At 30.2% G+C, this 72,089-nt stretch overlaps 1 protein-coding gene and 2 pseudogenes across 1 annotated transcript; all 3 read left to right on the forward strand.

Moving 5' to 3' along the window:
* Positions 1-440: 440 nt before the first annotated feature.
* Positions 441-3,278, forward strand: LOC129306946 (codeine O-demethylase-like; annotated as a pseudogene).
* Positions 3,279-3,924: 646 nt separating this feature from the next.
* On the forward strand, positions 3,925-57,410 carry LOC129305478 (xyloglucan endotransglucosylase/hydrolase 2-like; annotated as a pseudogene).
* LOC129306947 (codeine O-demethylase-like) lies at positions 46,884-48,927 on the forward strand. The gene is made up of 3 exons (XM_054947773.1): positions 46,884-47,141; positions 47,340-48,442; positions 48,548-48,927. Exons 2-3 carry the CDS (start codon positions 48,110-48,112, stop codon positions 48,815-48,817), a joined length of 603 nt encoding a protein of 200 aa, XP_054803748.1. The 5' UTR covers positions 46,884-47,141; positions 47,340-48,109; the 3' UTR covers positions 48,818-48,927.
* Positions 57,411-72,089: the final 14,679 nt, after the last annotated feature.

Below are 72,089 nucleotides of genomic sequence, written 5' to 3' on the forward strand. Positions count from 1 at the left end.
ATATGAACCAGTTATACTCTCAAATTTTCAAAAAAAAAAATCATAGTTTTTGGACATAAAATTTTGTTTTTGGCCAGTAAGCCAATTTATCCTATTAATTGTGCGAACCTAACTCCCATTATTAAACTTTTGTGCTTTATATTTACGTATTAATTCTGCATCTAACTGCCATTATTAAAAATGGATGTCATGACCTTATGTTCTTTTTAAAAAAATAACCTTTTAGAATAATTTTTAAATTTAAACCAAACAAATTTATAATTTTATCAGAAAATAGATAATATTTAATTATATATTTTAAAAATGTAATTTATCACATATATGTATACATATATGTACAATATATAGTTGAACATGAAACCGAACAGTAGTAAACAAGACAACTATATATAATGCATGTTTGAATTACACGTATTGTAGCCTCTAGCCTCGGCCACAATAGTGCCTTGTTGAGCAGTGCGCGTGCAGGAGATAGCCATGGCATCGTCTTTGCCTGCAAACTTGATAATCTGTGATCCATCTTTGTTGAGTGTGCAAGAGCTCGTTAAGAATCCTCTTCCCTCTCTTCCTAAACGCTATATTCGTGAAGATCATTATCAGCTCTTTGAAACCCTCACTGATGCAGCACCAATACCTATTCTTGACATGAACCACTTGCTCTCTGGAGAACACACAGAGACTGAGCTCCAGATATTGCACTCAGCTTGTAGAGACTGGGGTATCTTTCAGGTTATAGAATTCGCCTTGTGCCGTTTTGTTTCTTTTTCATTTGAAGCTTGTTTGATCCCAACCTCACATTATTCTCTTCCTGATGAGTTCAAAGGAACATGATGATCACCGCCATGTATAAAGCGTTAGAATATCACTTGGACAGTTCTTTTAGTTTGTGCTTCTTGATTATTTCTTATTTTCATGATGTTTTATGTGACCAGGTTCTGAACCATGGAGTCAGTGAGGAGGAGCTAGAGAATATCAGAAACGAGATTGAAGGGTTTTTCAGGCTGCCACTGCAAGAGAAGATAAAGTTCAAGATAAGGCCAGGTGATGTTGAAGGCTATGGAACTGTAATTAGATCACAAGATCAGAAACAAGATTGGTGTGATAGGTTCTATATGACGGTCAACCCCCTCCACAAACGAAAACCATATCTTTTCCCAGAGCTCCCTTCATCCCTCAGGTTCTCTCTCTCTATCTCTCTCTCTCATCATGCAAATATTCACATGTTTGATTCACACCCAATTTTAATCATGATATCTTGAATATATCAAGAAGTAAAGATGCATGTCAGCGTTATGAAGGGGAAGGGAGAAGATAATAGGGAATAGATAGAAAGAGAATAGAAATAGAAGAGAGAAATTCAGAAGAAGGCAAAGAAATATGGAAAATAATTAAATAAGAAAATGAAGGGAACAAAACAAAATAATAGTAAAATAAAGGAAATATGGTAGAATGATTTGGGATGAAGGAAAATGGAAATAATCAAGAATAATGAGAAAAATGAATTAGAAAGGAGAATGAAGAAGATAATAATGAATAAATAGAAGAGGATAAAAATAAAAAGATAGTAGAAATAGAAGAGAGAAACTCAAAGGAAGACAAATGAATATTAATTTTTATTCATTCAAAAGACAAATAAAGCAAATACATTAAAATGGTATTTACAGGCCTTAACCTAATTTTAGAAATAAAAGTATTAAAAGCATAATATTCTATAAATTCTAATATTTAAATGCAAATATTCTAAAATAATTTAAAAGATAATATAGTAATCCCAAAGATTATATATATTCAAATTAAATCCTAAGATAATTCTAATAACATAAAAATGTTAAATCTAATTAATTCTATATTCCATCATTTATTCAGTTTAGTTCATTTTTTTGGTATTACTTGATTATTTTTATTTTCCTTCATCTATAGCCATTCTACTATATTTTCTTCTTTTTACTATTATTTTGTTTTGTTTCATCCATTTTCTTATTTAATTACTTTATATTTTTTCGTTGCCTTCCTTCACTCATTTGATTCTTCCTTTGATTTAATGCTAAAAAAAAGACAGAAATAAAAGAAATAAAAGTATTAAAAGCATATTATTCTATAAATCCTAATATTTAAATGCAAATATTCTGAAATAATTTAAAAAATGATATAGTAATATAAAAGATTACATTTATTCAAATTAAATCTAAAAATCATTCTAATAAAATAAAAATCTTAAATCTAATTAATTCTATATCCCACCCCACAGCAGCATATCAAACTAGCCTGTGACTTTGATTACTGTATATATATGTGTGCAGGACTGTCTTGAATTCATACATACAAAAGGTGCAGAATCTAGGAATGGCACTTCTGGGTCTGCTGGAAAAGGCTCTCAAAATTGAGGAGAGGGAGATGAGTGAGGTGTTTGAGGATGGGATGCAATCAGTGAGGATGACATACTATCCTCCATGCCCAAAACCGGAGCAGGTGATGGGGCTTGGTGCTCATTCAGATGCTACAGGAATCACTATCCTGAGCCAGGTCAATGGAGTGAGCGGCCTTCAGGTTAAGAAAATGGTGTTTGGCTTCCTGTGAACGTCCTCTCCAACGCCCTTGTTGTCCATGTTGGAGACATTCTGGAGGTTAATTTCCCATCATTCTTCATTATCATCATCATCATTCAGTCCTTCTGTTGAAGTGTCCTTTTGTTGAAGTTTATAGGCATGCTAGCTATATATGGTTAAAAACGCCTACGTGGTTGTGCAGATTATAAGCAATGGCGCGTACAAAAGTGTGGAGCACAGGGCAACAGTGAATTCAAACAATGAAAGGATCTCCATGGCTTTGTTCTTCCTTGCCAAACTTGAGTCTGAAATTGGACCTGCAATGAGTCTGATAAGCCCAGAAAATCCTCCTTTGTTCAAAAGGGTTGGAATGGAGAAATATGTGAGTGATTTCTTCTCTGACAAGCAGCAAGGGAAGTCATTCTTAGAGCACTTGAGGATCAAACAAGAATATCTCACCAGCACTATATAATCAGCCGTTGTTAATTAGCATAAGTGTGACTCTGTGTATGTCTATCATCTTGTATATGTTTTTAAGGTGGTTGATTAGGACTGAATAAAAGTGGCAAGTGATTAAGCGTATGTATTACATTCCTTTGCGTGCAGTTCCGTTTGCAGGTCATATATGTTGTTACACACACACCCACACATGACAAGTAAAATGTATTGTGTCATATACTGTATTATATTCCTGAATAGTTTAATTAAATCTACGTCCGATTATTCGTATTGTCATGCAAGAAAATTCCAGAGAGCTAGAGAGAGAAATGATTTTATGTATTCCACGTGGCTCTCCCTGGGAACATGGCTTTCCAACCTTATCCGGGCAGACGTAGGCCTACTTGGTAAGACTATTCCACCCTTTGACTTTTGAAGTTGAGGCTGAGGAATGTATAATATTATGAAGATCCCTTGTACGCAAATCTCCTAATAGCAGTTTCTAGATTGGTTACGTAATATCTGCATGGTGAGACAGATATTTTGCGTATTTTTAACGTAGAAATAAACTTCCTATGAATTTTGAAATTACAAGGAATGTCTTCCAAATGTTCAAACAAACAGAGACGAGTTCTTAAGATTTCTACATTAACGTGACAATTCAAAATCAAAAACCAGGAGGCTTTGATTGAATAGAAATACCGAAGGGCACAAAATTACCTATCGTGCTACAAAATTAGCATTTTCTTTTCTTATTTGAGAAGAATATGCTGATATGGAAATAAGTGATGATTGCTTAAGTAGTAAACAAGTAAGAGTATGTCAGGTGCAACCTCACGTGTAATTACCCTTGTATCCCGCGTCCCCTTTGAATAATTCTCAATCCATCAGTTCTATCTGACAACTATGTAAAAGCTGCATAACATAACTCTTGACTCTAATGGAGTCTCCGTCGCAGTGTATCAAATACTCAAAGGTGCCGAAACTATTATCTCAAAGTATCTCCATGCCAGCTATTTTCTTCTGTACTTTAGCGCTTTAGTTTATGAAGCTGCCAACTAACTTTGCACTTTAAATTAAGACTATAAAGGCCATTAGCTCAAGAGAAAGATACTCAAGGGAATATGGCAATAATATTTGGGAGAGATTCAGCTGTGTTTCTGTTCTGGGTTTGTGTTCAGCTATTGAAGCAGGTAATTTCTACGATGATAGTGACATCACTTGGGGCGACGTGCAAAGATACTTAAAGGAGGGAAGCTTCCGACACTCTTTTGATGAGGTTTCTGGCTCTTGGATTCCAATCCAAAAGAGAATATCTGTTTTGGAGATTTGACATGAAGATTAAGCTTGTCTCTGGCAACTCAGCTGGCACTGTTACTGTGATAACCCACAAATCTTAAGTAAAATTAAATATATAAGTTTATATTTTAATAATGATTGTATAAATTTTTGAACAAATATGACACTATTGGTGTAGTGGAAGAGTGCATGTAAATTAACCATCAGATCCCAGGTTCGAATCTGAATAAGGCCACAGGGAGTTTTACTTTTTCTGCCACTTTATGAAATTACCAAATTGTCTTTATCCCAATGAGATTTTCTCTCTCTCTCTCTTATTCTTGTCTTCTTCGAGTCTTCTAGAGCAGAGACAGAACTGAGACTTTCGCACCGAACCCTTGCACTGCCTCTCATCGATCTCCACCACCCTCCTTCTCAACCACCGGCTACGTCGCTGTTCGTGTGAGTCGCCATCATCGGTGCGCTTGTCACTGTTCTTCTGCCACAGCTGCGAGTTCTTCCCCTGTCTCACAGTCGTTTCTCTGTCTCTGTCATTGTTTCAAGTATGCTGAATCTCTTTCTTTTTCCTTGTTGCTTCGTTGTGTGCAAAGACTTGGGTGAGCTGAGATTTTTCTGCCTCTTTGTTCGTTTTATTATCATCGGTATGCCCATCCATTCTTCATTCACAGTGACAGTCCTTCCGTCTTCACTATTCGAAGTGCCTCCTCCTTTCTTTGTTCGTGTGCTGTTAGTCTGTCCAAGGCAATAAGATAATCTCCTCTCTTTCTCCTTTAGAAAATCTCGGTGCGTGTGAATGAGTAATGTTGCAATTGTGTTCTGTGTCCTGCTGGCTGTTACTAATGTAACTAAGAGAGAAGGAAAGAGTATGAATTGAAAATAAATTTCTGGTTTAGTCTTGCCATGTGAATGTAGAAATTGGTATTTAATTTTCTTAAATTAAGACTGATTGGTGTAATAAAAAGAAGAAAATTAGGAAGCTGAATGTTTACTTATATCTGTTAAAGAATTGTGGGAGATAGAATCAAAGAGGAAGGAGTTAGTTTGAGCTTGAAAAAAAAAATAAAATATTATTGCTCCATAAATTTGATTTGAAGATTTTAAAGAAAGTTTGAGTATAAAATTAATGTCAACTATTTAAATTTTTGAAAAATATATGATTGTGGATAAGTTTTGTGATAAAAGATAAGAATATTAGAAACTTTTATGAGTGAATTGGAAATGATATATGGTTGGTACTTTGACAAAAGATTAAGGGGAGATGGTATTTTATTCGAATAATGAGCCAAAGGGATTGTTAAGTGTAAAAGTTTAAATTTTAAATTTTTCATAGCTAAATTTTGATAGTAGTAATGTTAGGAGGAAATAATTGGATTTATAGAAAAAAAGAAGAAAGAAATCCTATTTTGATTTACAAGGTATTTGGAGGAGGAGAAGTTGGAATGATAGTGAGAGGTGAATTTTTAAATTCTCAAAATTTTAGATAAATGGATAGCGTCTCAATTGATATTTCACTAAAATTTTCGTTATTCAAATATTACATTTTCATACAAATTCTTTTTACAACAACAATGTAATTATGAGATATTTTGTTGATTAAATTACTTTATTTTCTAAAATGATTTTACTAGAATTGATTATTTTAATTAATCAGTAAATATAAGTTTGAATTCTAATTGTGAGATTTCATTTTTGAAATTATTGAATTTCTATTGAAAAATAATTCATGTGAGTTCGACATTGAAAAGGAAAATTTGATTGAATAATGATAAATTTCTCGCATGTTTGAAATCGAATCTGAAAGAAACTTTATATAGAACATTGGTTGCTAACGGCAGTTCTGTTAGCTCTTAGCACGCCATGGTACACCTAGCTAGCAGGGTGTTTATAGGAGTTGCTAGCCCCGTGTGATGACAACGCACGTGGAATGGAGGGATGGTTGTTCGTGAGCATCGTACTCATGTTTGTTTCGTGGCTTCAAGCCGCATTTGATTAGTATTACCCTTGTGGACTGTGTCCACGTTTGTTTCATGACATAAGCCGCGTTCGATTATTTACCCTCGTGGATTGTATGTCCACATTTGTTTATTATTCTAATAAGTCCCTGAAATTATGAATTTGATTATTTAGTGATTTTATATTCCATTGATTTTTATTTACTAAATTATTTATAAATATTTATTTCATTTATGTGCTTTCTTGAAATTAGGTAATATTAACAATTGTTATGATAGTTCAATAGTTTAAGATTTTATTTAAAAGCTTACAGAGCCATTTTATTCTGAAGTTTATTGAATTTTCATAAAAGAAGTTGTCTCTTTAATTACATAATTATTTTGAACTTTCTTGTTTATTATTGGGACGTTATTCACTGGAAAACTTATTTTTGGTCTTAGATTTGTTAGCTGATGTCGATCTTACCACCGACCTCTGAAGGGCAATATAGTTACATTGGGTGAAAATTCTGTTTGGTACTATCACTTTTTGGTATAAACCTAAGTCGTATGTATTTTTAATTTTAAAAGAAAAGATTAGTTGCTCCACATATATTATTGTTAGGATTTTATTTTGATCTATATACTGTTGCTGGCTAGAAGGAGCTAAGCTCCTCATTGATACTTTTTTCTAGAAAATTTACTGTAAAATTTTTAAGAGATTGTATTTACAGGAGAGATTTTGCCGAAATTTCAAAAAAAAAAAAATTGAAGTCTTGTTATGATAATTAATATTAAAAGTGTTAGAATTTTTATATAATCTGATTATTTTTAAAATGAAAAGAATTTTTATTTTAAGATTTATAAAATGCATGATATAGTTTGTATTTATATCGATATTTTTTATTTTTGAGGCGTGACAGTTACTGCGTACTAAGTAAGGGCAAGACAAATCCCTCTTGTCTCTGTCTGTGATCTGGTATTTACAGTGTCTTTTGAATTTTCAGAGTGTTGTTGACTGAGGTTGTTTCTTTTCTTTGATTTTTTTTTTTTTTTGTTTTTTGGGGTTTAGTTATCTTCAGAGGGGCCAAACCATTACGAGGTAGATTTTGAGTTTTTGGGAAACGGCAGTGGACAACCATACACAGGTCACGCCAATACTCTGGGTAGAGGTTCCAGAAAGCAACAGTTTTATCTTTGGTTTGATCCAACCAAGAAATTTCACACCTATTCTGTAGTATGGAGCCCACAAAACATTCCGTAAGAAGCAATAAACATACACCTCTCCCGACCCAACATTTATTTTTTTTAAAAAAATATTTTTCTTACAATGGAAAAATTGTATAAACTATTGATTTTTTTCCTGCTGAAAATACATTCATCCTAAGAACATTAATAGATATGTGATGCATGCTTTTCGTCTAAACCTACCTTCATGCTTATGGTATAGATATTCACTATTGACTTTGTTCATTGATCCGTAATAAACCAAGTTAATCTAACAATATCTCAAACTAAAATGTGCTGAGTAGGAAGCCTCGCACAATTTTTTGCAAAACAAATCTTAAAATTCTATCATTAGTCACGAAGTAATTCTTTTAGTTTAAATGTCATTTGTGCCTCACTTTCAAAATAATTTTTTATAAGATTATTTATGTAAAATGTTAAAAGTCATAATCCTTCTTCTCGCCATCAAGCTTCGCATGAGGGGGGTTCCCTTCCCTCACAGGCAACCAATGAAGCTATACGCCAGCCTCTGGAGTGCGGACCAGTGGACAACCAGATGAGAGCTTGACAAAACTAACCGGTCTTGTGCTCCTTTCACTGCCTCCTTCAGCAACTTCAATGTGATAACTACCAATAATCTTCCTAATAACAGTGCTAAGCAGCTCAAAACTCTAAACGTTTTAATGGCAGAAAACTACTCAGTTGGGTGCGCAAGTATTACATGGTTTATAACTACTGTCAAGATCTCAAGAGATTTCCTCAAGGTCGACCACGCGAATGCAGGCTTTCTAGTTTATAGGTTCCCTTAGGAACAGTCAGCAATGTAATGCACTTGTTTTTCAGATATCTAGAATGTTCATGTTCTCGAGGTCATTGATGTGCATGGTTGTAAATTATTCCTACCCATGAAGATGATCTAGGTTAATACACAAAGCGAGTACCTTTCGCGACTATCGAGCTGTTATGGGCTGATCGGCTCATGGTTTCTTTCTCTCTGTTTTTTTTTTCCTTTGATAAGTGTGATTTAAATTTAAAATATAATATTGGATTTAATATGTCACTGGGAGAAAATTTTATTTGTGCTCCTTAATGCTATTTGTGGTTTTATTTTCGTCTTTTGGTTTTGCTTAAATTTTAAATTTCTTTAAATTTCATCTGATTCTAAATTGATTCATTAGTTTTACATTTGTTTCGATTTTGATCCTTATTTCATTTTATATAGATTAGAGCCATTGATCTAGCACTTGGCTTCTCTCCACTAACCTTTCCTCCACTAACTAAAATGAAATCTGGACCATCCAGATTTGGTGCAGAATAAATTTGGATGGTCCAGATTTAAAGTTTTTATTCTTTATTTATATTTATATTTTATACTTATTAAATTTAAAATTAAAATTTTTGATAAATCTATTTTATCACCATCAAAATAGTCCAGATTTAATTTAGAGGGTCCAAAAATTAATATTAAACTTTTATAAATTGATTATTCAGATTTATTCTGAATAATTCGTATTTAAATTTTTTAATTTATAATTTTTTATAAAAATACTTTTTTTAGAAAGTGTCAGTTGGTAGATTATCTTCACTTTTAATTTATGTTTGTCAAAATAAAAAATAAAAAATTATAAAAATCAATAATAATTATAAAAAATTAATATTAAATTTGAACTTTTCAGAGTAAATCTGGATTGTCAATTTATAAAAATTAAAAAAATTTAAAACTAAATTGAATTGAACGTATTAAATCTATATTATCTAGATTGATGATAAAGTAAATTTATTAAAATTTTAATAAGTATTAAATATAAATATGAATAAAAAATAAAAAAGTTAAATGTGGACCATTCAGACTTAGTGTCCACCAAATCTGGATGGTCCATATTTCATTTTAGTTAGTAGAAAAAAAAATGGAGGAAAAGGTTAGGGGAGAGAAGCCAAATCCATTGATCTATTGTATGATGATATGGTGATGATTTCTCCTGATTTTTTTTGTATTTTGCATGGCGGAAATAATTAATGACTTATTCTTTAATGATGTTATAATATCAAAAAGATTTACTAGCTTGTCAGTAAAATATTCTTACTTAAATTACAATAAAAATAATAGGAATTTAATTTTACTAGAACTTAATAAATCATCGATGTCAATATTAATATTAATATATTATATAAAAATAAAACATTTAATTACTATTTCTTTATTGTTATTTATTGATGTGACATTCTGAAAAACAAATCATTTGATTATTATCCTTTTTAAGGATTATTCGGATATTGTAGCTAAATCAATTCAGGGCATGAAAATAAAGTCAAAGGCGAAGTTAAGGGACTAATCGGAAACCAACTAATTATGAAAGTGAAATTTAAAAAGCTATTTATAAGGGCTCGAATTAAAATTTAATTTTTCTTTTTTATAAATATTTTTTCCCTATATAGGATATTACTCCAGTACGTGGTACGTGTCTATATATGTGCATGCATTTATAAATATGCATAAACACAAGCTGCTTCTTTGGCTCGGTTTATTTGCTCAACTTATAAGGTATTGGGCTTTGTGATATTTGAATTTGTAATATTTTAACTATTTTACTGGTTAATTCAAAACTAAATTGACTATTATTTTCATATTTTTAGCGTAAATACGCACATTTTTTTTGGTCAACGTGCATCTATTTCTCTCTATCTATACTATATCTATATAAAAACAAGTCCACCTACAATAATGGGATTTGAAATTTTTATGATAAAATAAAATTTAAAACTAACACTTTTTTATGCAGGTATAATATAGGGAAAATGAAAATAAAACCATCAAAATATATAAATAAAAATCAAGTCCATTGTAATGTCATAATTTTTTTGAAGTTCTTAGATATCTTTCTAACATTAATAATTTTAGGTTAAATGACTTAATTGCACCTTATTTAAAATATAAAAATAATGGGGTTCAAATGAAAAGTTTTGATTTTTTGTTTAATTCTTGTGATTTATAGAATAAAAATTGAGATTACTTAAACAAAAATTGTAACTAGTTATTTTCAGAACTTGAACTTCAATAATAAAAGAAATTTCACGTAAAAAGTTGTGATTTTTTATTCAATTCTTATGATTCATATGATACAAGTTGTGATTACTTAAACAAAAGTTGTCATTAGCTATTTTCAGAATTTGGACTTCAATAATAAAAGAAATTTCATGGGGGAAGTTGGAATTTCTTATTTAATATAATTTTTATAATTTACAAAATCAAAGTTGTTATTGTTTAAATAAAAATTGTGATCGGAAAAATGGATGGAGTCAAAGCCATTATTTGTATTTTAAATGAAGGGCAATTTAGTTATTTAACCTAAAACCATTAATGTTAGAAAGATATCCATGGATTTCATAAAAGTTATGGTATTTTGAGAAACTAATTGTCATTTATATTTTTTGATGAGATTTTATTATCATTTTCCTTATAATATAAGGAGTATCATTACCACAAAATGTCCCAATACTTGATGGTTATTTTTCTTAATAATTGACTGTTATAAACTGTCAAGTATGAGTGCAACATATATTATAGCTACCCTTATTTGACGGCTAAGAATGATCAAGTATTCGACAATTATTTTAAAATAACCATCAAGTATATGCTTATATATTTGTTTTTGTAAGCAAATACTTGACGGTTATTTTGAAATAACCATCAAGTATTCCTGATATTTTTTTGAATAAAAAAAAACAACTAGTCAACAATCAGAAATGATACAATTGATGTTCCTATTAAAATTACTTTCCAAAAGTATTAAAATTCTTATACCTTTAGCCCTAAATCTTAAAAGATCTATACTCATAGCTAATATGTGAACTAAATTTTCAAAACTAAGTAGCCTAAGGCATAAAAATTGGCGAAAAAAAATGTAATGTGTAAAAATGTATATATCTAACTATTGAGCCCTAACCGCTACTCGACCCACATATTGAACACAATTTGGACCACTTTTTCAAGGATTTCGTCTACATGTGTGGCTATATAACAAAAGCAATAGACGTCCTTGAAGTATTGTAAGCACATAGTCACAACAAATTCAAGTTAATAGCTAGCTATTTAAAGTTAGTTAAAATTTATAATTGAAGTGTAATTAAATTTAATATATACTTTGTTAGATAATATGGTAGGGGCATAATTGATAATGTCCTTCATGAATTTCATCAGGCAATAACCACAACCATTACTCGATTTGGCTGGAGTGGACACTGAAAAAAAAACCACATATTAATGAAATTGTATAACATGTCATGGTTTCTTGATTAAAAAATTGGCCAATTAAATGAATATCTTAATAATGACCTATTTTTCAGAAGAGTCGAATGCCTTCATGCTGGGGGACATATTTTTGTCGATCATAGTGCGATACAATACTACATCTCTAAGAAGGAAATATGAAACAAATGTGAGAAATGTATATGTAGGGAAATTAAAATAACAAGTGAAAAAAATTCAACTTGTTAAAAAATATGACCATATCTTCTTGTTGCTTAGTACTACATTAAGGTGATTAAGATACCATATTTTTAGAGTAACAAGATTAACCATAATAAGCATCCAATACCCTATAAGAAGAAATAGTAAGTATTAGCAAACAAGTAAATATAAAAAAAATTTACTCATAACAAGTGTTAGTAACTCACCCTTGGTAGTAAGGAGCGAGAATCAAAGTATCCTTATCTGATTCCCTTTCTTGAAATTGATTCAAAAATATTCTTACTTGATCTTCAAGAGATCCTCCTTGGTAATATCGTTGTAGGGAGAGACATCATGAGGACTAAGTAGCTTGAACCTTGACTTAAGGCTATTAGGAACCACAAATGAGGAATAAAGGTAACTTGGGTGAAAGAATAAACAAGTTAATATACGCGCGTGCGCGCACACACATATATAATTCAAGTAATTAACTTAGCAATAGTGAAGAATTACCTCAGGTAGAAGATTATCAAACTAGAGCTTGCCATACTATGTTGAGGATTTCATTTAAAATTTCATCTAGGATGACTTCAAATGATGCTTTGCCAAATAGCCCATCATCAAAATTAATGATATCCGCAATCAGCACTTGATGAATCATCCTTATAACTAGAGCATAAGTCTTAAGAGAGCCATAAAATTTGTTATCTATAATAGACACTAGTACTGGATGCTACAAAACCGTGGTTGACTTTTTAAGATAGTCTGACTCCTTGCCCTTCAAGTTGCTTTTCTCCCTTAGTTGCACAACAAAAAAGTTAGACATTTATATTAAAAGATTCTCAACAATTATTTAAATCATATAAACCTTTCTTTTTGGAAATAGGTTTCTTTGCTAGCTTTAGTAGTCCTATTCTTACAAGGTAGTCAGGCCATGTAATGAATCCCTAACTCATCTCCTACTGTCTCTGCCTTATTGGAAGGATAAGGCAATGGATACTTGGGGTCAGTTACAATGAGCAAAGAAACCCTCACGCAATTGGATGGGATAGGAAGGTTATGTATTGTATCCTCGGTAATCACTTTGTATGAAGGATCGTCTACTAGACAGTTGCAATCATACTTGCCCTAAACAAACAATGTCAGTTTCTAAGATAAAAAGATGGTTAAGTAAATTCAAAAGATAAAACATATTACCTAAGGTATTTTTTCTGAAAGGACTATGCATCTATCTTTTCCTCTAGAGCAAACCTCAGCTAAAATCCTCCCAGGGATATGCCCTTTCAATAGATGTTAATCATCTTCACTTGAGCTTCCAGCTACTGCTCCATCATGGTTTGCTTTTCTCTCAACACTTATACCTCAAATGAAGAAGTCGATGTTCACTCCTTAACCTTGCCAAAGTATTACTTTTTCATGATATTGAAGTTGACACCCCTAACACGACCAGGGTAATTAGGGGTCTCCCAACACCTTGGCCAAGATATCTTCATACTTAGAAAGCTTGCCCTATGAGACTTCCTGATATGAAATCCTATACAAAGTAGATATGATTAGTGTGCATTTTCATAATCAATTATTAGATGATAGATGATGATGATGATACTTACAACTTTTTCAATAACGTCCTTCACATGATGATGATGATACTTACAACTTTTTCAACTTTGTTCACTACAAAAAAATAGGGTATATATAATGCGTTATATTCAACAGTTATAAAAAAAATGTTGAATAAAAAAAGGAGAGATTTCAAAAAGATAATATTTAGCGGTTAAAAATATAATTGTTGAATATATATATATATATATATTCAACAGTTAAATAAAAGAATTGTTGAGTAAATGCTTCGAAAAAGCGCCTGGTGACATCATTCCATTATTCAATGATTCCCTAAAAAACTGTTGAATAAACCATCAAAATATCCAACGATTAAATTAAACAACTGTTGAGTAAATGCTTCAGAATTGCCTTATGACATCATCGAATTATTCAATAGTTCCTTAATCAGAACCGTTGAATAAAAATTTAGAATATTTAATGGCTTCTGTTAAGGAACCATTGATTAAACATGTATTCAACAGTTTTGTAACAGAACGATTGAATCATAGTATTTAAATTGCCCTTTCATCTTGCGAACCTATTATTGTTTAAATGCTCAAGACTTCATTTTCTTTCTGTAAAACTAAATACCCACTGTCAAATCTCCTTCCCTAAGCACCAACTTCATACTTCTGGCCAAATCCTTCCATATTCCATTATTGGAATGCCATCGCTTGCCTTCATTGCCATTTTTATCTTCCATTGCGTGGTGTGTGAACATATAAGTACTTTGTTACATGCCTCTTCCTCTCTCTCTTCCTAACTTCATCTTCTTCTTCCATTTCAGTTGTTAGGTTTGTGGTTCATCTCCATTCAATCATGGTTCCTTACGTTCGTGAGTTATATTGGCAAACAAAAAAAGAAGGTTAGTTTTTTTAAATAAATTGAATGGCTTATGATTATTTAAAGTGGGGATGATTTTATATACAATGTGCTTGAATTTTAGTTGAATGAAAATGCTCTATCTGCTGCCAATTCTAAAATTTGAATTGTGAAATTGCTAAAAATGTGATTGATTGAGTGATTTTTAATATAAATTTGTTGTTATTTTAAGTTCAATTTGTTAAAAGAGGGCAATAAGCTTGGGAAATGCTTAGTTTTATGTCGTTATGCTATCAATTATTTTTTAAATTTTTAGTCATGCAAATATGACCATTGTTAAAGTTGTTTTATGGTCTGGAGGGATTTTAATTATACTTCTATCTTGTTTCTTGAATTATGTCACGTCCTAAAATTTTTAGGTGACTAACATGCAATATATGTACAAATTCATATCCCCTAAAGCTTCCATTAAAAAAAATTTTGAATTAATGTATCAAATTTTACTTTTCACATAAATCAAAATATCAAATTTTTTAAAAAAATTTTTGCATCACCTCCCCTAAAGGTAGAGTCCTTCGAAATCCCTACAACAAAAAATTTACATCATATATCCAACAATATAGAGCTTTGCTCCTTAGCAACAAGTAATTAACATTAAAAAAATCAGGACCCTGACTATAGTTGATGTGGAGCACTCTAAATTGGACTTTCAAAAGATCCTTCATAAGCTTTTGAATTTTACATGAATAAGATGATATTCTCAAAAGTAATCTTCTGATCAATTCAGCAACGAGCCCATTAGAAATCAGCAAGGAGTACAAAATCAGATATGATATCTGAGCCCAAATAAAATACTTTCCAGTAAATAACGTCTCAACAATAAATAATTGAATATGAATAAAAAGAAAGGTTTGAAATAATTATGTAAGTTAAATAAATAGCAATTTTCATAAAAATTTAATAAACTTCAAAATCAATTGGCTTTATAAAATTTTAAATAAAATCTTAAAACACTAAACTATCATCACAAATGTTATTACCACTTGAGTTCAAGAAAGCGCATAATTAATATAAATATTTGTAAATAGTTTACTAAATAAAAACCAATATAATATAAAATTACCAAATAATCAAATTCACAATTTTAGGGACTTATCAGAACAATATACAACCATCCCTTCATTTCACGTGCGTTGGCCATCGTATGGGGCTAGCACTTCCTATGCACACCCTGCTAACTAGGTGTACCATGGCGCGCTAAGAGCTAACAGAACTGCCGTTAGCAACCAGTGTTCTATATAAAGTTCCTTTCAAATTTGATTTCAAACATGTGAGAAATTGATCACTATTCAATAAACTTTTCCTTTTCAATGTCGAACTCGCATGAATCATTTTTCCATAGCAATTTAATAATTTTCAAAATGAAATCCCACAATTAAAATTCAAACTTGTATTTACTGATTAATTAAAATGATCAATTCTGGTAAAATAATTTCATGAAATAAAGTAATTTAATTAATAAAATATCCCATAATCACATTACTGTCGTAAAAAGAATTAGCACAAAAATGTAATATTTGAATAAAAGAGATTTTAATGAAATATCAGTTGGGACACTATCCACTTACCTGTAATACATTCAAAGCTTAAAACTCACTTCTTATACTCCAATTGAGCTATCCATCTTACAAACACCCTATAAAACATAATAAGATCTTAATGTACTTTACTTTTGAATCCACAATTTCCTTGCCAAGAGAGCCTACTCAACCATAATTAACTATAATAACTTTGAAGTTTTTGGACCACAATTCACACATAAAAGTTTCTTCATAACACTCAAGCCAAAGTTAATTACTCAATTAAACTTTAATCGCTTCTTAAGCTTTCTGCCCTACCTCTAATGTGTAACATTCTAAACTATACAATAGAACTTTGTAACCTTTAATTCTCTTGCCTAACAATTTCCAACATCCAAATATAACTGCCGAAACGTTAACATATCTTACAGATTATCCGTCATATAACCCTCAAGAATCAAAACTCAAATTAGACCTCAATAGCTTCTTAGATATATTCCTTAAAAAAAATCAATTTATTTTTATAAATAAATAATGCCCAAACCAATAGCAATGTTATGGATAAAACTTTCCATTTATCAAACATCTCATATGCATCAAACTTCAAACAAATACCAAGCTTTTTGCTTAATTTCCTTTCTAAAATTTCCCCATATTAATATTTAGATTAATTACGCTTCGTAACTTTCATTCTTTTAATCAAATCAAAATAAGCTAATTAAAATTCAAATTCACACTACTTCATTTAGCTCTAATAACCTGAAAATTTCAACTTGTCCAAATCCCTCCTTCTCTATTTAAGCATCCCATCACAGAATAACAGAATAAAAGAAAAAAAAGATATATATATCATAATCTTCATCATTGAATCACACGCACAAAGACAACAAACAAAAGGGAGAAGCTCATACGTACTTGAAGCAGAGGAAGACAATGAATGAGGGACTCGATGGCAATACCAACAGCAGTGCACGAATGGAAGAAAGGATCAGCTCTAACTCACACAGTTGACGTCGGTGAGGAAAAGAGGAACAGTCTTTGATCTACTACAGCAGTCAGGGAAGGAAGAATAGAAGGAGACGGTAGAAAAACCTGAACGAAGTGAAGCGTAGGTAGAGGAAGGTAGTGGCAAGTTGAATCCTTGCCACCCACGCCGGTGACGCTAAGAATAGAGGAGGGAGAAGGATCTAACACCCACCGTCAACAGGGGAGAAGGCTGATAGTCACTTCGTCGGGACACCTTACAACAGCGGAAGACGATACACCTCTCACCGGCGAAGGAGGAAAGCCAAGCAAGGAGGAGAATGAAGGTTCAAATCTGGATCTCACTCTCTCACGTCTCTATTATCTGTTTCTGCTTCTGTTGGACTCACGAAAAATGAAAAGAAAATGGTCGAGGAAAGAGAAAAAATCTGATTGCTTTTGAGGTCAAAATAGTAAATTTGCAAAGCTGAAACCGACATGAAAAAAAATCTATCTTTCTGAAAGAATAATCTGACCTTGACCTTGTGGACCTTGTACCTTATACATATAAATTATTAATGAAATTCCACCAAACCAACATTCTTTCTTAATAAAAAATATTTTTTTAAAAAAAATTAATCTAAATACAATTAAAATGTTATGTTATATTTTAATTTTATTTAAAAATTTTAGATTATTACAAATTAGTTTAAAATTTTGTAGGTTAAAATAGTGTAAAGAAAGGGCATAATGCCTAGGAAATAGTCATTTAAAATCGTTATGCTATTGATTTTTTTTCAATTTTAATTTTGCTCTTGAAAAGAACAAATATAAGCATATTTGAAGTTGTTAAAGTAACTAAACTCATGACTCACTGAATGATTTCCTATCTTTACAATCTTTCTTAAATAAGGGCATTATGGATAAGGAGTGGATATCTGTCAATCGCCTATCTAAAGAATATTGGAATGGAGTGGTAGAATTTGTTAAGTTTGTTGTAAATAACATAAAAAATTATGAGTGAATTGTTTGTCCTTTTTTTAGTTGTGGCAATGTGAAGTTAGTTTCTCTTGATACATGCAAACTTCACTGTTTAAGTATGGAATTGATCAGAGTTACAAGTGTTGGGTGAAGCATGGGGAGACACCTGAAGATGTGAATAATAATGGCCAAGGGTATATGAAAAGTTGTTCATCATCACCGTTTTTTGACATAAATTCATGAAGGACATAATCCAACATGCTCCGACTGGAATTCTTCCGAACGATGTAATATATAGTGTCTTCCTATTCATTAATATTTTATTAGTTTTTATCAATAAACATGATTTTAATTTTTTGTTGTTGTTGTTGTTGTTGTTGTTATTGTTGCATATAGTACTATGAGGACACATACTGTGACATGTATACTCATGCTCAAATGAAATAAGTCCTTGAAGAGTTAGCACATGGTATTTTTGAAGCATGGTTTAGTTTTAACAGCCAACAGCAGTGATAGTTAGGAACTTAAGCAAATTTTAGGATTTGAAGCTTTATGTTTTAGCCACTAACTGGTTTAATTTAAGCACTTCAAATTGTATATAAGTTTTTTTATAGGAATTCATTATACATTTATATATATATATATATACATGACTATTATTGGCTGGAATTTGTGCCTAGGTACTAGAATATCATTTTGTAATTTACAATGCAAGGGGATTGCTAGAACTGTAGTCTACCCAATGCAAAAAATTAGATCATAATATTCAACAATTATGAGGGAAAACTGTTGAATATGATGACCAATAATGTAATAAAAACTATTCAGCGGTCGCGTCGTAGAACTGCTAAATAAGTACATATATTCAACAGTTATTAGTGAATAATCGTTGAATAATAGCAAAATATTCAATGGTTTTTAGTCTAGAATCGTTGAATATTGTCTCTCACAATTTCTCATTTCTAAATTCCAAAAATTTATTCAATGATTTTAGAATAAAAATTGTTGAATAAATGAACAATATTTAATGGTTAAAAACCATTGAATAAATGATTCTAGAATATTCAATATCAGATTACTTAACAGTTCATAACCATTAAATAGTAAGGAAAATAATTGTTTTATATTTTCTTTTTTGTAGTAGTGGTTCTATAAGGATATTCATTTTTGGCTACTCTCTCTTTATTCAAAGTGCTTAGTTCCTTGACAAATAACAAAAAAACTTCTATTAGTGCAAATATATACGATCAATAAAAGGCATCAAAATTTAAATTTAAGAAATACAAATAACTGAAATTCCTTTTCGCCCTGTGAGGCAACAAAAGCATCTCAATCCTCCTATTTTATCAAAGGCTATGATAGGGAGGAACTTGAGTTACAAATTTAGCATTAGGATCTTTTAAATATTCCTATGTGATGACATGTCTGAAAGACCATAATGCCGTCCTAGCCTTTTGAAGGACAAAATCCTTCTTGCTCTCATATATTTCAAATCTTGATTGCAAAATAAAATAAACATGTTATGTGCATTAATTTAAGAATAAACGTATAACTAAATATAACTTAGTAAAATACAACTTAAAGCCACAGTCTCCTAAATAATGTCCTTCGTGGCATGATTGACTTTACACCATGAACTCACTATGATAGACATAGTAGTCTTTGTCACCACCCCAATATAACTTATGAATTTTGAAGACTTGTTGGTTTCCCTTTTTTAGTTCCATTGCACAGCTATTTTTTTTCCTTGCAGCTCTTGTTTTTGTAACTTCTTCCATTATTGTCAAGTCCTGTTGAATGTTATTATATTCTTGCTCTACTTTTTTTTTTTGTGAGGACAGAGCATCAGTAAAAGTTGTAGTAGGATCTAATAGAGGGATTTTAATAGACTCAAAATTAGAAGTCATTTATCTGTAACACAATTAATTCAAAGATTAATCAACTTAAACAAAAATAACACAATTAGTTCACACAATATTGATCAACTTAAACAAAATGACATGATTAATTCAAACACTAATCAACTTAAAAAAATGACATGATTAATTCAAATGTTAATCAACCTAAATAAAAATGAAATAATTTTAACACAAATATTAATTAACTTAAACAAAATGACAATTAATTCAAATTTTACTTGCTCACGTTGCTCTTTTTTGTTTCCTTGACTCTTGTTTTTCACTTCCCCCTCCTTGAAATATTTTTTTCTTATGCTATAATAATTTATCCCTCTTTGAAATCCAAATGTCTTCATTGTGATCATTTCTCATTTATAGAGCATCGTTTGTTGTAACGTTACTTTGATTTGATGTCCCTTCAAATAAGTTATCCCCAATTGCCACATCTTCATTTATTTTTTCATTTAACAAAAGAATAGACCAACCCTTATTAACAAGGTCAGGGATATAGAATACTTTTTTTTTAGTGAATAGGGATATAGAATACTTGTTTATCTTGTTGCGCCAAAGTGAAAGGCTCATCTTTATACCCTTCCTTGCCCAAATTTACTTGTACAAATCTAATTTAATCATCAAATTTTAAGCCATTATTATGATCAATCTACTTGCACCTAAAGACTGGAACCCAAAAGGATATGTATTCTAAATCCTATATGTGCTCAATTACACCAAAGTATGACATATTTGCATAGAAAGGATTTTTATTTTTAGTACTAGAAATATACATGGAATGGGCTATATGAGTTACACCACTATTTTGCATCATGCTTCTATCATCTTACTCCCTTATATACAATATGTACACATTGACAAGGTGAGTGTAATGCCCTCATTGACATACATATGCTTCACTACAATCTTCCTAATCAATTGAAAATCATTCTTTAAAAACTTTGAAAATTTTGGGATCCTAATAAAAGATTTCCAAAAAAATTATTTATAAATTTCTTGAATCATAAAATGTTACGCATAGCAGAAGCAACAAGTCTATGTGCATCAAATACAAAGAAAACATGTGCAATGCATAAAATTTAGTCAAATTTGGCACCTTGCGCCGTGGCTTATGCCACATGCACTGCAACATGTGGCATAGAGACCACAACCATTCGCTCTATGTTGTGTGTCGCAGCATGCGAGTACATGCGCTATGGCACACACCCCTGATTTTGCTGTCATTTTATAGCTTTTTGAGATGAATTTTAGATGCGTACCATTTTCACATCTAATGTCCAATTGGGATGGTTCAAGTATATACACGAAGCTTACCTCAAAATCTAACAAATGACACTGTTTCATTTCAATTCAATATTTTTATCAAAAATTGGACACCCGAGTGCATTTTGATTGTTTTAAGTCAAAATCTTGCTACTCAAGTTTCTCAATTCAAAACCAAATGCATTAGCCACTTTTTGGGCCTTAACTGCATTCAAATGAACAATACACACCCAATTGACCATACACATATATAATATAACACATGTATACAAATTTATTTTATAAATTGCCCATACCACACTTTGGGCCAAAATTACATTTTCATTTCTTAATCTCATATATGGCCAAATCATCACACATACCCTTCACACATCTCATATCCACACACATGTACATTCATCCACTAGCCCATGTAATCATTTTACTATTCACACATATACAAGGGCTAAGAGTTCCCAAAACTAACTAAATATCATATTCACATATTATGCACATGTTCAAGTCCTAAGGCAACTTATACATAGTCTTTACTAACAATTTACAGAGTCATTGCACCAATTCTTACAAAGGCTTGGGCGAGAGATGTCAACTCAGCTTATGTCTTTTCCTTTTCACCTACTAATGTCAGAACTTAAAAAATGTAAATAACTACGGATGAGATAAGAATCTCAGTAACCAATATAGTTCATTTAATGCCTATTACCATAAATAACCATGCCAAAGTAATGAAAACCATAATGTAGCATATATATATATATATATTATATGATAGCTAAAACATTTTTTTAACATATAAATCATTTCTTAAACACTTTTACACCTTAGCATGGTCATCTATCTACCAATCCTCCAAAGCTCCTTGACACAAAACCATAGGCCCTCTAGATCAACCACTTGCTGACCCGAGCACACTTTTAGTGGTAGAAACACCCGAACAAAGATAATCTAACCCACCTAAAGACTATAGTTTACCTCTTTGTACAGTTATGATAAAGGTGTCATTGATTTCTAACTGTACCCTAATGGGCACTAGAGAGTTGCCAGACTACCCAGATGTCCCATGGTAACAGTCCCATAGTATGCTGTATCGGATTACCCATGGTAACAGCCCGTATAATGCTGCACTAGATGTCCCATGATGTCAGCTCGATCATATAGATTTTTCACTCCTCTAGACACACATCCCCACATATCCTAGGTGAATTCCAACCCCCTATGATCATGCTCTTTTCAAAATTTCCACTACTTTTCTTCACATTTCCATAGTATGTAATGTCATAACATATATATATATATATATTATCCTTTCAAATCATTCCACAAAATAATGTTCATACTAAAACCATTTTCAATAACCAATTATGCACAGAAACTCATAAAACAATAATGTCTCATTTTGTATTTACTTCTACATAGTTATAATAGTTAATAAACATAATAAACTATATGGTTACTTTAACTTTTTTGTTTGATAGAAAGGTTTACCCATATAATGTCTTACTCGAATCTCTTGTCGCTTATCTACTCATTACATACTAGAATCTACACAAAATTAGCATTTAAAGTCAATTTCACTATTGACAAAAAGTACCAATTATCACAATTAAGCACCTAATCATTATCATTTCTACAATTTACACTCAGTTACACTTATTACCACTGATTACCCCTTATCACAATTTTTAACCTTTTATAGCAAAATTTGTCTCACTACTCTCTCTGGATTGGGGCAAATCTTTCATATGACATCAAAGCTTTACCATTCTGACCCAAACTAGTCACAAAGTACTAGTTTAGTTTTGAAGAACTTTTCTATTACTATAGGGTAAGAAATCAACTCCTTAAAACTTTCAAATTCAATTTCTCACTAGTTAAAACTAAGAGAAAATAGGGTAGAATCAGATGTTAAGGCAATACAAGACTTACTTAATAAGTAATAAGTTGAAAATGTCATCCTTGCTCCTAAAACCGCTTGCCCCAGCAGATGCTCTACTCTTCTCCATGTTTGAAACCTTTTCTCCTTGTTTCCCTTCTGTTCTTCATGAGCTAAACATATCCTTATTAACCAAAGTTCTACACCATATGTCACGGCATATTTATCCCTTACCGTAGTGCATGGCCCTTACTATGCCCATATGCTCTACTTCAAGATTCTTCTCTTTTGCTCGTATCCATTCATATAACATCCCAATAGGTCAAAATATTACTTTACTATTCAAAACCCTAATCCCATATTAAATCACTAATTCAACTATTAACCAATCATTAATGCAGGATTAGAAATTCGGGATGTTACAATGAGCAGTGTAAGAAATAACTTGTCTACTTGAACCTTTAGGCAACCATCTAAATTTTGCAAAAACTGAATTGGAATCAACATTTGACATATAAAGAATGTGCTCCTTAAACCATCCTGTAAAATGTTTATTGAGTTTCCTAGCACACTAAATTTCTAATCTATTAAGGTTATCATTCTTAAGTTTAGCCATATGCTTGTCTATATACTTTTTAACCTCTTCAATGCTGTGCAATATATATAGGTGGGCTTGCTCCCATTATACACTTAAGATAGTAACAAATTTATTTATTATTATCCACTTTCCACCTGTTCTACCCATATATTATGACTTTGGGAGCCTAACAAAGCTAATATGGCTCAAGTGCTTAATACAAAAGTCAACAACTTCTTCACAAATATACCGTTCAATAATGTAACCCTTTAATCGACTCTAATTTTTCACATAGCCTTTTAAAATCATCATGTAACTCTAAATTGGATACATTCATCTTAAATAATAGGCTTATATATTTGAACCTCCCTAACTAAGTGAACGGTTAGGTGGATCATAATATTAAAGAATGCTAATAGAAAATACTTCTCAAGCTCATATAGTGTTACTACAATTTAGGCTTACGACCTCAGCAACTTATATGGGTTAATCACTTTACTATAAATGAATTTGAAAAATAAACATAACTTAGTTATTGTCTTTTGTACTTTAGCTGTAACATCTTAAAAATTAAAGAACCAAATTAAGTTAAGAAAAAGAGAGTAATTGAGTAAATTAGTACGGTATGTGTCTAGAGAGGTCTAATAAGTGTGTTTCATTATGATTTCAGCCTTAAATTCAAGTCTGAAGCTAAGTTAGATCACTCAAGCATTACAGAGGGAGAAATTTTGAAGGGAGTGGTTATGTGCCATACACTATGGCTTGTAGTATGTTTATCGTAAAGCACCTATGATCATCAATAAAGGAGAGACTTTTCTATGCCAAGCATCATGGCATGTGGTGCACGTGTAGTGGCACACAGTCCAAAGTTAGAAAGAATATGTCACAAATCTAGTATAGAAACCGAATAAAACTAAAGGGGGAACGAAGCAAGCATTGGAAGCTCTATTAGGGCTAAACACTTGGAGTAATTTTAAGTAATTTAGAACTAGAGAACACCTAAGGTAAGTGTAATAAGCATTCTCCTCCCTTTCTCTTCCATTTTCATAAGGATTTAAGTTAAGGTTTGAGTTTGAAAGGCATTTTCAATTCATATAAGTCATGGGCCTAAACTCATTAACTTAAATAGAGTTAATAGAATTTGTTTATATTATTTAAACCTAATATTGATGATTTTATAAGTGTTTCATTGGTGTATGTCATTAATGGTAAAAAATTTCATTAATGGAGGTGGTTGGTTGTGTTTTGAAGCTAATAATGGTGATTTAATAGCTCATTAATGATAATTTGAGCTACAGGAATCTAGTGAACCCAATGGTTATGTTGAAAATTAGAGATTGTATTTTATGTGAGTTAGGAATGTTGAGTCAAGTGTTGGAATTTATCCAAATAAGGAATGATTATCCTTGTGGTTAAATTATAAATTAACTAAATTTGGCACCATTTAAGCTAGTTGGAGCTTTGAAAGTTTATGTTTTGAGGGGTAAACGTTTGACCTCTGAAAGGTTTGAGATAATTAGAAAAAATTTATTTTATACTTTTGTGCATTAATTAATTATATATTTGAGGGAATGATTATAAATTTTTCAACAATTGTAAAATTACATTTGATGCAAATTTTGGTAAGTTTTTATGATATGTGTGAATCTATGTTAGTAAGATGATGAAATGATGAGTTTATATGTTTATGCATATCAAAAGAAAATGAGATTGAGAATGGAGTTATGTGTGTTATGTGAATATGTCATGATAGTGTTGAGCATGTTGTGATGCATATGAACTCACATGCTAGAAATGATATGAATTTGCATAATCTATATTGATGCATATGATCATTTATGACGGGAGTTCGCCTATAGGGATAGGAATAGATGTGATAAATCCACGTGGTAGTGGTGGCTTATCGTTAGAATCAGAAGCTAGCCTTAGTACCAACTATTGAAATCGGGAGACAGTTGTTGTTCCATAGTTTATTAGGGATTGTCCTAGTCTTGTTCTTCGAGGGACTCAAACCTACAAACCTAATAACTAGTCTCCATCAGTTCATGAGGGGGCTAGTTTGAGGTTACAACATCTCATAGTTGTTATTAGGAAAAACTGTGGATTACAAGTGAGCAAGGTAGCCTTGGCCATATAGCTCCTCATGAGTAGAAGGCTGGGTTAGTCAAAGTTTATGGACGTAGCTACTAAATAACCATTAGTTTTATGTCGAAGGTATTGGTAAGGTATAAGGTTAGTATTGATCATGCATTTCATATTTTGACCACATTGTTATTATAAATGTGATCCGACGTGATTTGTTAGGGGTGCATAGTTATTATTATTGTGACTCCATATGTGCATTATTAATTATATTTTTTGAGATGCTATGTGTTTGTGCTTGGCCACATGGTTGTTAGTATTGTGGTCATGGCAGTCCTTTTGAAAAATGTATAATATTTGTGAAAAGATTTTGTAGTTGTCATTTACATTTATAATTAATCGATATGCACTTATATAGAATAGATTGACCTTAGTTACTGTAGTTGTACTCACCCTTCATTCTTCAACATTATAGGGACTAACTCATTAGAACTAGAGGCTTAGGATTCAAAGAAAGTCTTACTAGTAGGCCTTATAGTTATATTTATGTGTATTTACATTAATGATTTGCCAACTAGGATTACATATGATTTTTGTCTACTTGCACTAATTGTGTGTTGATTTGAAATTGTGTATTTTCTGCCTTGGGTTGCATATGATGTGATTGTAAATTCTAAAAAAGGCCCAAAATACTAGTACAAGTAGGGAGTTGTGTAATTGAGCTAATATGATGATTTATATGTGGGTTTATGAAAATTAGGATCCCCCTTATATTTTTGTGATTAAAGGGTTGAGCATTGAAAAAGTGAATATATGTGTGATTGGTTGGTTATGGTGTGTTGTGTGAGTATATTACAGTCCTTTAAGTATGATTTAAGGGTTGCTGTAAGCTCTTAGCACTTGAATTGTGATGTAGGCAACCCAGTTGTGCGTTATTGTTAAAAAGGAGTGAGTTTTGAAATGGGTGTCCAACTTTTGATTGAAAAATGATTGGTTATGAAAGCTCTCTATAGACACTTAGATTATCTCAATTGGACATCGGACAAAGAAATAAGACATGTCAGAAATTCATCCTTAGAGTTATCTTATGATAACAAAGATGCTATCAAATTTGTGCAATATGCCACGCTCATGATATAGAGGCAACATGTTACGGTGTACTTGTGTTGTTTTGCTAAAAACAATGTTTTTTAACTTCTTTTGCAAATGCTTTGTCATAAAAAGATATCACATGCTTTCTTGTACATTGTTTTATTCTAATTTATGTTTTATTCCAATTTATGTATGATACGACATACAAGTATATCGGAGGTGTTTTTAATTGTGAAAACTTAGGATCCTACTTTTGTAATTTTACAAACTTGGTAGTCTTTTAGTCCCTTGATTGCCTTGACTTTGGAGTTAAGAGTAAATTAGTAAGGGTCACTTTACTTATTTACTTGGACATTTTACATTAGGGTAAAATTGCATGTATAGCCATTGGAATGAAATCCTCCATCAAAACATTACAATAGTGAGACTTTAAGCCTTTCAGTTTCAGATCTTTCATTGATACATGATTTTTAATATTTCAAGAGTAACCCTAAAGAACTTTAACCACACTAAGGAACTCACAAAATGTAATTCTCTCTTTCTTAGATAGCGTATGAGCTACTGAGGAAGAAAGTTATGGTTTCCTTTATCTTGGGTAATTCTTCTCTTATTTCTAAAGAAACCATGTCTAACATTACATTTATGCCATATTTTGTTTTTCTTGATGCTTGGAGTAAAGTGCCAACAAGACTCCCACATACAGTTTTCTCAACATTCATAAGATTAAGAAAATGCTAAACATCTAAGGTAGTCTAATGAGGGAGTTCAAAGAAAATACATCTCTTCTTCCATTCGCTTGTTCCAAGATGCCTCATAAAATATTTGTTGAATTCAATATCTAAATCTTTAATCTTCTCAAATAGTTCATCACATGTTAATGGCAAAGGTGGCTTACTTTATTTTAGATTTCCATTGAAGGCATATCTCAATCACCAATAATGATATTCTTGGTATAAAAAACCTATGATGCTTGAGGTAAATATTCTTCATCTCATGTTGTAATCTTATAGAATGTGTTCCCTCTTCACAAATAAGAGATCCAAGTTACCCTTTAATATTATACCCTAATAAATTATTATGGGTAGGAATGTTATTAATTGTATCGAAGAGCATAGCTCTCAAATTGAATCTTTCTTTCCTCTACCCATCATATACCTCTATACTTGACTCCCATATGATCTTCAAGTAATCAATTAGAGAAGCCAAATATATATATATATATGTCATTCCCAGGTTGCTTGTGTGCCATAATTAGCATGGACAATATCATATACTCACACTTTATATAAAGCCACAGGGGAAGGTTATAAATCATCAAAATGACAAGCCATATGATGTGGCTACTTCTTTGTATCCCATACAGATTCTTCTTATTAGTAGATAAAGAAAGGCATAGGTTCCTACTTTCTTCCTTAGATTTAGGGTACTCATAATAAATCTTGCTCTATTGTGGAGAATAAGTAGAATGACGAAGCATGTTGTCTTTAATCTTTTTATTCGCATGCCATGTTGGATGTCTCATGGTAACAGTCCCATATAATGCTGTACTGGATGTTCCATGGTGTCAGCCCAACCATATAGATTTTTTACTTATATATCTCCATACACACATATTTTCACATATCTCAGGAGAACTCCTATCCACTATGATCATGCTCTTTCACAAATTCCATCACTTTTCTTTACATGCCCACATCACAATCTTATATACATAGTATACATATATATATATATATATATGTATCAACTAAAATTGATAACCTTTTGCAAATCAATTTTTCATGCAAAAATCATTTATAATGTCACATTATGCACAAAACTCTTCAAAACCACAACTTTATCATTTAAAATTACTTTTACATAGTTAAAATAGTTAATAAATATAATAAACCATATAGTTCAACCCTTTTGTCACATAAAAAGGGTTACCATAGCTCAACGTTAGCTCTACACTTTTTATATGCACGATATGGCTCAAGCAATGCTCAATCTACACCAATAAGTGACAATCATTAATTATCACTTTGGATAACTCTGAATTCACTAGGTTCTAAGTGCTTAAAATAAAAAAAATTTCTTTTCTAACAACATCAACCATTCTCACACACTCTAACCATCCTATTACACATTCCAACAAACCAAATTTGCTAATCAATATCCCACATTATCTTAAAATCCTCAAATTATACTTAGGGTTCATCTAAACCCTTAACAAAAATTCTCAATTACCATAAAAACTCATAAACTTAAGGTTAGGAGCTTGATTTAACTCTCCAAGATCTTAAATAAACTAATGGGTTCAGTCTAAACCTAAGGGAACCGAAATCAAAGCCCCTATTACCCCAAATATTCAAATTTTTGGATAAAAGAGGGAGAAGAGGGAATGTACAACTTACCTAATGGTGATTCAAGCTCCAAATACCCTCAAAGTAGCCTAGAGATCATGCCCTAGCAAACCAAAGCTTTTTCCATCACTCTCTCTCAGTATCTCTCTTTTCTCTTTTGTTTTTGATCTTTTTTTCACATCTGATAAGTGCATATTTTACACGTGCGTCGCGACGTGTGGCATAGAAAGCCCTATAAAATTTTAAACTTTCTTCTATGCCATGGCCTGCTTGAACCTTGACCTAGCCCTCTTTTAAGGTTGTCTAAAGATCCAAAAACTATATTAGTCTCCATAAACCTTGCTAAACAACAATTTATCTAAATTGACCAAATTACCCTTAAAAGTACTGATAATTACTAATGAGGGAACTTAAAATGTTACAACGAGAGTCTTCACTACTTGTGATAACATTTTTGTTGATTGCTCACATGTATTTTCTTATTAAAGGCGATACTTTTTAAGGCATAGTTGGGTACCAAATATGGACACCTCTCTTAGTAGGGATTTAAACCTTGGTGTGCCATATTGTGAGGGATTAGAGGTTTCAATTAGGGCTGTGTAAAAGTCTAATATAATTATTCTATCCAACCCAGACAAACTCAATCATGTCTGGTTTAGTAAAAAAATTGGTCTAAAGAATAAAGATGCTAAAAAAAACCAGATTAACTCCTTGGATTGGATTGAATAGGAGACTAAGCTCTCATGCCACTTAGTCTGATCTGGTCTTATGAAATTATTTTAATTCTTTTTAATATATTTGAATAGTTAGAAGTTTGAATGCAGCATTTCCTTCATTCACATTTCACCTTTCTATTTAATATAATTTTAATTTAGTTTGTTGCTAAATTGTTGTACTATACATCATGTTGCTAAAGTTTGTTAAATGTTGTTGTTGAAGTTATGAATTTGAGGCTAAGTTTGGTATCATTGAGTCAACTTGACCTAATGGTACTAGACTTAGCCTTAACTTCCTTAAGGTGGTAGAGGTTAGAGGTTTGAGTCTGGGAAGGCTCCAAAAAACCTCTTTAGTGGGTTGAGGAATAACCTAAGTACTACTTTAGGAAAAGCTGGCCCCCATTACAGTGATGTGGGTGGGTCTAGTCTAAAAGACCCCCTGGAGGGTGGAGTAAGGACTATTACAGAGTCCCTTAAACTTGATAAGGTATCTACTACTTCTTCTTTACCTTGTGATTCATTTCAAGATGATTATTTGTTTGCCTTGACTTGTGCTCCTTGGTTTTCTGATATTATGAATTTCCTTGCTTCACATGTAGTGCCTTCTTACTTATTTAGATTTCATATTGATAAATTGAAAAGAGAGGCTAGGTATTATGTTTGGGTTCCACCCTATTTATGGCACATGTGTAGTGATAGTATTGTGAGATGATGTGTTCCTAATGGTGAAATAACTTCTATGTTGGCTTTTAGACATTTTCATGCTTATGGAGGCCATTTTAGTGGCCGAAAAACTACTAGGAAAATTTTAAATTGTGGTCTTTATTGGCTTACTTTGTTTAAGGATTCCTATTTGTTTTGCAAAAGTTGTGAAAAATGTTAAAGGTTTGAAAGTTTAGGAAAGATACATGAGATGCCTCAAGTACCCATTGTTGTTTGTGTAGTATTTGATGTTTGGGGCATTAATTTCATAGGCCTTTTTCCTTCTTCATTTAGGCTCTTATACATCTTGCTTGCTGTAGACTATGTTAGCAAGTAGATTGAAGCTATTCCTACTCATTTAAATGATTCTAAGGCTGTTTCTAGGTTTTTAAATTCTAACATTTTTTATAGGTTTAGAATCCTAAGGGCTATATTGAGTGATAAGGGCTCCTACTTTTGCAATTCTATTATTCATTCTCTACTTGCCAAGTATGGGCTTTTGCATATAACTTCAACTCCATATCATCTCTAAAGTAATGGATTTGTCGAGGTCTCAAATAGGGAGATAAAGAGAATCTTACAAAAGATAGTGAACACTTCAAGAAAACATTAGAGAACCAAGTTAGAAGATGCTCTTTAGGCTTATCAAACTACCTATAAAACTCCCATTGGGATATCTCCATTTCAGCTCATCTGTAGGAAGCAATGTCATTTGCTAATGAAGATTGAACATAAGGCTTTTTAGGCTATAAAGTATTGTAATATGATAATGGATGGTGTCTCTTCAACAAGGAACTTCAATTGCAAGAAATAAAGGAGATGAGAATAGAATCCTATGAGAATTCATTATTGTACAAAGAACCAAGTTATTACATGACAAATGTATTTTGAGGAAGCAATTCAAAGAAGGAGATATGATGTTGTATAATTCAAGGTTGAAGCTCATACCAAGTAAGTTGAGAACTACTTGGGATGGTCCTTCCTAAATTGAGCATTTTTCTCCTAACGGCTATCTTCAACTTTAACATTTGAAGGGTGGAGCTTTTAAGGTTTATGGCCACCTTTGCAAGCCTTTCTTTGAGCCTCTTCAACCAAGAGAAGTGTAATCCTCAAGCTTTTTAACCTGCCATAATTAGGTTGTCTCTTTCCAACTTAAACTCTTCTTTATTAATTTGCATTGATGATATTTATTGGCTTTTATTGTTGTATAAGAGTTTAAGTGTAGGGGAACATTAGATTTTATTAGTTTGCATTTTCATGCATTGCATTTAGGTCTTGGTATTTTCTTTATTTTAAGGATTTTGATAATTTTGTCTCATACATTCATGCTCTTTATGGCTATAGCACTGCTCACCTTGTGCCTTGCCATTAGTCTATTTTCCTATTTTTCATGTATCCTTGCTCTTTAGTGCCATGGCATGTTCACATCAGTGTCATGGCACCAGGCCTACTGTTTTCCTTAAGCTTAGCACACTTTCTAGTGCCACGGTACACCTCTTCCAATGCCGTGGAACCCATCCCTCTACATTCTTCTACCATTAATCTTCATCTCTTTGAATTTTGGATTTTGTAAAGCTCACATTTTCTCTCTTTGGTTTTATCATTTTTCTCTCCTCTATTTCTTAACATCCAGCCATTTAAATCACAATTTGATTTCACCACTGTCTTCCTTACTCAATCCGCATCAAACCTTGTCAATCTTGCTCTAGTTTGTTTAAGTTTTTGCTGTTCAAAAATTCTCCTTGAGTGCTATCATGGCTATTCACTCGATGTGCTCTGATGAAGATTTCAGTGATGCTTCCCATGCGTGGCTAGACGTTCTTCTTCCTTTGGAGATGGATGCATCTATGAGCTTTACTACTATGAGATTTTTATTCTCTTTTACCTCTTTAATTCATGAATTGGGATTGAACTTGTTGAGATATATTAATGATATGTCTTTAAATTCATGAATGTATGGCTAATTTGACATACTTGAGGTGCTTAAGATTAATTTTGGATTAGTTTGTTTGCTCGATAGATTTAATTGTTACATTCCTTTGTTGAATTTAATTGCTTCTTGTCAATTTATATAAGTGAGACACAACTGTGCTTGTTATATTTGTTGGCTAGTACTCAAAATCTAAATTAAACACAAATTGTATTATGGTTGGGGCAAAGGTTAGGGGCAGTCCAAATTAAGCTATCAAGTAATTGAGTAATTTTTATAGCATTGAGTTGTTTATTATTACTGATTGGCCACCAATGAAGATAAGTAACTTGGTGTTTAACTTAAGAAATTGTAAGTACCATTAACCCAATTAATTGGAGAGGAATAATTAAGATTAAAATTAGGAGCAATGATTATGTGGCTAAGTCATCTAAGGAAAGTCCATATCATTGATTTTACTTGCTTTTTTACACACTCTTTCCACTCCATTCATTCCAATTTAATTCATTAAAATAAACAAAAGAAAAAAATAGTAATAGCTTTTATTGGTTTTATTTTAGATAGTTTGAACAAACTATTACTTGTTGTTTTATTAGTGTTTTTAACCATTAGAATTTTGGAATAGCAACTCTTTGAAAGATTCAATATTAGTTGACCCTAAATACATTAGAGTTAACTTTGTTAATTTGAACCTACACGACTAAAGGTTATCATTCTTTAAAATAAGCAACGAGTAAAATAGGAAGAGAATACTTGACGGTTTTTAACCATCAAGGGTAGCTGTAATATATGTCACACCATTACTTGACTATTAAAAACTATCAAGTATTATTAAAAATAAGTGTCAAGTATTGGAGTATTCCATAGTAGTGTTTCCTCATCCGATTATTATTCTTCAAATTACTCAAATTGTTTAATTGTTAATGTTAAATCTGTTGGAATTATTTTGGATGAGAATTGTAAACTTGATTGTTTAATTTATGTTAATATTTGAATTATGGATGAAATTATGTATAAATTTAGTACGAAGTTTGTTTACTTTAAATTGTAAGGTTAAGGTGCATTTTTGCCCTTAAAATATTTTTCAAGGAGTACCTAGCATCCTAACGTTTTTGTTGGGGCAATTTTGCCCTTAAAGTTATCAAAATAAAGCATTTTTGCCCTTTCTGTCAAATTTTTTAATAGTCAACGTTTGAGTTTAATGTTGAAATTTTGATAGAAAGGACAAAAATACTCTCTTTTGATAACTTTAAGGGTAAAATTACTTCAACAAAAACATTAGAATGCTAGGTGCTCTCAAAAATACTTTAAGGGCTAAAATGCACCTTAACCCTAAATTGTAAAGTTATTAAGAAGTATTCCCTATCATCTTAAGATTAACTCTATTAAAGAAACTTTAATGAAAATCCAAACTAATTTAGATCGAATTAAGAAAATATTCTTTTTTTAATTATGAAATATACACTTAGATTTTAAATTTGGAATTTTTTTTATTTATCATCTATTTTTAGTTTATCTAATGTCCACCCATTTCTTATCTCAAATATAATAAAGAATAATTGTTCAAAATGACTATTAACAAAATTTATATGGTTAAAATAATTTTTTATTAAAATATTTTTAAGATAATTAAAAAACTTTAGATAAAATTTATTTTTAATAAAAGAAGGGGAAGAATTTAACTTGAAAGAAGATAAAATTTTAATAATTTATTTATTAATTATTGAGAAAAATATGGAAAAAAAGTAAAAGATATTTAATGTAAACTAATATAATACATACTTATAAATACTTATAAATAAATTATATAATTAATTATTTTCATTTAAAAAATAAAAATAAAATTTAAAAATTGGTTGAAATGTTTATAAGAAAATTTTTTAATATTGAAAAATTATTTTATTTTAAGTTCATTTTCCTAACAAAAATAATATTTTATTAACAAATATAATATATACACACACACACATACTCATATAAATTTTTTTATCATATTAATAAATGAAAATAATATATATATATATATATATATGTATACATTTTCAATAATATATTATTTGATATATGTGTATGTAGTTAAATAATACATATTTAATTTCACATATAATAACTGTGGATCATTTCAATTTAACTAGCAGAAAATAAAGACTTAAAGCTTAGGAGGTAGAGATCAAGGGCTTAAATCTTAATTTGAGCATATTTCACAATGAATATGTGATTTGACCCGTGGTATAAGTTGTCAGATGATGTGGTGCGCACATGCTAGTGACATGTAGCACATGTCGTGGCATAAGCAGGTACACATGTGGTAGGGTGACATAACACAAGGTGTCAAGTGATGTGGCATGAGATGACTCTTTTATTTTTTTAAAAACTAACTTTTAACTGCAACTTTTTGTCACCACCAAAAGTCCAAAGGTCACTGCTAAAGGTTTTTAGTAGTAATTTTTAGCCACCAAAGGTTGCCATAAAAAATATGATCACTAATAGTTTTTGGCAGCAACAAACATAGTCACTACTAAAAGTATACCTCTAGCAATGACAAATTGTTGCCACTAAAAGTAAACTTTTGCCTGTGAAAAAGCTAAAGGTATACTGTTTGGCAGCAACTATGTTTGTCGCAACTATTAGTGACTAGACTTTTGATAGTGACCTTTTAGTGACAAAGTCACCGCTAAAAACCTTTACCAGTGAATTTTGAACTTTTGACCATGACAAAAAGTCATTTTTTTATAGTGTATGCCTTCAGTAACTGTGTCACCTTATAAGATGTCCCTATAAGAAATACTAAATAAGCTAGAGGCAATATGTACTGCATTGTCTCGCATGCTCTTGAATGTTTTATGAGAGAATAATTGAAAAGTGCTTTATAATGAATTTAATTATTAATAGGTTCTTTCTTATACAAAGTGTCACATGTTGACGTGTCATCGAGACTTACTCCTCTGGTCCTATTTAGAGGCTGAGAGAAAAAAATTTGATCCTATTTATAAAGCATTTATCAATTTTCAATACTCCTTTTTATATTTTTTCCATATTAGAACATTTAAATAAAAATACTAGTAACGAAATTTGAGAATATGTATTAGAATAAAGGTAGAAACTTATTAAATTTTAAGACAAAGTTAATTAAGTTTAAGTTTTTCCTTAGTTTTGATGAAACATGCTGGAAGTAACTTATAAATAGGATGAAATGGAGTATTATAATTCACTTTTCTATTTGGGATTTCTCTATAATTCTCCTTTTTTTATATATTTACGTCCTAAGCCTTTTTTTTAATAGTCTATTTTTTTATTAAGAATGTTGAGATGCATGCAAAAAAAGATAAGATATGTTTATAATGAGCATATACCTGGAAAAAAAAGAGTGAAAAAAAGAGTGAGCTTGACATCTATTGTTAAGGAGAATATATGGTAGAAAATCATTTAACATTGTTTGGATATGTACAAAGAAAGTTGTGAGAAGATACCCTGAGGAAGGAAGGGCAAATAATCTTAAGCTTTGTAAAGAGGGAAAGAAAATAGGATTAAAGATGACACTCATAAATAAAGTTATTGAATGAGAGGCCTTTTGATTAAGACTGCGTAAAAGTCCGATTGTCTTATCCAACCCGAACAAATATAGTTCAGTCCATTCTAGTAAGAAAATTGGTTTGAAGGACTAAAGAGACTAAAAAGACTAGATTAACTAAATAGGAGGCCAATTTCTTAGACCACTTAGTTCGGTCCTATGAAATTATTTTAATTATTTTTATTAATTTGAATAGTTTGAAGTTTGAATGCAATGTTTCCTTCATTCTCATTTCACCCTTCTATTTAATGTAATTTTACTTTAGTTTGCTATTAATTTTTTTTTTTGTAATGTAGATTAGACATATTGCTAAAGTGTAATTTGTTGAATATTGTTGTTGTGTTGTTGTTGTTGTTGTTGAAGTTATGAATTTGAATCATTTGGATAGTAACTAAAATATTTTTGTTGTTGTTGCTATTGGAAATTTTTATGGATTTCTTATAATTATAAATATTTTTATTATCTTAATTGAGTTTATCAGGATGGAATGAATTGCTCCTTCTCATGGATAAAAAAGGAAAAAAAAAAGCTAAGTGATTACTAGACTACTATGACCGTCTTCCAATTCCATAGACCAAATCTGATCCTATTAATTTTTGAGTTACAATTGAACTAAATTGAATTGTGAGTTGCTTAACCTAGTTTTTTCTGTGAAAGAGACTAGACTTTAAGGTAGGCCAAAGTCCAGTATTATTCAGTCTTTTGTGTAGCCCTACTTTTGATTAACAATATTCAAATAAGATGATGTTATGTGACATATGTAAACGACTATGTAGTAGAATAAGACTTCTTTGTTGTACACGATGCCACTCTTATTATAATGAATTCTTATAAAACTAAAATACATAAAACTCGTATGAACTTTGATGTAGTTGCATATAACCTCTCTCATCTTTAAACGTTTAAAATTAACCCCCTTAACTTTTAATTTTGTTTTTCAAAAATCCCCCCAGTTAATTCTATTTTTTTTTTTCATAAGAGTTAACATGTCATTTAACTAAAAAATATTATATTGTAGAATTATTTATAATCAATTTCTTATACTTTTTTGAATAGTTGAGGCATTGATAGGAAAAAAAATATTGTTATCACTCTATAAAATTTGAAATATTCACTTTTGTATTATTTTTATCCATTTTTTTAGGTATCAATGATGCATTGTTTTCTTGTATTAAAGGATGAATATTTAAATACTTACTAGGTAATATTAATTTATCCTTTAAAACAATAAAACTAGGCCATTGATAACAAAAAATTTGATAAAGCTAATATAAATGTAAATATTTAAAATTTTATATAATGATAATAATAAGTTTTTGCCTATTAATGCATCAACTATTCAAAAAATATAAAAAATTGATTAGCCATAATTTTACAATATACTATATTGTTTAGTAATATTTTTTAGTTAAATGACTATGATAACTCACAAAATATATATATATATATATATATATATAATATGTATATCTATACACACAATTCTTTAAGTAAACTTTTCAAAGAAAATTGTTGGTTGAGTGACAAATATCGTTGTTGTTAAATTTGAGGTCTGAGGTTTGAATCTTTCAGGTGTAAGAGTAGGATTATTTTTGCTTTTCATCCTTTATAAAATTACCACTATGCCCTGGCACCATCAGATTTTTTCTTTTTTTGCTTCCTCCTCCGATTCAGTTTCACATTGGACAGCAAGTGAGAGAGCAAGAGAGAGATTGAGATCCAGAAGCTTCTTTCCCCATTCTTCATTTCGTCCTTCCACCGTTCCCTTTCACCACTGTCGTCGGTAACCATGGATGCTCGAATCCCCTCTTCCTTTCATCCTTCCTCCCCTGTTCTTCCTCTAAGTTGTGTGACTAGCCTCTTCTTTCTGGCTCAACGTTGCTGTCGCCTTATGTTCGTGACAATGGGTACATTAGCATCTGTTCATTCTTGCTCCCATGCTCTTCTTGGTTCGTCTGATGGCTTCCCCTGTTTCTTCGAGGTTTAGTGTCGGTGCTGTGTTCTACCGTGCGTGGCAGTGAGTGCGTTGGTTTCATCCTCCATTTTTGCCAAGCTAAATTCCTCTTTTTGCTTCTAACTTTGATGGTTTGTGGTAGGTGCTTTAGGTCCTATTTTCCTTTGCTTATTCTGTACGTGTATTATTGGGCTGAGCTGTGAATTCCTTCTTGTTGCCGTTGTGTGTGATAAGGAGATTAAAAGCATGATTTTTGGGTTGATAAATTGGTTTTGCGTTGGCTGTTGCAGAGAAATAATTTAAATTTAATTTTCCTTGAATGAATTAAATGGTTGGTGTTGAATGAATAAAAAATTTGGAAAGTCCTCAAATATTGATTTTGGAAACCGTTGGAATGAGATTTGGAGAGAAATAACTTAGAATTTTAATTTATAGATTAATGCATATAAGATGTTTGGTGAAATACCTAATTAGGAGAATTTGCTATATGATAACAAGATACATGTGGTAATTATATTATTGTTAACTAAATAGGAATTAGAAGACAAATCTCTTCAATAGAAGTTAAAAGATGATTAGTTCATATATTTATATAGGACCACCTTTGGAAAGGAAATTTAAGAGGATAAGAACTTGGTTTTATGGTCTAAATATCATGCAAAGTAAAGGATATTTGATAAATATTTAAAAGATAAAATTTTGGATTTTACAGGGCAAAATATATATGATAGGTGTGTCATTATTGATTCAATAATCTTGAGAGGCATATGTATTTTGTAATTAAAGTTAAAATAGAAATTTGACATTTTTGGGAGATATTTGAGTTGGTAATTTAAGGACCAAGTTGCTATTTATATATATAATTAATTATATTTTTATGTTTCATATAATTTGAGAAGGATAAAAGTAAAAGTTTTCTTTATCTTATTTTCTTAGTTGTTTTGGATTAATAAATATTTTTGAATAGTAAAGTATGTTTGAGGAAGTGACAATGATATACTTTGAATATTAAAAAATTTAAGGACAAGGCATTGTCATCAGAAAACTAGTTCGGAAGTAAGATACGCACTTGGGAACTCTACAGGTAAATGGATAGCATCTCAACTAATTTTTCAATAAAGATTTCCTTTACTACAATAGTACATTTGTTTGTAAAATTGTTTTAGTAACGATGATGTGGTTATTGAATAGTTTATTTATTAAACTTCTTTATTTTGTGAAATTACCTTAATCAGTTTTGAAATGTTAGTTAATCAATATATATAAGTTTGGACTTTGATTATGGACTTCATTATTGAATTGCTATGGAAAAAATGATTCATGCGAGTTTGACATTGAAAATGAAAATTTTATTTTAAAAGTGATGATTTTCTCGCATATTTAAAAATGAATTTGAAGGAAACTTTATACAGAACACTGGTTGCTAACGGCAGTTCCATTAGCCCTTGGCACATCATGGTTCACCTAACTAGTAGGATGCTTATAGGAAGTGTTAGTCCCGTGCGATGGCTTCGAGCCGCGTTTGGTTGGCATTACCCTTGTGGACTATGTGTCCACATCTGTTTTATGGTTTCGATTATGTCTGGTTATTTATTCTTGTGGACTGTGTTCACATTTGTTTTTGTGGCTTTAGCCACGTCTGGTTAGTTGCCCTCTTAAACTGTGTGTCCACGTTTGTTATCTGTTCTGTGAAGTCCTCAAAATTTTAAAGTTTTTTTTATTTAACTGGTGTATTTGAAATTTCAATGATTTCAATTAGTAAGTATGCTACTTTGGTTTCTACTTGAATAATTTGTTTTCTTCAAGCATGATTGAATAAAGAAATTTTAGTTTACTTTGATTTTATGATTATGATTAAAATTTTTAGGCTTATGGAGTTTAATATATTGAATTATCATCTTTTCAATTATTTTATATAATCATTTGAGTTATTATTTTCACTCTTTTAAATTCTTTTTTTGGGGATGCTATTCACTGAAAAATATTTTGGCCTCAGATTCATTAGCTGATGTTAAACTTCCTGTCAATTATTGAAAGGCTTGTCGCTGAGCTGGATGAATATTTTTTATGAGATCGCATTTTCTTTTGATATATATATTCAGTTAGGTGCTATCTTTTGAGACTAAATTTAAGTGCTCCACATTAACTATAGATGTGATTCTGGTTTGTAAATTTATATTGACTGTCTGTTGTCGAGAAATAAAATGTTGTGTTATTAATTTGTCTATAAGTGGTCATTGTAGCAATTTGAAAGGTTCTATTTACAAAGGAATATTTTGCCGAAATCTCTACAAAATGTTTGGAAATCTTTTATTTATATGAAAAATGTTATTATAATTTTCAATCCTATTTCAAATGAATTAAGATATTAAATAAAATTTTTTATTGATCAAGGCTTACGAGATGTGTGTTTGTACATTTGTCCTGTGCCGGTCATGCCAAATTTTTGGGGCGTGACAATGACATTTTAACTCTTGTGAAAAAATAATATAATTAATGATAGGGGTTTTGATAAATAAAATTAAAGATTAGAGGGTTAATTTTAAAAACTTAAAGATGAGGGGGTTGTATGCAATTGTTTTAAAGTTTAGGATAGTTTTATATATTTTAACCTTATAAATGTAATTCTTTATAGTCTGATTCTTTGAATCTCACCATTTTTCCTCTTTCAAACAACCACCCATGAGGTAGGGAAATACTTAGGTAGATTAGATTCATCACATCGTTTGTAATCTATCCAATTAAAATACTCTAAGTAATTTAAATAAAATCTTGTATAACATTTGTTTAATTGATTTTATTTTTATACCAAAATACACATTTAATTTTTTTCTTTTCTCTCTCCACTATCATTAATATCAAAATTAATTTATATTAGATACCATCTAAATGTCATGTTTTTATGAATAGACCACAAATGACGTGGTGTAGCCAGTTTATCTAAATATTTCTCTATGAGATGAAAAGATGGCAGCCACTATGATAAAGACCTAGCTAGATGATATCCTTAGTAATAGTAAATCAATAAAACTTTAAATTTTAAAAAATTAAACATCAAAATTCATGTAAAGTTAACAAACCTTATTCCCTTTCGACTTTATATATGACTCATTTTTAGAAAGAAATTGAGAATTTTTATTTTATTTTATTGTCAGATTATCATTTAACTACCTCACCTTGATTCTAGTAATGCAGTTAGTTAAAAGTGACTTATATATACACATACACACATATAGATATATACTTCCTTCTATCCTTAATCTAAGATGAAATTTGAAAACTTTTTTATTCTAAATATAAGACATAGTGTAATTATTTTTTTTTTAAACTTTATCACTTATTTATTTATTGTCATTTGAATTTCTAAATAACAATTTATCACATTCATTAATTACAAATAAGGAAAAAATTGAGAAGTTATGAAATTTTTTACAATATGTTAATAAGTCTGAAGTTTGTTTAATTTATCTTATATATATAGATGGGAACGGAGTAGTATAGAATTGGAAGGGAGGAGCACATTGGAGTCCTAACTTATTCTGTGTTACTCTCAACTTAATTATCTCTCAATTTATATACTATATTACTTGATCTTATAAAAATTATATAGAATACTAAACTTTTTCAATATTACTCGTAATTCTTTGTAAATTATATTTTGACTGAGCATTAATATATCTGTCCAGATTGATTGCATGCTGGTTATTACCCGCATTTTAATATTTTTGCCATAGGAAAAAAAAGTTGCATGATCAATTTTATTAATATTTTATATGCTGGGTAATAGGGTGCATTGGATATTTACAAAATCAGTCAGAACATACGGCCATCATTACATACTCACAATTTATTATCGATATTGGATCAGATCTTATTAATTAGTGATTATTCGATCGTCGAACGAACACCATGTATATCTCTCAAGAAGCTCGAGATTTTATTTAACTTAATCACGTTGCATAAATCATGCCATGCCATCCATTTGTCTGAATTTTGGGAGATGTGGTATATTTTTTTATTTATAAAACTGCCTATATATATATATATATATTTGCAAGCTAGTTATTTAATGCTGAAAATCTGTATGTCACAATCCCAAATTAAAACGTGCTTTATATGTGAAAAATTTAGACCCAATCAAATTAAGTTTGTCAAAAGTCAAAACCAACTCTATCCGATCAATTCACTTTTCTTTTTGTTAGATAGTGTTTATCACCTTCGTCATCGATGGTTACCATTAACTAGGTTAGCCAACAGAGAGGGACATGTGTGAATGAGAATAATTTGTTTTCTTTTCCAGTCCAGTTATCTTTTATTTAGACATTATATCTACCAAGTGGGGCCTCTTCACTTGAAAAAAATTACATGTCATTGATGTGGAATTTTATATCTTGCACCATTTTTTTTTTATATTTTGCATCTATTAAATCCATTTGATTAAACTTATATCAAATTTTTTCAATTTTTTAACTCAAAGATCATTAACATGATAAATATATTTAATTGATTTTTTAATTATTAAATTATTTTAAAATTATTTTTTTAAAATTACCCCTAGCTTTGATTTGATTGATATAATTTGAAACTAACTTAGCTGCTAATAAAATGTTCATAAAAATTTAACGCTGTTGGAAATTTTGCGCTACATTATGATGGATTCCGTCGACCCAACTCCCGGGCATGGATGGTAATTAAATGATTTTTATTTATACACAATTTAATATAATATTTAAAACCCCAAACCTAAAAAAGATTAGAGAGAATCACAATTAAGGAGTACTTAAAAAATTATTTACAGATAATAACTAATAATAAGTCGCATTTAAAAAAAAGTCCATATTTTATTTTAATAATAATAATCCATTTTATATTAATCTTTGTCAACATGAATAAGTTTTTTAGCTAATTATTGGATGTGATTCTCGCATACAATCACACATTAAATCATGATAACTTACACATGCTGATGTTGTTTGGAAAAATCACAATCAAGGATCATTGGAGATAATTTATTATACTACAGGACCAAAGAACCTAAATATAATTAAAATTTATTATAAAAAGACAAAATTACCCCTTATGTGTTCGTACATTTTTTTAGTAACAACTCCCCATTTGAAGAAAAGTAAATGCCATTTGCATTTTGCCAATAATCAATTCACTTATTAACAATTCCAAAAAAAATTAACTTTTTGGTGGAGAAAAATAAGTATTGTGAGTTGAACATTTGGTAAACAAGTCCTCATTTGGAAAAAACAAATCTTATTTTCTTTTAACAGCAATCAATTCCCTTATCAACAACTTAAAAAAAAAAAAAACTTAGTAGTGGAGAGGAACAAGTATTGTAATTTGGTGAATAAGTCTTCATTTAGAAAAAAAAAAAAAAAAGTTTCATTTCCATTCTAACAGCAAATAATTCCTTCATTAACAACTACAAAATATGAACTTGGTAAAGAGAAATTGTTCTAATCTGGTAAACAGGTCTCTATTCAAGAAAAAATAAGTTTCATTTCTATTTAATAATAATCAATTCTCCTATCATAATAAATATATATAAGAAATAGTTCTATCTTTTCACAACAAAATTTAATTGTATTTAGATCCTTTGGTCTTGTAGAGTAATATTAAAATTATTTGATCGTGCAATACAATTAATTGTCTCTAATGGTCCTTTATTGTGATTTTCCCATGTTTTTTTAACACCAAAAGTTAAAAAGTAAAAACCCTATGTATATAAGTGTACACATATACACATATATATACACGTTCATATGAAAGTACTCCATTTGTTTCTATTTGTAGAAAAAACTATCACTTTTTACTTGTTTTTTACTATAAACAAAATTACTTATTTCAATAAGTATTTATTACACAATTCTTAAATCACCCCTCATAATTTATATTAATGAGAAACAATTAATGTATGCTTATGTTGATAGGGCATTTTAGTATAATTTTTTTATCTTCAGATATAATTATTATAGTTAGTTAACTTTTTTAAACTATATGATACATTTTTTTATCTTATAATGGAGGGAGTATATAAAAAGTTTTCCAATGAAAAAAAAAAGCATATAACTTCTCATTTTTAATGTGCATGGGACATGAAACCCCACACATAGGCAAATTTGCATAACAAATAAGTACTCTTCTAGTTTATTTATAGGATAGAGAGAGAAAAAAATTTGGTCATATTTATAGGGCACTTGTCAATTTTCAATGTTCCTCTTTATATTTTTACCCTTATTAAATTCTTTGAATAAAAATATCAGTAAGGAAATTTAAAAATATTTATTAGGAGTAAAAGTAAAAACTCATTAAATTTTAAGATAAAATTAATGAAGTTTAAGGTTTTTCTTAGTTTCAATGAAATATGTTACAAGTAATTTATAAATAAGATCAAAGAGAGTAATGGAGATTATGTTTTAGCCACTTAATTTTTCACTCCCAAGGTCATAACTGGTCTTACATTTCAAGTTTTGTGAGGGCAAACTAGGCATTTCAAAACAAACAAATTATAACTTTTAATTTAAGCACGTTTAAGATATTAGAAAAAAACACACACTATTCTACAAGTAACTGTCTGAAAGGAACAAGAATTATGTGAGGGATCTGGATATATTCAAAAGATTAGATATATGTCTATTTGGAAAACAATATCACAGCTGAACGTATACGTAGTTAATAATTAATTATCATACACATGATCTGCCGTGAATGAATGCTTGATTGTCTCCCCGCCATAATACATTATACTCCCTCCATCCTAAATTATAGGGTATTTTTGAAGGACTTTTTCTATCTCAAAATATGAGATACTTTCGATAGATTAAGGTTTCATTAAATGCATTAATTCTAATATTATCCTTTCTCTCTCTATAATTACTTTTTGTCTCTTCTCTTTTTAATATATTAAATGATAGATGTTTTTAAGTTTATATTTTTATTTTAAAAAGATAAGGTTGCTAAGTGTATTTAATGATATTTATTGATATGTGAAATTTTGTCTAAAAATATCTTATAATTTGGGACGGAGGGAGTACATCCAAACATTTACTGTAACTATCATTTTATTGTGATCATCATTTTTTAATCCTGTTTTTTCCATTTTCCCTAATTTACAATATTTAAATTATTGTCGCCAATTGATGATGACTTTGAAAGAGAATCTGTGCCTCTCATTTATTTCCCTTAATTTGATTGATTTTTATTTTGTTTGATACAATTAACTAATACTTGGCATTGGAAGTTTAAATCTAAACATTAGCTATTATATCTAATTAATAATAGTTCTTCCAATACAGTTTTTTTTCATTTATAAATTTTGAACTTTCAATCTTGAAAAGATAAAATATTAGTTATTATATTATACTTCATCCGAATCATAATATAAGGCATTTTTGAAAAACCCTACCTAGGCCAAAGTATAAAGCATTGAATAACTTTTATTTGTTATTTTTTTTGAAAAAATCATGCATTGAAATTTTAATTATTATTATTAAGGCTATTATATAAGGTATTTAATGAGGGTATGAATGAAAAGATGTCTACATCTTAATGTTTCAACTAACATATATTATTCATGAACTGTGAATTAATTAACTATGACTTATAATGTGGTACAAAGGGAGTATGCCGAACCACTACATTGATCATAAATAGTTATTTCCTCCTTTATTGTGTGCATATCTACTCCCTAATCAAATGCTAATTTGTCCCTTAATGATGATGACTCACACCCACTAGTTGACTAAGTATGCATCTAATTACCATTAATAAACTTTTTATGCTTTTATAATCACATACTCTTCTGGTTCTATTTATAAGTCACGTTTAACATGTTTTATTAATATTAAGAAAAATTTTAAAACTTATTAATCATGTCTTAAAATTTAATAAGCTCTCAACTTTACCCCTATTATATATATACACACAAACTTTAATAACATATTTTTTCTTTAATATTCAATGGAGGGTAAAAGAGGAATTTTGTGATTAAATTTTAATGACGTGACTTATAAATAGAACTAAAAAAATCTCTCTCTCTCTCTACCCTATAAATAGGACTAGAGAGAGTATTAATTATGCACATCTAACTCCCATTATTAAACTTTTATGCTTTATATTTACATATTAATTATGCATCTAACTGCCATTATTAAACGTGGATGTCATGACCTTACCTTCTTTTTAAAAAATTTGAACCAAACAAATTAATAATTTTATCAGAAAATATATAATATTTAATTATATATTTTAAAAATGTAATTTATCACAATATTTTTAAAAAATATGTATATGTTCACAATAATATTTTATTCAAACATGCTTTTAAAAACAATTACTTGATACTCCCTTCATCCTAAATTATAAGGTACTTTTAAAAGAGTTTCTCTATCTCAAAATATAAGATACTTTGAGTAGAGTTAAGTTTCATTAAATGCACTAATTTCAATATTAACCTTCCTCTCTCTATAATTAATTTCCCTTCTTTTTTTTTTCAATATATTAAATTATGGGTATTTTTAAAAGTTTATATTTTTATTTTGGAAAGATAAAGTTGTTAAGTGTATTTAATGAGATTTATTAGTATATAAGATTTTGTCCAAGTGTCTTAAACTTTGGGATAGAGGGAGTAAATTATTTTAGATTCAGGCTCTAAGAAATTGAACATGATAGTCCAATTAAGGATGAATTTTCTTATCAAATTAGAAAAGCAAAGAAAATAAATTTGTTTTTTTATTTAAAAAATAATTATCATTTAAATAAAGTTAGATCATTGACATAAACTGAACCATCTAAATTTTTTAGGGTTTTTTAATTTTTTTTTTTTATAAAACTAGTGTAGGTCCTCTGCATTATTTAGACAAACAAATAAATAATGGTTCGTTGAAGTTTTCATATTATACATATATGTACAATATATATTGAAGATAAATCCGAACTGCAGAGAACAACTATATAAGTCATATACGTTGTAGACTTTAGCCTCGCGCACAATAGTGCCTTGTTGTACAGTGCGCGTGCAGAAGATAGCCATGGCATCGTCTTTGCCTGCAAACTTGATAACCTGTGATCCATCTTCGTTGTGTTTGCAAGAGCTCGTTAAGAATCCTCTTCCCTCTCTTCCTAAACGCTACATTCGTGAAGATCATTATCAGCTCTCTGAAACCCTCACTGATGCAACACCAATACCCATTCTTGACATGAACCACTTGCTCTCTGGAGAACACACAGAGATTGAGCTCCAGAAATTGCACTCAGCTTGTAGAGACTGGGGTATATTTCAGGTTAGAATTCGCCTTCTGCTGTTTCGTTTCTCTTTCATTTGAAGTTTGTTTGATCCCAACCTCACATTATTCTCTTGCTGAGTACAAAAGAACAAGATGATCACCGCCATGTATAAAGCGTTAGAATATCATTTGGATGGTTCTTTGAGTTTATGCTTCTTGATTATTTCTTATTTTCATGATTTTTTATGTGAGCAGGTTGTGAACCATGGAGTCAGTGAGGAGGAGCTAGAGAAGATCAGAAACGAGATTGAAGGATTTTTCAGGCTGCCACTGCAAGAGAAGATAAAGTACAAGATAAGGCCAGGTGATGTTGAAGGCTATGGAACTGTAATTAGATCACAAGATCAGAAACAAGATTGGTGTGATAGGTTCTACATGACCATCAACCCCCTCCACAAACGAAAACCATATCTTTTCCCACAGCTCCCTTTATCCCTCAGGCTCTCTCTCTCTCTCTCTCTCTATATATATATATATATATATATCTCTATATATATATATGCAAGTATGATAGATTGATTTGAGATGAAGGAAAATGAAAATAATCAAGAATAATAGAAAAAGAAATTAGAAAACAAAACAAGCAACAAAGTAGCCAAATTAATGGAGTGAGTGGGTAAAGATAGAAAGAGGGTAAAAATAGAAAAGACAAACTGAGAGGAAGGCAAATTAATACCAATTCTTATTCATTCAAAAGGCATACAAAGCAAATACGTTAAAGCGTTATTTATAGACCTTAACCCAACCTAAAAATAAAAGTATTAAAAGCATAATATTATATAAATCCTAATATTTAAATGCAAATATTCTAAAATAATTTAAAAGATAACATAGTAAAATAAAAGAGATTCAAATCAAACCCAAAGATTATTCTAATAAAATAAAAATATTAAATCTAATTAATTCTATATCCCACCCCACAGCAGCATACCAAACTAGCCTGTGGCTTTGATTACTGTAAATATATGTGCAGGACTGTCTTGGATTTATACATACAAAAGGTGCAGAATCCAGGAATGACACTTCTGGGTCTGCTGGAAAAGGCTCTGAAAATGGAGGAGAGAGACATGAGGGAGGTGTTTGAGGATGGGATGCAGTCATTGAGGATGACATACTATCCTCCATGCCCAAAACCAGAGCAGGTGATGGGGTTTGGTGCTCATTCAGATGCTACAGGAATCACTATCCTGAACCAGGTCAATGGAGTGAGTGGCCTCCAGGTTAAGAAAAATGACATCTGGCTTCCCGTGAACGTCCTGTCTAACGCCCTCGTTGTCAATGTCGGAGACATTCTAGAGGTTAATTTCTCATCATTCACCATCATCATCATCGTTCAGTCCTTTTGTTAAAGCTTCTATGCATGCTAGCTCTATACGATTAAAAACGCCTACGTGGCCGTGCAGATTATGAGCAATGGCGTCTACAAAAGTGTGAGGCACAGGGCAACAGTGAATTCAGACAATGAAAGGATCTCCATGGCTTTGTTTTTCCTCGCCAAACTTGAGTCTGAAATTGGACCTGCAATGAGTCTGATCTGTCCAGAAAATCCTCCTTTGTTCAAAAGGGTTGGAATGGAGAAATATGTAAATGATTTCTTCTCTAGTAAACAGCAAGGGAAGTCATTCTTAGAGCACATGAAGATCAAACAAGAATATCTCACCAGTACTATATAATCATCCGTTGTTAATTAGCATAAGTGTGACTCTGGGTATATCTATCATCTTGTGTATGTTAAGGTGGTTAGGACTGAATAAAAGTGACATGTGATAAAGCGTATGTATTAGATTCCTGTGTGTAACTAAAATGTATTGTGTTATATATACTGCATTATATTCCTGAATAGTTTAAATAAATCTACGTCCGATCATTCGCAATGTCATACAAGAAAATTCAAGAGAACTAGAGAAAGAAATTATTTTATATATTCCACGTGGCTCTTCCTGGTAACGTGGCTTTCCAACCTTATCCGGGTAGACGTAGACCTACTGGGTAAGACTATTCTACCCTTTGACTTTTGAAGGTGAGGCTGAGGAATGAATAATATGACGATCCCTTGTGTGCAAATCTCGTAACAGCAGTTTCTAGATTGGTTATGTAATATCTGCATGGTGAGACCGATAGTTGCGTCTTTTTAATGTAGAAATAAATTTCCTATGAATTTTGAAATTACAAGGAATGTCTCCCAAATGTTCAAACAAAGAGAGACGAGTTCTTAAGAGCTAAGATTTCTACATTAACATGACAATTCAAAATCAAGACCCCGAAGGCTTTGATTGAATAGAAATATCAAAGGGTACAGAATTACCTATCATCCTGCAAAATTAACATTTTCTTTTCTTTTTTGAGAAGAATATGCTAATATGGAAATAAGAGATGATTGTTTAAGTGTAATGACCATGAATTTAAAAAAAAAATTTCAAAAAAATTAATTAATAAATTTTTTCTTAATTAATATTTTATTTAAATTAGTTTATAGCAAGTGGAGAGAGATAATTTAATAAAATTTATGTTAGTATCTTTCTTAAAGGTTCAGAGTTTGAAAATTTATTAAGCAAAAGTTTGATTTTATTTTGTTTTAAATTATAAAAACACATTTTGTCTTTTTTTTTATAATTTTTATTGTGTCTTTTCTTATAATTTTTTCAAGTATTCATTAATATCAGATTTTTCCTCCCCCACCACCATTCGAACACCAGACACTAATGAAAGAGTAGGGAATTACATATGTGCCCTTGTTCCTATAACTCAACAAAAATATCCAAAGGAGGTTTGTTGTAATTTTTCTGAATGGTTTCATTGCTCTAGTTTTTCCTTCCCTTTTCGGTCAGCTTCACGGACAAAATTCAAGGGAGCTTGTGTCTGATTTTCTTTGCTCTTCTCCTCTTCGTGTCGCACTTCCTTCAAGCTCGCCTTGGTGTTGTCATCTCCCCATCGCCGGCAGATCATCCTCTCTCTTTCCCTCCCTCGTTCTTCTGCTTCTGTGGAGTCAAGCAGTTAAAATTCCTCCTCTGTTTCTCATGTTATCGAACCTCTTTTCTCTTATCCTCCATTCTGTCCGATCGAGGTAGCAAGCATGCAAAGAGCTGAGCTACTGTTGCAAGTCTGATTGTGTTACTTCCATCCTTGTTCACGGTATCATCTCCTTATTCCTTCCCCTGTCTCTTGCTGCAGACTTTTCTGCTTCTCTCTCATTCGTACAGTCACAGATTTAGGTGCTGAGCTCTTTTCCCTCCCTATTTGAATTCCCAGAATTTTCCTTTCAGCTTCTGCCATTATTGATCGAAGGTGAGGCACTTTGATTTCTCTCCTCTTCTTGCGTAGGAATTATGTGTTGCATATGGATGACCAAAAATTTTGATTGCCTTCCTTTATGTAATTGTTGGTTCTGCTCATGAAAAATATTGGGTTGCCTTTCTGAGTTGAATTGATTACAATACTGATATTATGAAATTTTTGGAAAATGCAATTGATGAAAACATAATTTGATTTTAGTTGGAAATTAATGCTGTTTGACAAAATGCTTGAAAGGAAGAATTTTGGTAAATGGTGAGAAGCAAATGTGATAATTGTACTATTGATTTTTAGTATATCTACAGAATGTTGGGGCAAAGTTAGAAAGAAGTTTGTTAGATTTGTAGCGAGTCTAACAAAATTCTCTTGTATATTATATGGAGATTGAAAGAGGAGCTTTGTATTAAAATTGACATTGATGCTTATAAGATGTTTGATAAAATGTGTTAGAGAAAGTTTTGTTTGTTTATGTATTTTCTAAAATTGCAATCACTCTTATAAATCGCATTTGATTTGGATATTAATTATTTGTGAGTTTAATTTGAGCATTGTGAGAAATTTGTCGAATATGGAGTTAGTGTGTCATTAGAAGAATTCTTACGTTATATGGTTGCATAGGAAAGTGAATATATAAAGTATTGAAAGGATTGGAGAAATTGAGAATTGATTAATTAAATTATAATGATTTAAAATCTAATTGATTATAGTGTTACCAATATTAGAAGATAGTTTATTTGGTTAGAGTAAGACCATTAAATTGTTTTAATCTTGAATAGGGTGCTTAGAGGAAAGGAGACTTGAATGAAGTCATAAAAAATAAATTATAGTATTTGGGCATACTAAAAAGTAAGTGGATAATATTCCAACTAATTTTTTAATAAAATTATTTTTTTGAAATATTATATGTTTATGTAAATCATTTTGATAACAACATTGTTAAGTATGAGATAGTTTGTAATTTAAATATTTTTGTCTTGTGAAATTATTTTTATTAGCTTTAGCAATTTCTAGTCTCTCAATAAGGCAAGCATGAAAATTTTTATCAGCTTTAGCAATTTCTAATTTTTCAATAATGCAAGCATGAAAATTAGTAATGAAATTTTATTCTGGCAAGTTTTGATACTTAAAAAAAATGCAAGTTTGACTTTGAGAATGCAAATTGTATTTTGATGGTGATGATTTTCTCGCATGTTTGAAAATAATTCGGAGGAAACTTTATATAGAGCATTAGTTGCTAACAGCAATATCATTAGCTCTTGATGCGCCATGATCAATGACTAGCTAGTTCAATTTTTGTAAGTTTCGTGCTTACATTTGTTATTCATGCATGAGTCTTGTACTCACATTTGTTTTTTAGTTTTAAGTCGTATTTGGTTAGTATTAACCTCGTGGATTGTGTGTCCACATTTGTCTTCATGATATAAGCCGTGTTTAGTTGTTTACTTTCATAGACTGTGTATCCACATTTGTGAATTGATATGATAAATTCTCAAAAGTATGAATTTTTAGTTAATTAATGATCTCATATTTTAATTTTTTTTATTATTAGTAAAATGATATTATTTTTATTTATTTAATCTATTTGATTTGTCAAGATTGAATGTTAAAGATGATTTGTCATTAAAGATCTAAAGTTTCATGTAGTTGCATAGAAATTTTATTCTAAGTTTACTAATTTTATTATATTGTATTGCTTTCTCTTTAATTTGTATAAACATTATAAAATATTCATTTTTTAATCCTACAAATTTTATGGTTGGGGCATTATTCTCTAAAAAATATTTTTTCTGTCTCAGATACATTTATTGGTGTTGTACCTTCTGCTGATCATCAAGTGGCTTTAGTATTAAGTTAAAGTGAAGAATAGTAGATCAAGTCTCTTCTGATGTACATTTAAATTCATGTATTATATTTTGTAAATATTATGTTAGGTGCTCTACATAAGCTATAGTTAGAATCCTTATTTTATTAAAGATTCTGTTTGCTGGTTGAAAGGAGCTGAGTTTTTGGTTGTTATGATATTTGTTCGAAATATTTGTGTTGTAAAATTTTGAAAGGTCCTATATATAGAGGAGACTCTGCCGCAATTTTCACAAAAGTATTAATTATTCATTTTAAAGAAAAGTATTTTTAAAAAAAATGAGAAGAATTTCTTGGAGTAGGCTTGAGGGACAAGTGATCAGGCGCAAATTTTGTGCCGGTCACGTTTATATTTTTAGGCGTGACATTAAATAGTAAACAAGTAAGAGTAAATCAAGTGCAACTTCACGTGTAACCTTGTATCCTGCATCACCTTTGAATAATTCTCAATCAATCAGTTCTATCTAACATGTATATAAAACCTGCATAACATAACTCTACCTCTAATGCAGTCTGTGTCGTAGTGTGTCAAATACTCTAAGGTGCCGAAACTCATTGCTACAAAATACACATAACAAAGTGGGTCTTCCAAAGCGCTTAAGAATGAAATGTTCTAAAAAGTTAATGTTGCTTTTTATTTAAAGTGCTCCGATATGTTAAGTATTTCAAAGCGCAACCAAAAAATATGATTAATTATTTTTTTAAAAAATTAAGCCTTTATGAGTTCTCTTTGTAGGAGCACTTCTAAAGGCACAAGACTTCAGAAGAACTCAAGGGCGCTCCTAAAGGGTATGCTTTCTGAAGCGCTTTGCAGAGAGTGCTCCGAAAGCCTTTAACAAGCGCTCTTGAAGCTTGACCTTTCGGAGCGCTCTCTCTATGTGTTGCTTTCATATTACTTTTAAGAGTGCCCGCTCATTACTTATATGTTGCTTTCCTTTCATATCTTATGTAGTATTTTGTTAGAGTAAGATTCTTGTATTTTACTATCGAATAAATAAAAGATTTAATTGAAAAGTAGTTAGAATATATTATTGATTATATTTTATAGGTACTTAGATTTTAATGTTAAAAAATATTAATAATTTTATCTGTTAGACTTGTTAAAAATTAGGCTATTTAATTAGAAAATTAAAATTATTGTTTTAATTTTTTATATTAAAATTAGTCATTTTTTTAAAGAGACGTAAGGAAAAAATTTAAGAAAAACAAAATTAAAAAAATAGACATGGCCTACGATGAGCACTCCCATAGGCTGGACATACGGGAGTGCTCGCGTATGCCATGTCTATTTTTTTTTTTTTAAACAGTGTTATTGATTGAGGTTGCTTCATTTTTCTTTTCTTTCTTTTCTTTTCTTTTATTTTTTCTTTTGGGTTTGGCCATCTTCAGAAGATGGCCAAACCATGACGTGGTAAATTTTGGGTTTTTGGGAAACGTCAGTGGATAGCCCACAATGTTTATAATGAGGGCAGAGTTTCCAGAGAGCAACAGGTTTATCTTTGGTTTGATCCAACCAAGAAATTCCACGCCTATTCTGTAGCATGGAGCCCACAAAACATATTGTAAGAAGCGAGGGACATACACCTCTCCTGAACCAACATTTATTTTATTTTTTTAAACAAATATTTTTCTTGCAATAGAAAAATTATACAAACTATTAAATTTTTTTTTCCCGCTGAATATACATTCATCCTAAGAACATTACTAGATATGTGAAGCATGCTTTTCGTCTAAACGTACCTTCACACGCATGGTATAGATATTCATTATTGACTTTTTTTCATTGATCCGTAATAAACCAAGTTAATCTAACAATATCTCAAATTAAAATGGCCTGAGTAGGAAGCCTCGCACAATTTTTTGCAAAATAAATCTTAAAATTCTATCATTAGTGACGAAGTAATTCTTTTAGTTTAAATGTCATTTGTGCCTCACTTTCACAATAATTATTTATAATTCTGCAAAATGTCAAAAATCATAACCCTTCTCGCCATCAAGCTCCGCATAAGGGGGGAAAAAACAAGGATATGCGAGTAATAAAACTCAAATCCTTTGTACATCATAGAGACAATTAAATTAAATGACTTAAATAATTCAGATCAAATCAAAACGATGCAATTGTCTCTGTAATTTACTTGGTTATTAAATGTGTTTTTGTTCTATTTTCAACCATGTGAGCAGCTTCTTGCACTACCCCAAAAAAAAAAAATGGCGGTAATTTTTAGTCGCGATGAAAAAAGTTACCACCAAAAGTCTACTTTTGTCTCTATAATTTATGTAATTAATTTTTGTCACCGTAAAAATGTTTTCATAAAAAACTAATTAAAAAGTTAAAAGTAATGTATGTAATCACTTTTGGTGACAATAGATTGTAGCTGCCAAAAGTATTTTTATAAAAATTAATTAAAAAATTAAAAATAATTTATATAATTATTTTTAGTGGTGACAAGTTGTTGCCACTAAAAGTATCTTTATAAAAAATTAAAAAAATTGTGTAATATTACTTTTAGCATTATTTTCATAAAACAATACAAAAATATTTTTATAAAAATTAATTTATGTAATTACTTTTAGTGGTAACATTGTTGTTATTAAAGGTATTTATATATAGAATAAAAAATAAATTATATATAAGATCAATAATGATTACTTTCTAAAATAATGATCTTGCTAAGTTAATATTTTAATAATAATCTTATTTTAATAATTACATTAAAAAAATTTCTGTTGGATTATTTTTTAATAATGATCTTATTAAGCTACTACACATAATCAAGCTAAGTTATACATAAATTATAAATGAATTATTTTTAATAATTTTTTATGAATTATTTTAAAAAATTTCTTTAAATTATAATTAGGCTAAGGTATACATAAATACTTACTTACATACACATAAATTGCATTGGAATGTTAAAGTTGTATAGATATTATAAAATACAAATGGCATTACAAACTATTTGACACATTGTTCACTTGATGTTTGGCTTAATATATACATAATGTTTACTCTATTTGCTAATATCTACTTTTCACTACCACAGGATTATTTAAATAAGACGCTCTATATTTGATGATTATTCATAATAAGAAACAAATAAAATAGGTGAAGAATACTTAACAGTTTTTAACTATAAAATAAAGTTGGCTGTAATATACGTTGCATTGTTACTTGACCTGTAAAAATTGTCAAGTATTAACAAAAAAAAAAGCGACAAGTATGAGGGTATTCTTGTTCTTCAAATTACTCAAATTGTTTAATTTGTTAATGTTAAATTTGTTGGGATTATTATTGGATAAGAATTGTAAACTTGATTGTTTAATTTATGTTAATATTTAAATTATGGATGAAATTATGCATAAACTTGTTAAGGTTTATTCATTTTAAATTGTAAAGTTACTAGAAAGTATTTCCTATTTTTTTTTAGATTGACTCTGTTAAAGAGACTGTAATGGAAGTTTAAACTAATTTAGATTGAGTCAAGACAAAATTCTTTCTATTTGATTATGAAACATCCATTTAGATTTTTAATTTAGATTTCTTTTTGTTTAGAATTTACTTTTATTTTATCACATATTCACTCATTTTCATCTAAAAAATAATAAAAAATAATTGTTTAGAATGACTATCAACAAAATTTATATGATTAAAATACAATGTTTATTAAAATTTTTTAAGACAATTGAAAAATTGTAGATAAAATATATTTTTAGTAAAAGAAGGGAAAGCATTTAACTTGAGAAAAGATAAAAGTTTAATCATTTATTTATTAATTTTTGAGAAAAATATGGAAAAAAGTAAAATATATATATTTAATGTAAACTTGTAGAATACATACTTTTAAATAAATTATATACTTAATTATTTTCATTTAAAAAATAAAATTAAAAATTAAAAATTGGTTAAAATGTTTATAAGAAAATTATTTAATATTTAAAAATTATTTCATTTTAAGTTCATTTTCCTAATAAAAATAGTATTTACTACATCAAAAATAATATTTTATTAAAATATATATATATATATATGTATTCACAAACACTCATATAAATTATTTTATCATATTAATAAATGAAAATAAAATTAAATATATATGTATATATTTCTAGTAATATATTATTTGATATATGTGCATGCAATTAAATAATATATTTCTAATTTTGCATTTAATAACTGTAGGTGTATTTCAATTCAACTGACAAAGAAAGAGGATTTAAGGCTTAGGTGGTGAAGGTCATGGGCTTAAATCCTGACTTGGGTATATTTCATAATAAATATGTGACATGGCACATGGTGGCAACATGGTGTGACATGGCATAAGTTGTCAGGTGACATGGCATGATGTGGTGCACACATAGCAAGGTGATGTGGTACATGTTGTTGCATGAGGAGGTGCATACGTGGCAAGTGATATGGCATGAGAAGGTGCTGATGTGGCATGAGATGGTGCTTTTATTTTTTTTTTTAAAAATGACTTTTGGCTATAACAAAAGGTTTTTAGTGGCAACTTTTCGGTGGTGACAAACATAGTCGCTGCCAAAAGTACTATGTTTGTCACTACCAAAAACCGTTAACGATGAGACTTTTGGCGGCAACACTTTGATGATGAAAAGTTACTGCTAAAAACCTTTAATAGCAACTTTTAGACTTTTGACAATGACAAAAATCATTTTTTTATAGTGTTGATGGACAACATTCTAATACAAATGTACAAGAACTATGAAGCCATAGCTGTTCCCTTCCCTAATAGGCAACTAATGAAGCTATATGCCAATTTATGGAGTGCAGACTAGTGGGCAACCAAAGGAGGGCTTGACAAAACTAACTAGTTTTGTGCTCCTTTCATTGCCTCCATTAGCAACTTCAATGTCACTCCTATCAATAATCTTCCTAATAACAATGCTAAGCAGCTCCAAACTCTAAACGCTAATGGTGAAAATCTACTTAGATGGGTATGCAAGTATTATATGGTTTATAACTATTGTCAAGATCTCAAGAGGTTTCCTCAAGGTCGACCATGTAAATGTAGGCCTTTTGGTTTCTATGCTCCTTTAAGAACGATAAACAATTTAACACATTTATGTTTCAAATATCTAGAATGTTCATATTGTTGAGGTCATTGATGTGCATGGTTGTAAATGATTCCTACCTATAATTCATATCTAGGTTAATGCACAAAGGCAGTACCTTTTACAATCGTCAAGCTATTATGGACTCATTAGCTTGTGGTTTCTTTCCCTCCTCTAGTTTATTTCTCTTAGTTGTTTTTAGGAAAATCACAATTAAGGACCCTTGAAGGACATTAATCCCAATTGAGAATAATGAAAATATAGAAATCCCAATTAAAGATCTTAATTGGGATAAAAAACATAGCTAAGTTGACAAAATTGCCCCTTCATTAAACACCAAAAGGTAACAGCAAAATAGCTTATCTCGTGTTCTCTGTTTTCTTGTTTTTAGGCATAAAAAATCTACTCTTATGTGCTCTCGTGCATGAAAAATGTGGGAAAAAATTAATGGAGTGGATTATCATCTGTGTCATCATCTACTTCTCTTTTGGTAATAAGTAATTACATGCATTGTTTCTTTTACATCTTCTCCTCTGTCATGCACACAAGAAAAATCTATAATTTCCTTTCTCTCTCTTTTACATCTCTGTCATGCATACACAAAAGAATGTTTATATCTTTATAAATTCTATCTTACATTGTATCTCTTTTATAGCTAGGAAAAAAGTAATCTTCTTGATAATAATAGATTATATATATAGACACACATAATAAATGATTTTTGAGAACGATACTATTAAAAAGTTGAGTGAAAAGTAATAAAGATATATCATGGATGCTGAATTTTTCTATTCTGTGATGAAAAGTGAATTGATGTTAAAAATGCAGTATAGATGTTGAATTATTGTAGGAATAGTTAGGATTATAGGAAAGATAATTGTCAAGTAAGAAATTTGTATATTGTTTTTGTTGTTCCAGGTTTGTTTCTCATATAGCAAGTACTTTAGCAAAAGAAGTATTTTGTCATTTTCAATGTTGAAGGACATTTGTAAAAGATTCACAAGGAAGAACCTATGAAGGTGGGAGATTAATTTCTAAATTGATTAGAGAAGGCATGAATCATGAAGAGCTATTGAAGATGGTGTCATTAGTGATAAAAGTTGAAAGTATTACAGTTGACTTAAAATTTTATAGTGAAGTTTAGTAAAAACACATACGTAGATCTGTTAGATGATGATGGAGTACAAGATTTGATAAAGTATAATGATGAGTCAACACATGTGTATATTGAGAGAAATGATAATGAAATACATGGAGCAATGAATTATTCGATGGAGTAAGTTGTTGTTTTTAGTTATTTATGTTTTAATTAGTTTAATCATCATTTATATTGACTCATGAGTAATTTTGAATCCAAGATGGAGGATTTCTTACCATAGTCAATGCCAAGATCTCCCTATAAGCAAGAGCTTGAAAGTATATCACTCTCTTTGTCATGTTCAATACAAAATGCTCTTGCACCACTTCTTGACGTTAATTCAATAAAATGGAATGATTTTTTATGGGTATTGGCTAGACATTTAAAGATTCAATTTATTTAAAAATTCACTATATAAATATAGCCTTGTTCATAGATTTGGTTACGTATTTGTGAGAAAAAAACCCTAAAAAGATGATTGTCAAATGCAATATTAATGGTTGTAAATGAAAGATATTAGCTTATGCTCTTAGGAAGACAACCTCTATATTGTGTGTGAAAAAATTTCCTAATGAACACATGCATTCTGCCCAAGACAACCTCCTATTAAAGCAAAAGACTAGCTCAAGATTAACATCACTAATCATCATTGATGTTATGAGGGGAATTTGGAGAAAACTTCAAATGAGATTATACAAGACCTCTACAAAGAGTATGAGTTGAACCCCACATATCAGCAAGCTTTAAGGGAAAAATATAGAGCATTGGAGGAAATACATGGGCTTTCATAAAAATCATACATGTTGATCCCATGGCTTCGTGAGAAATTGAAGGAGACGAACCCAAACAAAGTTGTAAATTAGGTTGCATTGACATAATTTGATAGACTTTTTATTGCATATGGATGCTGCATCAAAGGATTTCTCTAAGGTACTTGTCCAATTTTTTTTATTGATAACAGTTATTTAAGTAGTCCATATAAGGGAACTTTACTAGTAGCTTCTGTAATTGATGCAAACAATGACTTATTTTCTTTGATTTATGCAATAATAGGTGGAGAAACATATGATAATTGGGCTTGGTTTCTTAAAAATGTGAGAGAGATCACACACTAAGTTTAATTGACCATAGTGTCAGACAGCATAGTGCTATTATTGGTGCAGTATATGCAATATTTGATGGTAATTGACATGCTTTTCATTATCATCATGTTAAAGAAAATTACAGCTCCGAGTTTACCAAAATTAATAGAGGCATGCGAAGGATTGATAGGAAGATCAAGGAAGATGCACTTAAGTTGTTAGATAATATTGCATATGTAAGGTTAGGAATAGAATTTTATGTTGCTATGAGTCATTTGATGGTTTTCTCCCCATAGTTGGCAAGATGGTTCGAAACAAATGGAAATATAGAACGTTAGGCCTTAGCAAGATTATGATGTAAAAGATTATACAACATAATGACAAATCATGTTGAATCTTTCAATTATTGGTTAATGAAAAGGAGAAAATAAAATATCATATTTGTGCATTAATAAACGTGCACAGAGCAAAATTAGTGAGGAAGCTATACAACAGCAAGATAGAAATGGCAAACTAATCAAATGGAGTTAGACCTCGTGTTGAAACCAAGTTAAGGGACAATGTATTGAGATTTGAAATTATGGTGGTTGAACATTATAGTGTGAATATGATACTAGTAAAAGTAGGAAAGAATGACTTGAGAGTGAATCTAACATTACTAGAATACTCTTGTTAAGAATAGGAGATGGTAGGAATTCCTTGTGCACATGCACGTGCAGCAATAGAATTAGTTTATGGTAATGTATATTCATATGTTGAAGAATGCTACACCATATGTGCACAAGAAAAAATTTATAGTTCCATAACGATTCCGGTGGAAATCAATATGCCTCAATTAATTGAGCTACGTTATGAAGATTATGAAAACAATACCTTTTTGGAACTGCCACTGATTGCATGTCCCCCATGATGACCACCCATCAAGCAAAGAGAGTCATAGTTTCAAAACAAAAAAGTGTGCCATTGCTTAATATGAAAACAAACTAGACATACCAAAAATAGATGTAGGAATCCCAATCCAATGTAGGGATTGAAAGGAGGTGAAAACATATGCATATTAATTGGTTCGAAATTGAAATGCATATGATTTTTATTTATTTTGTGCATTTTGATGTTGAATGAACTTTTGTATAGACACCTTACATCAAATCTGAATTTTCTTCATAGAATTTCTTTGTATAAAAGATATAAATGTCTTGCCTCCTTTGGAAAATCTTAATCATAGTTCAATCTATTACATAGACTCCGATCAATTTATGTTAGGCATGCATATTATATAGATACGTTCAAGTGAAATCACAAGAGCTATATACACACATACATTAATATCAATCCCTCTTAGATTGACCATGTTCAAGTGTCCCGTTCAGTTATTATAGTCTTAAATAATTCATTATCTAACCAAACTAATATATGCTCACCTCTATTAAAAATTATTATCATTCCTTTATAGGAAAATAAAACTTAACCCATTTCATGATCAAATATCCAATAATGATTCATAGCTCTAAGAACACAAGAAAATTAAGATTATCATCATTAAAAAAGACTCAAATTAAATCATAAGGGAAAACTAACCTGTGATTGTAAACCTACAAGTTATGTGGGATAAATAAGGAAATGACCATTAAAGTGCCACATGAAAATAATAAAATCAACAATCAACCAACTTTATCACACTTGATAAAATCAATTATATTTACATAAATTGCATGACATAATTTTGCTTCATTTACAAATAAAGCGTATTGCTTAAGAGCAACAATCAAGTGCTAGCAAAAGTACATAAAAGTGTATCTATTATCTATATTCATATAAAATTTGATAGTTTTATATTAACTATTATAAACCTGACACAACCATCCTCCTTTATTCAGACTTGGAACTAACCACAAAACATAGGCAAAGTTAAAAGATGATGATGGTGATGAATATATGAGTTATTATCCTCAAGTACATAGTGAAATACATCTATCCACCAAATAATAAATGATACAGGGAATAGATTGATGTGTTAGAACATGATTGTGCATAGGTGAGAACCAAGGAACAAAATTTACGAGCCACTCAAGGAAGCTAAATCAAAAGAAATACAAGGGTCTCATTTCTCTTCAAGAATGTCTCTGAAATGAGAAATGTCCTCCAAGACATATATATGGTAAACCTAATGGGGCAAAATAATGCAAAGAACCCAAAACTTTGAATTGAGAAAATGAGCAAATGCTATTTTCCATTCCAATTTTAGCTTGACAAATTACTAATTTCTACCACAAACAAACAATATCCAAAAGCATCATATCCTAAATGGGAGGTTCCTTGACCTGCATGAGTCCAACTTTGCCTTTTTAAGTTGAGATTTCTTGGTGGCAAAGTTCTTCCTACACTCATTAAAATTGAAAACCACAATATACTACAAGTTTCAAACTTTATAGCTAAAAATCCTCACCTTTGCAGTTGTGCAAAGTACAAGAGACCCCAAATGTGAGCAATGGTAGTTGGAGTTATGGCATAAATGTGATTGAACAACATCAGAGGGTGCGATGGAAATATGGGGACTAACACTAGAGCAAACCTGTCACCAATGATTAATGCAACATTAGAGCTAATGTGAACATGATGAGGAATGACAAAGAACAAGAATGAATGAGAACGAAAGTAACATGAAGGAGATGCCGAAACAAAGCAAATAGGGCTACATTGTGTGCGGGTATATTTTTCTCTCAGGGCATTTCAGGTAATTTACAATTTTTTAAATCCCAATTGGGATTTCTATATTTTATGGTCCCCAATTGGGATTAATGTTCTTAGGCAGTCCTTAATTTTTATTTTTCCTTTTATTGGTTTTTTTAATAAGTGTGATTTAAATTTAAAATATTATATTGGATTTAATGTTACTGGGACTCTGGGAGAAAATTTTATTTGTGTTCCTTAATTCTATTTGCGGTTTTATTTTCGTCTTTTGGTTTTGCTTAAATTTTAAATTTACTTTAAGTTTCATCTGATCTAAATTGATTCATTAGTTTTACATTTGTTTCACTTTTGATCCGTATTTTATTTTATATAAATTAGAGCCATTGATTTATTATATGATGATATGGTGATGGTTTCTCCTGATTCTTTTGTATTTTGTGTGGCGGAAATAATTAATGACTTATTCCTTAATGATATTAAAATATCAAAAACATTTACTAGCTTGTCAGTAAAATATTCTTACTTAAATTACAATAAAAATGATAGGAATTAAATTTTACTGGAACTTAATTAATCATCGATGTCAATATTATATAAAAATAAATCAGTTAATCACCATTTCTTTATTGTTATTTATTCATGTGACATTCTGAAAAACAAATCATTTGATTATTATCCTTTCTAAGGATTATTCGGATATTGTAGCTAAATCAATTCAGGGCATGAAAATAAAATCAAAGGTGAAGTTAAGGGATTAATCGGAAACCAACTAATTATGAAAGTGAAATTTAAAACACTAATTAGAAGGGCTCGAAGTAAATTTTTTTATTTTTTTATAAATAATTTTTCCCTATATAGGATGTTATCCCAGTAAGTGTTCTGTGTCTATATATGTGCATCCATATATAAATATATATAAACACAACCTGCTTCTTTATTTGCAACTTATAAGGTATTGGGCGTTGTGATATTTGAATTTGTAATATTTTAATTATTTTACTGGTTAATTCAAAACTAGATTGACTATTATTTTCATATTTTTAGCATAAAAATGCCCTTTTTTTTTGTATCTATATATCTATATCTATATAAAAACAAGTCCACCTACAATAATGGGATTTGAAATTTTTATGATGAAATAAAATTTAAAACTAAGACTTATTTTATATAGGTATAATATAAAGAAAATGACAATAAAACCACCAAATATATAAATAATGATCAAGTCTTTTGAAATGTTATAATTTTTCTGAATTCCCTAGGTATCTTTCTGATATTAATAATTTTAGGTTAAATGAATAAATTGTATCCTTTTTAAAATAAAAAAATAATGGGGTTCAAATGGAAATTTTTGATTTTTTATTTAATTCATGCAATTCACATAATAAAAATTGAAATTATTTAAATAAAAATTGAAACTAGTTATTTTCATAACTTAGACTTCATTAATAAAAGAAATTTCACATGAGAAATTGTGATTTCTTGTTTAATTCTTGTGATTCGTTTGATAAAAGTTGTGATTGTTCAAACAAAAGTTATGATTGATTTTTTTTTTTAAGATTTTGGACTTCAATAATAAAAGAAATTTCACCTAAAAAAGTGTGATTTCGTATTCAATATAATTTTTATGATTCATAAAATTAAAGTTGTGATTGTTTAAACAAAAATTGTGATCGAAAAAATGGAGCTAAAGCCATTATTTGTATTTCAAATGAAGGGCAATTTAGTTATTTAACCGAAAATCATAATGCTAGAAAGTTAGCCTAGGACTTCATAGGAATTATATATAGCATTTTGAAGGATTTGATTGTCATTTATATATTTCAATAAGATTTTATTATCATTTTCCCTCTAAAATATAAGAAGTATCACCATCACAAAATACTCCAATACTTGATAGTTATTTTTATTAATGCTTGATGGTTAAAAATGATCAAGTATGGGTGCGACATATATTATAGTAACCCTTATTTGACGGTTAAGAATAGTCAAGTATTGGGGGCCTACTTGATAGTTATTTAAAATAACCATCAAGTATATGCTCACAAATTTGTTTCTATAATCAAATACTTGATGGTTATTTCAAATATTTTATAATATTTTTTTAATAAAAAATAAAAAAGCTAGCCAACAATAAAAAAATAATGCAATGAATGTTTTTACTAAAATTACTATTTAAGTACATTAAAATTCTTATACCTTTAGCCCTAAACCGTAAAAAATTTAATAGCTAACTAGCAAACTAAATTTTAAAACTAAGTGGCTTAAGGCATAAAAATTAATAAAAAAATATAATGTATAAAATTTATATACCTAAACTATTAGGCCAGCCTAAACACTACCGCTACCCACATATTGAACACAACCTGGGCCACCTGTTCAAGGATTTCATCTAGATGTGAACCTATATAACAAATGCAGTAGACCTCCTTGAAGTAATGTAAGTAAATAGTTACAATAAATTCAAGTTAATAACTAGCTATTTAAAGTTGGTTAAAATTAATAATTGAAGTGTAATTAAATTTAATAAATACCTTGTTAAATAATGTGGTATGGGCATTGGTGATAATGTTCTTCATGAATTTCGTTAGGCAATAATCATAGTCATTGCTCTAATCTGACTATAGTGGACATTGTAACAAAAATCACATATCAATGAAATTATATATAACATGTCATGGTTTCTTGATTAAAAACTTAGCCAATTAAATAAATACCTTAACAGTGATCCATTTCTTAGAAGAGTAGAATGCCTTCATGCTAGACGATACAATACCATAGCTTTAAGAAAGAAGTATCAAATTTGAGAAATATATATGTATGAAAATAAAAAGGAATAACAAGTGAAAAAAAAAATCAACTTGTTAAAAAATACAACCATATCTTCCCTATAGCTTGGTTCTCCATAAGGAATATTGAAATATCATATTTTTTGAGAAACTTGATTAACCACTGTAAGCACCCAATACTCTCTAAGAAGAAATAGTAAGTGTTAGCAAACAAGTAAATATAAAAAAACATTTACTCATAATAAGTGTTAGCAACTCACCCTTGTCAATAAGGAATGAGAAATAAAGTATCCTTATTTACTTTCCTTTCCTAAAATTGATTCTAAAGCGTTCTTGCTTAATTTTCAAGAGCTTCTTTAGTAATGTCATTGTAGGGAGAGACATCATAAGGATTAACTAGCTTGAACCTCGACTTGAGGCCATCAGGAACCATGAATGAGGTATAAAGGTGACTTAGCGTTGGTGAAAGAATAAACAAGCTAATATGCACTCGTGCACACATATATGTAATTCAATTAATTAGGTTAGCAATATTAAAGAATTACCTCAAGTATAAGCTTATCAAACTAGTAGTTGTCATATTATGGTTGAGGCTTTCATTAGAGATGGATTCAAACGACATTTTGTTGAATAGCCCATCATCAAACTAATGATATTCCTAATTGACACTTGATGAATCATCCTGTAGCTAAAGTATAAGTCTCAAAAGAGCCATATTGCCTATAACAGGCACTGGCATTGGATATTGCAAAATCAAGGTTGATTCTTTGATATGGTTTGACTCCTTACCCTTCAAGTTGGCTTTCCCCCTCAACTATACAAAAGTTAGACATGTTTATTAAAAGATTCTAAATAATTATTTGAATTATATATACCTTTTTTGCCAGCAATAGGTTCTTTGCTAGCTTTGGGCCCTTTGGCGACTTTAATGGTCGTATTGTTACAAGGTAGTTAGCCATGCAATGAAGCTTCCCAACGCATCTGTGCTTTATCTAAGGATAAGGCAATAGATACTTGGCATTGATTGCAACAAGCAAAGAAACCTTCACACAATCGAGCGTTACAGGAAGGTTATGGATTGTGTCCTCATCAATTACTTTGCATCAAGAATCATTTGCTAAATAGTTGCAATCATTCTTTCCCTAAATAAACAATGTTAGTTTCTAAGATTAAAAAAATATTTAGATAAATTTAAAAGATAAAACATATTGCCTAAGGTATTTTGTCTAAAGGAACTACACATCTATCTTTTTCCTCTAAGGCAAACCTCAGTGAAAATCCTCCTAGGGGTCTATCCCTTTAGTAGCATGTCAATTATCATCACCTCGACTTCTAGCTATTATTTCATAATGGCATGCTTTTCTCTCGGCTCTTGGACCTCAGATGAAGAAGTCAAAGTTAACTTCTTAATCTTGCTAAAGTATTGCTTCTTCATGATACTGAAGCTAACATCCCTGACATGACCAAGGTGATCAAGGTTCCCCTGATGCCCTGGCCATGATATCTTCGCACTTAGGAAGCTTGCCTTGTGAGACTTCTTGAGAGTGAAATCCTATGCAAAGTAAATAAATAATAATAATAATTATAATTTTTTCAATAACTTCCTTCACACAAGGGTTGTCAATAATTTCATCTTTATTTGTTTATACCAATGCCCTGAGTCTTTGGTTGGATATGATAATATCTTATCCCTCTTTCTCTAGTTGTTTTTGCTCCACACTTGGATACCCCAACCTCCTTGCTCTATAAGGATATTTATTTTTGGCCACTCTCTCTTTATTTAGAGTGCTCAGTTCCTTAGCAAATAAAAAAATTCCTATTAGTACATACATCTACAATCAATAAAATGCACCAAAATTTAAATTTAAGAAACACAAATAACTAGAATTCCTTTTCATGCTATGAGGCAATAAAAGCATTTAATCCTCTTGTTTTACTAAAGGTTGTAACAGGGAGGAATTCAAGTTACAAATTTAGCATCAAGACGTTTCAAGTATTTTTATGTGATGAAATGTTTGCAAGACTGTAGTACCCTCCTTGCCTTTTGAAGGACAAAATCCTTCTTGCATCTATTTCAAATATTGATTGCAAAATAAAATAAACATGTTAGGTGCATCAATTTAAAAATAAAACTATAATAAAATATAACTTATTAAAATGCAACTTAAAGCCACGGTCTCCCAAACAGTGTCCTTTATGGCATGACTGACTTTGAGCCATGAACTTATTGTAATAGGCAAAATAGTCTTTTACACCACCTCGTTATAAATTATGAATTTTCAAGATTTGATCGCTTGCCCTTTCTTGTTCCATGGCACAACTATTTCTTTTTTGTTTGCAGCTCTTATTTTTGTAACCTCTTCCATTATTGTTAGGCCCTACTGAATGTTATTATATTCTTGCTATAGTTTTTTTTTTGTGAGGATAAAGCAATAATAGAATTTGTAGTAGGATCTGATGGAGGAATTTTAGTAGACTCAAAATTAGAAGCCATTTATCTGTAACACAATTAATTCAAAGATTAATCAACTTAAACAAAAAGAACACAATTAATTCAAACATTAATCAACTTAAAAATATGACACAATTAATTTAAACAATATTAATCAACTTAAATAAAAATGACACAAGTAATTCACACATTGATCAACTTAAACAAAAATGATACGGTTAATTCAAATATCAATCAACTTAAACAAAAATGACACAATTAATTTAAACATTGATCAACCTAAACAAAAATGCCACAATTCTAACACAAACATTAATCAACTTAAATAAAAATAAAAATTAATTTAAAGTTTACATGTTCAAGTTGCTCTTTTTCATTTCCTTAACTTTTATTTTTCACTTCCTCCTCCTTGAAATATTTTCTTCTCATGTTACAATAATTTATCCATCTTTGAAATCCAAATATCTTTATTGTGATCATTTCTCATATATAGAGCATCATTTGCAGTAACCTTACTTTGATTTGATGTCCCTTGAAATAGGTCATATCAACTGCTACATCTTCATTTACTTTTTTGTTTAACAGAAGAATAGACCATCTCTTATTAGAAGGGTTAAGGATAGAGAACACTTATTTAGCTTGTTACACCAAAATGAAAGGCTCATCTTTATAACCTTCCTTGCTCAAATTTACTTATACAAATCCAAATTGATCATCAAATGTACTCAATTACACTAAAGTATGAGATGTTTGCATAGATAAGATTTTTATTCTTAGCACTAGAAATATACATGGAATGAGCTACAAGAGTTACACCACTATTTTGCATCATGTTCTTATCATCCTACTCCCTTGCGTAAAATGTACACACATTGACAAAGTAAGCAATGTAAGAAATGACTTGTTTGGTTGGACCATTAGCCAACTATCTCAATTTTTCAAAAATTGAATTGGAATCCACATTTAAATTTGAAGAATGTTCTCCTTAAACCATCCAATAAAATATTTATTGTGTTTTCTAACATACTAAATTTCTGATCTATTGAGGTTATCACTCTTAAGTTTTACCATATACTTGTCCATATACTCTTCAACCTCTTTGATGTTGTACAATGCATATAGGTAGGGTTGCTCTCATTGTAAACATGAGATGGTAACAACTTTATTTCTTATTATCCCCTCTCCACTTGCTCTACCCATATGTCAAGACTTTAGAAACTCAATAAAGTTAACATGGCTCAAGTACTCAATATAAAAGTCAACAGCCTCTTTACAAATATATCTTTCAACAATGCAACCCTCTGATCAACTTTGATTTTTCACATAGCTTTTCAAAACCATCATGTAATGCTTAATTAGATACATCTACCTTAAATGAGCAGACATAGACAATTGAACCTCCTTAAACAAGTGAATAGTTAGAGGGATCATAATATCAAAGAATGATGGTGGAAAATACATCACAAGTTCACATAGTGTTAATACAATTTAGGTTTGTAACATTAGAAACTTATATGAGTTAATCACTTTACTACAAATAGATTTGAAAAATAAACATAACATAGTAATCGTCCCTTGTACTTTAGGTATAACGTCTTGAAAATTAAAGAACTAAATTAAGTTAAGAAAAAGAGAGTAATTGAGTAAATTAGTATGGTATGTGGCTGGGAGGTCAAATAAGTGTATTTGGTTGTTATTTAAACCCTAAATTTAGGTATGAAGTGAAATTTGGTCATCCAGGCATCAAAGAGGGAGAAAATCTGAAGGGAGTAGTTATATGCCACACACCATAATGTGCAATGCATTCATCGCTATTCACTTATGATCATCAACAAAGGTGAGACTTTTCTATGCCATATATCATGGCATATGGTATATACACTCTAGTATATGGTGCGTGCATGATGGTGTATGGTCAAAAATCAGAAAGAATTAGTCACGAATCTAGTATAGAAATAGAATGAAACTAAAGGGGGCACAAAGTAGGCATTAGAAGCTTTATTAAAGCTAGATACTTAGAGGGATTGGAAGCAATTTGGGACTAGAGAACACCTAAGGTAATGTACCAAGCTTCCTCTTCCCTTTCTCTTCCATTTTCATGAAGATTTAAGTTAGGGTTTGAGTTAGGAAGGGATTTTCAATCCATATGAGTTATGGGTCTAACCCATTAACTTAGATAGAGTTAATGAGAGTAGTTTAAGTTATTTAAACCTAATATTAATGATTTTATAAGCGTTTGGTTAGTGTGAGTCATTAATGGCCAAAAATTTCATTAATAGAGGTGGTTGGAGTTGGTTTAAAGTCATTAATGGTGGTTTAATAGCTTAATAATGATAATGTGGGCTATAGAAACTTAGTGAACCTAATAGGTATGTTGAAAAGTGGGAGATTGTATTTTACATGAGTTAGGAAGGTTGAGTAAAGTGTTGGAATTTATCCAAATAAGGATAATAGTGATTATTCTTGTGGTTAACTTGTAGATTAACTAAATTTAGCACCATTAGAGCTAATTGGAGCTTTGAAAGTTTGTATTTTAAGGGTAAACCTTTGACCTTTTAAAATTTTAGGTAATTGGGGGGAATTTAATTTATGCTTTTATGTATTAATTAATTATATATTATAGGAAATGATTAGAAATTTATCAATATTTGTAAAATTACATTTGATGCAAAATTTGGCAATTTTTTGTGATATGTATCAATCAATGTTTGTAAGATGATGAAAAGATGTGTTTCTATGCTTATGCATATCAAAAGAAAATGAGATTGAGAATGGAGTTATGTATGTTGTTTGGATATGTCATGATAGTGTTGAGCATGTGACAAAAATGAACTAACATGCTAGAAATAATTTGAGTTTGCATACTATATGTTGATGTGCATGGCATGATCATTTATGACGGAAGTTCTTTTATAGGGAGAGAAGTAGATGTGATAAATCCACATGGTAATGTTAGCTTATCGTTGGAATTGAAAGCTAGGCTCCGTACCAACCATTGAAATTGGGAAGTAGCTATTGTCCAATTTTTTATTAGGGACTGTTCCACTTGCTCTTCACAAGATTTAAACCTAACTAGTCTTTACCAGTTCATAAGGAGGATAGTTAGGGTTATAACACCCTATGGTTGTTAGTATTAAGGGAAACCATGGATCACAATTAATTAAAGTAGCATTGACGAAGTAGTTCCTCATGAGTAAAAGGCTAGGTTAGTCAGAGTTTATAGACGTAGCCACTAAATAACCATCAATTTCATGTCAGAGGTATCAAGAGCATATAAGTTTGGTATTGATCATGCATTTCATTTGCTATTATTGTGGTCTGGCGTGATTTGTTAGGGATATATGGTTGTTATTATTGTGACCTCATATGTGCATTATTGATTATATGTGTTGAGATGCTATATGTTTGTGCTCGGTCACATAGTTGTTAGTATTGTAGTCATGACAACCTTTTTGAAAAATGTATTAATATTTATGAAAAGATCATATGATTGCCATTTCTATCTATAGTTAATTGATATGTAATTGTATAAAGTAGATTAACCTTGATTATTGAGTGGTTGTACTCACCCCTCATTCTTCAATATTATAGGGGCTAGCTCATTGGATTAGGATTAGGAAAAACAACTAAAAGCTTAGGATTCAAAGAAAATCCTACTAGTAGGCCTCATAGTTATATTTATGTGTATTTGAACTGATGATTTGCCAATTAGGATTACATATGATTTTTCTCTATTTATACTAATCATGAGTTGATTTGAAATGTGTATTTTATGCCTTGGGTTGAATATGATTTATATGTGGGTTTATGAGAATTAGGCTTCTCCCTCATGGTTTTTGTGATTAAGGGGTTGAGCATTTGAAAAATGGATATTTGTGTGATTGGTTAGCTGTGATGTGTTGCACAAGGCTGTTACAGCCCTTTGAGTGTGATCAAGGGTTGATGTAGGTTTTTGTTACTTGAATTGTGATTTAGGCACCCAAGTTGTATATTGTTGTGAAAAAAGAGATTTGAAATGGGTGTCCAACTTTTGATTAAAAATGAGTTAGTGTGAAATTAGTGCCATTAGTTAAATTTAGGATAAAGTTCTTTGCAGATATCTAAATCACCTCAATCAGACATTGGATGAAGAAATGGGACATGAAATGGGGCATGTGAAAAGTTTATCCTTAGATTTGTCTTATGACAACAAAGATGTTGTCAAATTCATGTAATATACCATGGCATATGGCACAAAGGCAATGTGCCACAATAAACCTATGCTATTTTGTTGAAAACAATATTTTTCAACCTCTTTTGCAAATACTTTGTCACAAAAAGATATCTTATGCTTCTGTATATGTTTTTAGCTCTAATTTATGTATAATAGAAGTGTATCAATGTTTTTAATAGTGAAAATTTAGGATCTCACTTTTGCAATTTTAAAAACTTCATAGTCTTTTTGGAATTAGTCCCTTGATTACTTTGATTTTGAAATTAAGAGTATATTAGTAAAGGTCACTTTACTTATTTACTTGGAGATTTTACATTAGGGGGTGAAATTGCATGTATAGGCACCAAAATGAAATTCTC

This window comes from Prosopis cineraria, unplaced genomic scaffold (genome assembly GCF_029017545.1).
Source record: "Prosopis cineraria cultivar Desert tree isolate PC_DT_omini unplaced genomic scaffold, ASM2901754v1 PC3, whole genome shotgun sequence".
Lineage (NCBI taxonomy): Eukaryota > Viridiplantae > Streptophyta > Magnoliopsida > Fabales > Fabaceae > Prosopis > Prosopis cineraria.

Coding starts and splice junctions, on each gene's coding strand:
- LOC129306947 (XM_054947773.1), top strand. CDS start 48,110: ATGTGCAGGACTGTCTTGGATTTATACATACAAAAGGTGCAGAATCCA. Junction 48,443..48,547: donor ATGTCGGAGACATTCTAGAG/GTTAATTTCTCA, acceptor GTGGCCGTGCAG/ATTATGAGCAATGGCGTCTA.